The sequence below is a fragment of the Manis pentadactyla genome, chromosome 1 (assembly GCF_030020395.1).
Source record: "Manis pentadactyla isolate mManPen7 chromosome 1, mManPen7.hap1, whole genome shotgun sequence".
NCBI classification, from domain to species: Eukaryota; Metazoa; Chordata; class Mammalia; order Pholidota; family Manidae; genus Manis; species Manis pentadactyla.
The window spans coordinates 188,881,160-188,952,926 of record NC_080019.1 but is presented as its reverse complement, the minus strand read 5'-3'; the positions used below and the strand labels follow the sequence as shown (position 1 = coordinate 188,952,926).

Sequence of the window (71,767 nt, the reverse complement as noted above, 5' to 3'; positions counted from 1 at the left end):
TCCCTTCCTGCCATGCTGCTCCACAGCCTGTCCTACACACCCTGACAGTGGCAAACCTCTGAGGGAGGTTGCTTTCCCTTTCTCTTGCTGGGTTTTATGACTATTCCTTGAACCCCATGACTGTTTGCCCCAACCACTTAAGCTTGGGGAACACCTGGGATTCCAGAAAATGATTTGCCACCAGACTAATGTATCTTTGGTTGATCTATAAGTGTTGGGCTTTTATATATCTCTGCCTAACACACTGTGAAATGTTCAAACTCACAGCCAAGACGAAAGAGTAGCACAATGAGCAACTGGAGATTGTCCTCCAGGTCTAGCAGTTGTTGACATTTTGCCAAGTTTGTTCTCTCATCAAGATATGAACTGTCTACTCCTGAAAATTTTAAGTAGCTTACAATAAAATAGGAAGGCTGTTGAATAAAAGAGAAAATGTTTTTTAACATTTAGGAAGATGGCAGATAGGAAAGAGGGGGCAACAATGCCATAAATGTCTATTACTGCAATTAGCATAAATAAACTTGAGATTTAATTCTGAGTTTTCCAGTTGCCAAAGCAAAAATGAAAAAAATGTTAAAGAATCATCTTCAGGAAATATGAGTTCTATTCACACTAGATTTATAAAAATAATTTGTCCCATGGATCATTAGACAAATGACATCAAACAGAATAAGGAGCAGCTTCTTTAACAGCTTTATCAATGCTTCAGGAACATTCTTCATTGAGCTGCTTCTGTAGTACAGGAAGTCAACCCCAACGACACACCATTAAAATGTATTAAAAAGTAATGCAGTGAAGTCATTTTTTAAACAAGTGCAGTCTAAGTAAGTGGATTTTTGTGTCTAATCTGATACAAGAAGAGAACCTGAGGGTGGGTGGGCTGTCTGGGCTTAACTCTTGTCTCGGTTTCCCACTGTCTCCACTGGCCTCCCCTGGATGGGTCGCCTGGAGAAGGCAAGTTGCAGCTGGACCCTGGGGACAGACCTGGAGCAAGTGAAAGCTGGCCCCAGGGATGAAGCAGAGGGAACCCCGGTTATGGGTGCCCTGAGGCAGACAGTCCCCTGGCCAGTAACCTCTGCAAGGAAGTGGCCTCCTCTGAACTTGTAAGAGGTACCAGGATTTTCTGATACATTTTTTTGTCTGGCTGCTTAAGTGCAGATCCCAGGTCCAGAACCACACTGCTGTCCTTTCCCCACTACCCTGGAGAAGGTTTAGGGAAGGTATAAGTGTGAGGCTAGATTCTGGTTCCCCATGAGGAGGGAGGACCTCAGTCTGGCCCCTGGTGCCCTCCTGCTTCCGCCTCCAGGCAGGCCACCAGGTGGTTAGCTGCAGAGTGCCCCGAGCCACCTGCATGTTTAGTCCATTCTAACTGTGGGTGGAATGTGTCTACCAAAAAACCAAAGTGCCTGTTTTTTCAGAAGATAACTGTCCAATTACATATTATGTACGATATCTTAGAAATTTTTGGCAATAATGAAAAGAATTTCCCATGATCCCACTCCTCCTGAAAATCAACTAAGTCATTTGCTCAGAGAGACTCTTATGAAACCCTGTTCTCTGTCAGCCACCTGTTTATTCCCTTCCACAATAAAACTTGCGATTATACATGTAGTTATATTTAGATGTGTATGTATAAACATGTAGTTCTATTTGTATCCCCTTCCAGTCGTTAAAAGATTTTTCATATTTATAATCATTATTTGCATTCAATTTTGTACCTTTTCTCACTTATTTTTGTATCACATGATTTTTCCATTACCACCTAGTCTTTACAAAGTTATTTTTTTTAATTGATAAGTGATTCTCCACTGAATGAATGTCTACAATTTAACTGCCCTGTTTTTGGACAAAGTGTATCACACCTCCTTGCCGTCTGACATAAATCACACTCCGGTGACTGTAATTATTGTATAATAATTATGATCATGGCTTGCTGCCACCCTTCCTGGCTTGTGGTGGTTCGATTCTGCCACCATCAGGGAAGAAGTGACTACATTTCTTCTTGCTATGGCTGGGAAAGTTTGTGCCAGCTCACTGAATGTTGTGTCCTCTTATTGATGTAATGTAATTGTTAGGAGAGGTCAAGGTCACAGGCCATAGCATGAATGGCATTGTGAAAATGGGACACTGAGGCTGGCGTTAGCAGATACATCGAAGGCTGCTTGCCAATGTGGCCAGGCCCGCACGTGGCTGGAAAGGAGGCTACGTAGTCTTGGTGGGATAGTGCCATAGTAGCTGGGTCAGCCCAGCCTCTAAAGCACATGTGCATTCATACGCAGTAGTGACCTGAGGATCTCTGGGTAACAGCCACACTGGAAGATGTGGTACTGTACGTTGTCCGGAAGCCATATGTTTTTATCATCCAGTACTTGTCAAAGAGCTTTGAAGTTCGTGATCTTGCTCAGCTCCCACAGGGGTTGTCCTGGGCTTCTATCATAATTCTTCAGAGTCAACCTTGGACGCTACCCCCACACCTCACCCAAGACTCCAGGATTCCTAAAAAGCAGGGATTATGTCTTTTACAGGATTAATTTCCATTAGTGCAATTTCCTTTAATATGATATAAAATTTTTCTTTTCCATTAAGAGTGTGGACATTTTTTTTAAAAGGCAGCACTTCATCCCAGCAAACTAAACTATTGCTTATTTTCCTGTGTTTGGCTCTGGCCCTGGCTGCATGTGCATGCCAGGTTTTGCCAGTTTATTACCATAGTATTTTCCCTGCCCTCAGCTCTGTCTGCTCTTTGTCTCTGTCTGAGTCTGACCATCAGTATTTTCCCACATTTGTACAACAGGCCCATAACCATCATGTTTAAAGGCTCTGTGATAGCCCAGAGAGGTGGTCCTCACGTTGCTTAACTCTTCCCTCATCTGAACACGAAGCTGAGCCCACAGTTGTCAGCTGTGAGCATCTCCTACCACAGCTGTGATACCTGGGTTGAGTGTGTTGTGTCCCATCTCAACAATCCAGTACCTAGGAGGGGAACTTCATGGAGCGCCCACCCAAACACACAGCAACAGAACAGACCCCCCTGCCCCTGGCTGGCTGTCCCCATCCCTCTTGTGCAGCTGGACTCTGGCGCCCCCAGTTCCTCCTTCCCACCCTTGTGGCCAGATGTGCTGTTCCATCTGAGCTAAACCCTGCTCGATTACCAACCAGCCCCTCTGAATGTGTTTTCTGTACAGTTGGTTGCTTTGCTCTGGAATTTCAGACCATGCTGAATTTACTTGTTTTATGGGTCGGAATTTCAGGAGCAGCACCACAGATGTTAAATGTGTGAGTCTCTTGGTGCTAGTAAAATAAACCTTAATCAAACAAGGTGTCGTGACTCAAAGAGTTAGATAGCCCTTAATACATTATGTCAGTCACCAATACAGATGTTGCAAATTGAGTCATTTGGTAGCCTAGTAACTTTATATGGTCAGAGAGCCAGCTGTGAATATTTAAGGAGGGAAAAAATCCTTTTTACTTCTGCACATATTTCTAATCATAGCTTAAATATTTTCTTTAGTCAAAATACCAATTTTTCTTTCTCACCATATTCTCTCAAGAAGCCCTTACTCTCCTTTCATTTTTCAATTCCACCAAACTAGCTTTTGAACTAGAATCCTGCAAGACTTAGAGTCTCACTTTTGAAATAAGTTTGAAGCACATGTTTGAAGGCTAACATTTTATACTATTTTTAAGGCTAGCGTTTGGATGGACACACCTCCCTACCCCCTACCCTTTGTTGTGAAGTAATAGTATTTCCTTAGAGCTCTGAAAATCCCCCATGCTAGGCTGGGGACACTGAGGTCAGCTTCTGCCAAGGTCATATGGAAGCTTCTGGGCGGAATGTAACTCCTTTGACTGCCGACCCAATTGCTAGTAGATTATACTCCAGCATTACGAGAATATAGCGGCCCCTTTGTGGAGAAAATGGCTTTTGCGGTTGGGCAAATGAATTTTTTTGAAAAAAGCATCTTAATGTAGTTATCATAGCTGTCTGGAAAACTTAAAGGCGACAATGACTTTTCCATGACTCCTTCCTGTGCCTGTAAGCAGAGAGACCACAAGAAACCCACATTTCCTCACTGGTAAAATAAGAGAATCAGACTCAGTGAACTCTAGGTGTTCCGGATCAGTAATTCCATTTCTCCAGAATCCATTTGACTTGGAAATGCCAAACCTAGACACAGACAGACATAATGTGATACCTGTTAGCACCACGTGTTATAATGAAAAGTAAATAAATTATTGACTACATTTTCCAAATATATTCTAATTACATAGGCAATATAGAATATATTTTCCTTAATTAAATCAAGAAATATTACAGAAAAACACTGAAGTACACCCTGGCCACAACCCCTAATCCTAACACCCTCCTGTCCCCTCCTAGAGACTGTTATTCGTTTGGGGTATCTATATAATAAACACATTTAAAAGATGCATTTACAAGCACGCACATGCATATATATATCCCTAATATATATATAGCACTGTGGTTTTTAAATACAAGTTTCAGAACTTGTTTTTTCTGTCAACAGCCTATCTCGGGGACCTTCCCATGTTCATGTGTATGGATGTAACCCTCACATCTTTATTTGGGCTGCAAGATTTGCTTCTGCTCTTCTGTCTCCCTTCCTCCATACCATCCTCCTTGACCCCACCAGGTGCACCTAACCTCCTCCCACTGTTTGAAATATCACCCCTTTCTACCCGTTCATGTTGCAAAGCCCTGGCGCCGTCATGCGTGCTGGGGGCTCTCTTCCCCTCCTCTGTCAGAATTCGCCACCCACTCCACCATTTCTGTAACCAACACGTGGATCTATTCTTGCTTGGATTTCACTTGTGTTTTTACTCTCACATGGCCTTCCCTTAATTATAAATATAATTACCCTAACTCTAAACTAACAAATTTTTGTTTCTCCAGCTGTCTCTTCTACCAGACTCCCTCTGTGACAATGGGGCCATGGTCAGGGTTAGTGATCTACCCTGTACCCATGCTCAGAGTCTGGCACATAACAGTGCTCAAGCTGGTTGGCCTGGCCTGCTGAGCTGGAGCATGGGAGACTGTCTGAAGAAATTACTGCCTAAAGGTGAGGCATAGAGCCTCAGGCAGAGTTGCTACAGACCAGCCTGTGGCCCGATCTGTGAGCAGGGGGATTGCCCACAGAGCCCCCAACATATTTTTTCATTAGGGAGACTCGTGGCTTCATTTCTGTTTGCCGAGCATAGTCTGTGGCTGGGACAGAATCGGCAAACCAGCTTCCCACAGTGCTTCTGTCCCTGTTAAAAATAAACCTAACTCTATCTAGGAGGGCTTGTTTTTTCAAAATAAAGAAAATACTCCACATCCCTCCCAAACCTGCCTCTGAGCTGAAACCTGATGCAAAGACTTAATCTTTAACGGAAATGCAGGGTGAAGCATAAACTAGTAATGGAAACGCTAACTTTTCTCATTGTCCTGTTAAAAACCACCTCTCTGGGAGTTGCCCACTTGGATATCTACATACTGGATCTCTGGGAGAGGAGCAGAGTTAGCAGGTGTGCCAACTCTAACATTACCATAATGTCAGAACTAGACAGCAGTATTTTGCTCTGCATAAAACATCTTTTGCTACATTTGTTTCATCTGTCAGGAAATGCTAATTGTTTAGACTAACAAATACCAATGAGGGATAAGGGGAAATATTACGGAAAATTTTTCATAGTGGTTCATTCCTCCACACCTCACACGGTTTACCAAGGAAGACTGTGATTAAAAAGGCACATAAATGGGATAGGATTTGACATTTTACCCTGCAGGAGAGGTGGGAATTAGATAAAGAAACAAAGCAAGCTGTGCATTCTCTCTGTGTTAGAAACCACCATTACATACAGTACAGATCAGGGGAAGTTTTTTTAGATTCAAGAAAACCCTTTGTTTGAAAAGATACATCCTTTCAAACATGATTAATATGTCTTGCCTGTAGCTTTCTGCTTAAATTATTTGTAATTCTAGTGAGTAGGAAGCATTTCTTTCTAGCCAAAACAGCCGTCTGAATGAATACAAATGAGTTTATAAAGGGCTTGAGTTACCAACGGGTAAACCTGGGGCAGGTGACCTTCATCGTTTATGTTCTGCTGCCGAGCGCGGTCAGCCACGGCCTGGCTTGCGTTCTGCCTGGGCTCAGTGGATGCAGTGCCATGAAAGGTTGCAGCGCACTCTGCAGCAGACTCCGCCTATGGCAGAGATGAGAGAAAGTAGGAAAGAGGAAGCAGCTTCCAGAAAGTTCTGCTTCCAGAGCCTTCTGCTGCCTCCAACATGCAGATTATTTCACTGAGCAAAATCATCTTGTCAGTAGCCAACCTGGGGCCCACAGCGAGTCACCTGTCTCTAGGACATTGTCAGATGCCCCCTGCATGGTGGGCTGCTGAAGGGGCCCACATTCCTGAGGATTGACTGATGGGAGAAGGACCCCCACCCTGCTGCTTGGCTCTGCCTTCCTGTGAGAAGCAGGCAGGAAGAGAACTGCATCTCAACAAGAAGAGCAAAACTGGGAGGTAACTGAGTTGCCTTCTTTCTGCAAAGGGAAAGGTTGGAATGTTCCAGAAAGGAGAGTTGCCTGGCACTTGACTTCTCCAATACACAGAGGCTGAAAACTTGAAATCAGACTTGTGGGTTTAAATCCTGTTCAGACTGTGGGGCCTCGGCGGGTTGTCTTCCTCTCCAGCCTCATTTGTCCCCACTGGGAAAAGGTGGTGTCAGTGGTACCTGCCCCAAAGGAGACTGAGGACAATTAAATGATTTAGGGGTGAGTACTCTGACCACATGCCTGGCACATGTTAAGGTGGAAGAAACGTTGCATACTTTTATTCAATTTTGCATACTTTATTAATAATGTTATTATTACTATTTGCTCATCGTTAACCGTCATTAAAAGGAGTGGTAGCTTAAAAAATTACCTTGAAGAGTGAGATCAGAGGTGTTGAAAACCAAGGGCAGACTTACAGTATTGGCAGCAGTGTGTTAAACAGTGAAGAGCAATAATTAATATTTTCTAAAGTGAAAATTCTCAAACAATTTGGAACAAGAATTCAGTGCATTTGACTCAGCCCTGATGTTAAAATTAGACCTTTTTTTCCACTCATCTTTGCCACCTCGGCTCTGCATCAGATGAGTGTTTACCGTAGGGCCATTCTGGTGATGTGGCCAAAACCAGCAGGTCTGATGACCCCTTCTAAGGCCTGAGCTTCAGTACCTGAAGCAGCAAAAATAAGGTTTATGCCCACCATGTAACAGAAAAATATGCAATAAGAAAAAAAAAGAAATTAGGAAATTGAATTTAGCTGTCCTGCTGAATGCCTTAACAGTGACAGTTCTCTGCTCCTGCCAAATACGGTGAACCGCTGTTTCTCCTATTTTTTCCCTAGAGAGGTAAGAAATTATTGCATGATAAGTCATTTGTCTTCAGTGCAGGTACAACAAGGATATAACCACATATATTACCCGAAATGGGGAATTCACATCACATTATTTTCCACTGGTGAGTAATAGACGGGAAATGGGAAATGTCACTACAAGGCTGGCTGGCCATCTGGCCAGAGCCACTCTCTGAATACAGCAGCTGATCTGCATGGAAAAATTAAAGCAACAAAGTCCGAACCTGTTTTCCTTCTCCAGGGACCTTCAGTTCATGCATGGAAGGAAGGCAATAAAGTCCAATTATTCTGAACGGGGCTACACAAGGCATATGAAAATTATCTCATGTAGAGTAACTCTAAAGCTAAGTATTTTTTAAAATAGCCATCAGTCACTCTGAGTAACAAAATCAAACAAACGGATCAATCTCTGAGGAACTACCCATTAATCAAAAGATGGTGGTGAGATGTTGGCCATTTTTCATTATTCCACGTGTCATATTTTAAATCTGACGTGCTGACAGGGTGGTCCAAATACTTGAAACTATCACGTCTGAGAGGAAGGCCAGTCAGGCTCCCAAGCGCTGGTCCCTTTGGCCACTGCCCGCTCATCACTGATCCCCATGATTTTCCGCTTACCATGTCTGCTTTCTTCTTATTTGGGATACCTGGTACCTGTGGCTTACTGTGAGAATAATAAGGGGCTCTTACCAGAGAGCATGACTGAGACTTGGGGGAAGCCCAACGCTTCCGGCGTGGTCTCAGAGCCAAGGTCTCACCCATCAAAGCCCCACAGCTCAGCGGGAGGGCGGCATAATGTCTCCACCACACAGCAAAGGAGCCCATCTGTGCTGAGATTCCTCACACCTCACAGAGTGCCCGACTGCAGTGGTGAGATGCATCGTGCTGCTCAGTAGGTGATGCTAAGGCCCAGAGGAAAGATCAGTTATAATGAATAACTAATTGTGAAGTGCCAGTAGTTGCCTGGCAGGATTTGAAGTTTATTTGAATGAACACACTTAATAATAATAAAAATCCTTTGCCTGTTTTCATTTTCTGTACTTCAGTGAAAACACAAACATCCCCACACTTCCTAGTGGACTTCCAGCTCTCTGAGTCTTGGTCGAATCTGTTCATCTCTCTAGAGTTCAGCTGCAACATCTGTAGAATGAGAATGTTGAACCCTAAATCAGAAATGAAAGACTATGACCCATAGGCCAGACTCGGCACACTGCCTGTTTCTATGAATAAAGTTTTATTGGGACACAGCCATGCCATTCGCTTCCATGTTTTCATGGCTGCTTTCACACGACAACTGCAGGACTGAACAGTTGCAACAGAGACCAGCAAATAAATATTTACTGTCTGGCCCGTTACAGTAAAGTTTGCTGACCCCTAGACTGGGTGAGCCCCTTAAGGTTCCCTCCAGTCTGAAATCTCTGATTCTGGGAAGAGGGAAATAATATGAGACCTCTGGTACCTGAGCGGGAGGGACGGCATTGAAGTGGAGAAAAGATCAGAAAGGGGAGGCTGGATGGGTCAAATCAACGTGCCCTTTTCCCTCCTGGTATTGCTTCCCCTGGCGCAGGGGCCATGCTTTGAGGGCCCACAGTGGAAGTGTGGTGGGCCTGGAGAGGGGTCCTGACTCATGTTTTAAAGATGCAATAACCTTTAGCAGCAGACAATTCCCGCTGAGGAAATCAATGACACTAATGGCCCCTGGAGACCATCCTGACAGCCTGCCCTCCCCCGGGCTGGACAGCTGTGTAGCCAGTGGGTCACATCTTGTCAGTGACACTTTACCAGGCACTGCCTGAAACCACCCAGGGGGCCCCTGCTCTGGGCACCCACATGGGCTCCCAGACCCACCCTTTCCCTTCCCAGCCTGTCACTTGCCAGCTCAGGAAGTCACCATTCAAGCCTCTGACAAGTTTCTGAAAGTCCCCTTGGTGTGGCTCCCTGATCCCTCCAGCCTTGTGCTGACCCCTCTGGTGTCCCCTGCGTGCTCTGCCTTGGCCTGGGGATGCCTCACCATCCTCTGACACCCCCCACCCCTCGCTCCCTGACCACTGTGCTGATCCTCCAGCCCTGGAACTTTCTTTTGCCTGCTATTGGCTTCAGCCTCCTCATCCCTCCAGGTTCAGTGAGGTGCTCACCGCCTCCGTGAAGCCCACCAGTCTCTCTTGCCCCGGAGCTTCCCTAGCACATTTCAGCAGACTGACATCTACTCTTCCATGTGTTTCACTTCTGGCTCTATGTGGGTCTCCATCTTATAGTTGGACTAGGGAGTCCACCTGGACTAGGGAGTCAGTGCTTAACTGATTAGTGAGTAAACTACTGCTGTGGAGGGTGTTGATGCTTTTTCTGCATGGGAAATAATTAGCTGGCGAATTTCCCAGGGCACCTGCATGGCAACTGCAGAAAGATCCATGGGTGGCCAAGATGGAGAAGGTCCTCATCCAGCTCCAAGGCTGCGAGTCATGGTGTCCCAGCAGCCAGAGGAGGCGCACCTTGCCTCTGTGTGTGGTGTGGCTGGCATGCGCCTGAGCAAGGATGCACACCTCCGGACCCCCACTCACCTGGGCCCAGTCCCGCCGTGCGTCACAGCCTCGTGCAGAGGACATGGGCAGGACATCTCCACACAGGCCCTGGTTTCCCCTCCTAACAAGTGCCCGTTGGTCCTGCTGGAAAGTGGCCGGTGGCTGTGTCTGAATGTAACCTTGAATACCAGATGGCTGTGGTCACCCTCAGGGGCCCCGGGCCAGCAGGTTTTGGACATATAATCCTGGCTATCACATGGCACCACAATGACCATTCCCCAGGTTTCTGGGCCTCCACCACGGTCATGTGAAGCCTTGCTTACCCAGAAGGGAGCCAAATTTCTTGGTGTAACCGACTCCCCCATTACCCCTGGGCAGGTAAAATTCAAGGCAGATGGACGTTCCCTGCAGCTTGCACTGCTGCAGGGGCTGAATCCACCATGGAGTCCCTGTCCTCAGATGGGACAGACAGGCCCCGGTCCTGAGGGCACTCGTCTCCCTTTCTACCATGCTATTGCCCCACTGTCTGTCAGTTAGGATGGTGCCTAATCCACTTCCCACCAACACTGGAAAACTTCCTAGATTATTTTTAATAATAATTAAAGTTTAAATCCTGAGTGCAATCTCCTGTTTGCACAAATTTGGGTGAACACAGATCATCTAAATAATTTAGCTTACAAATGTTCCTTGTGTCACACACGCAAACACATGCACAGCACTTATCTGTGTCCAGATGAAGTTCCAGGAGGTGGGTCTGTGCTCTCTAAACCCTGAGCCAGCCATGGCAAGCTGTGTAGGAAACCAGCCTATTATTTGAAGCTGTCTGTTTGCTCTGTACGAAGGCAATTCCAAGAAATCCACACAATGCAGGAAGAGACTGCAGCCGTCGTGTCGGTGGGATTCTCAGGGACGTGCAGGCTCATTCCTGACTCCCTGGAGATGGGAGGGTGGAAGCACAGGGTACAGAGTGGATGGATTCGGGACCATGAGTGGCACTGGACAGAACGGGGTGGGGAGGGGACAGCCAGTGCTGAGCGCCCTGCTCCGTCCCAGGTTTTGTCTCCAAAGGGCCGTGGATGTGGCTGTGCATCTGTGTGTACCTTCTGCTCCCAGGGAAGACCATGTGTGAGCGCTAGGGGCCTGTGGCTGGCTGGGGCCAGGGCAGTGGAGTGGGGTGCTATGCTCATGACCTGGTCACCAAGCAGACACAATCGGTGTTCGGGGGGGACCCAGATGATTGGATAGAAGGGAAGAAGTCACTTTGGGGTAAAAGCTACCGTCTCTCAAACTTACCTTGAGCACAAAAGGCCAAAGCTTGGGAAAGAGAAATGTCAACACTTGCCTTCAAATCTGAAAATGTGGTTTGTAATTGATGCGTTGAACTCCGGGGACAGAAGCATCTTCTTGCTCTGCACTCCAGTTACCCTCCCCCGAGCATCTGCATCCTGTCCTCTGGAAGGCACCGTATATCACAGAGTCCTCCAGATGCTGTCACACGCAGTTTGTGAAAACCAGGGCCGCCTACCCAGCAGGACCACATTTCTGTCTCCATGGAGCTGGGGGTAGGGGCAGGGGAGGGGTGATCTGGGCTCCATGCCTCCCCTCTTTATGGGCTTAGGACAGGAATGTCTGTAAACCCCCCACCCATCCTGGGGAGCTTTCAGTGTCTCCCCAAGTTAGCAAGTGAGGCCAAGCAAGGACGTGGGTGCCATGTCAGGGTGCAAGACTGGGGGCTAAGTCACTCACCTGTGGTTCTGATGCGCCTTATTTCAAGACAGGGTCTGAGCCCCCCAAGGGAATTACATGTATACTCACATAAAGTGGGTGTTTGAGTTGGGAAAGAAAGGCCAGACTGGCTGAGGGAGGGTATAGCTGCCTTGATTATATAGATAGGAAAAGATGATAAGTTACGTAAATGTCAGTGCCAGCCAGCCCACTATTATCTCAGCTTGGGAATCGTTTTTATTTATTTATTTATTTTTAATTCTTTTATTAAGGTATTATTGATATACACTCTTATGAAGGTTTCACATGAAAAAACAATGTGGTTACTACATTTACCCATATTATCAAGTTCCCACCCATACCCCAATGCAGTCACTGTACATCCGTGTAGTAAGATGCCACAGATCCATTGTTTGCCTTCTCTGTGCTGCACTGTTTTCCCGTGATCCCCCACAGCATGTGTACTAAACATAATACCCCTCAGTCCCCTTCTCCCACCCTCCCCACCAGCCCTCCCACACCCCTCCCCTTTGGTAACCACTAGTTCATTCTTGGAGTCTGTGAGTTCCTTCAGTTTTGCTTCCTTGTTGTACTCCACAAATGAGGGAAATCATTTGGTACTTGTCTTTCTCCTCCTGGCTTATTTCACTGAACATAATGTCTTCCAGCTCCATCCATGTTGCTGCAAATGGTAGGATTTGTTTCTTTCTTATGGCAGAACAGTATTCCATTGTGTATATGTTCCACACCTTCTTTATCTGTTCATCTACTGATGGACACTTAGGTTGCTTCCATAACTTGGCTATTGTAAACAGTGCTGGGATAAACATAGGGGTGCATATCTCTTTTTGAATCTAAGAAGTTGTATTCTCTGGGTAAATTCCAAGGAGTGGGGTTCCCAGGTCAAATGATATTTCTAGTTTTAGTTTTTTGAGAAACTTCCATATTGCTCTCCACAATGGTTGAACTAGCTTACATTCCCACCAGCAGTGTAGGAGGGTTCCCCTTTCTCCGCATCCTCACCAACATTTGTTGTTCTTAGTCTTTTCCATACTGGCCACCCTAACTGGTGTAAGGTGATATCTCATTGTGGTTTTAATTTGCATTTCCCTGATGATTAGTGATGTGGAGCATCTTTTCATGTGTCTGTTGGCCATCTGAATTTCTTCTTTGGAGAATTGTCTCTTCCTATCTTCCGACCATTTTTTAATCAGATTATTTGCTTTTTGAGAGTTGAGGCATATGAGTTCTTTATATATTTTGGAATGTTAACCCCTTGTCAGATATGTCATTTACAAATATATACTCCCATAATATAGGATGCCTTTTTGTTCTGTTTTGATGGTGTCCTTTGCCATACAGAAGCTTTTTAGTTTGATGTAGTCCCATGTGTTCATTTTTGCTTTTGTTTCCCTTGCTTGAGGAGATGCGTTCAGGAAGAAGTTGCTCATGCTTATATTCAGGAGATTTTTGACTATGTTGTCTTCTAAGAGTTTTATGGTTTCATGACTTACATTCAGGTCTTTGATCCATTTCGAGTTTACTTTTGTGTATGGGGTTAAACAATAATCCAGTTTCATTCTCTTGCATGTAGCTGTCCAGTTTTGCCAACACCAGCTGTTGAAGAGGCTGTCGTTTCCCCATTGTATGTCCATGGCTCCTTTATCATATATTAATTGACTATATATGGTTAGGTTTATTTCAGGGCTCTCTAGTCTGTTCCATTGGTCTATGGGTCTGTTCTTGTGCTGGTACCAAATTATCTTGATTACTGTGGCTTTATAGCAGAGCTTGAAGTTGGGGAACATAATCCCCCCAGCTTTATTCTTCCTTCTCAGGATTGCTTTGGCTATTTGGGGTCTTTAGTGGTTCCATATGAATTTTAGAACTATTTGCTCTAGTTCATTGAAGAATGCTGTTGGTATTTTGATAGGGATTACATTGAATCTGTAGATTGCTTTAGGCAGGATGGCCATTTTGACAATATTAATTCTTCCTATCCATGAGCATGGGATGTGTTTCCATTGGTATGTTTTTTAATTTCTCTCATGAGTGTCTTGCAGTTTTCAGAGTATAGGTCTTTCACTTCCTTGGTTAGGTTTATTCATAGGTATTTTATTCTTTTTGATGCAACTGTGAATGGAATTGTTTTCCTGATTTCTTTTTCTGCTAGTTCATTGTTAGTATATAGGAATGCTACAAATTTCTGTGTATTAATTTTGTATCCTGCAACTTTGCTGAATTCAGATATTGGCTCTAATAGTTTTGGAGTGGATTCTTTAGGGATTTTATGTACAATATCATGTCATCTGCAAATAGTGACAGTTTAACTCCCTCCTTGCCAATCTGGATGCCTTTAATTTCTTTGTATTTGTCTGATTGCTGTGGCTAGGACCTCCAGTACTATGTTGAATAGAAGTGGGGAGAGTGGGCATCCTTGTCTTGTTCCTGATCTTAAAGGAAAAGCTTTCAGCTTCTTGCTGTTAAGTATAATGTTGGCTGTGGATTTGTCATATATGGCCTTTATTATGTTGAGGTACTTGCCCTCTGTACCCATTTTGTTAAGAGTTTTTATCATGAATGGATGTTGAATTTTGTCAAATGCTTTTTCAGCATCTATGGAGATTAGCATGTGGTTTTTGTCCTTCTTTTTGTTGATGTGGTGGATGATGTTGATGGATTTTCAAATGTTGTACCATCCTTGCATTCTTGAAATGAATCCTACTTGATTGTGATGGATAATCTTTTTTGATATATTTTTGAATTTGGTTTGCTAATATTTTATTGAGTACTTTTGCATCTATGTTCATCAGGGATATTGGTCTGTAATTTTCTTTTTGGTGGTGTCTTTGCTTGGTTTTGGTATTAGATTGATGCTGGCCTCATAGAATGAGTTTGGAAGTATTCCTTCTTTTTCTACTTTTGGAAAACTGTAAGGAGGATGGGTATTAGGTCTTCACTAAATGTTTGATAAAATTCAATGGTAACGCCTTCTGGTCCAGGTATTTTGTTCTTAGGTAGGCTTTTGATTACCAGTTCAATTTCATTGCTGGTAATTGGTCTGTTCAGATTTTCTGTTTCTTCCTGGGTCAGCCTTGAAAGGTTGTATTTTTCTAGAAGTTGTCCATTTCTTCTAGGTTTTCCAGCTTGTTAGCATATAGTTTTTCATAGTATTCTCTCATAAGTCTTTGTATTTCTGTGCTTTTGGTAGTGATTTTTCCTTTCTCATTTCTGATTCTGTTTGTGTGTAGACTCTCTTTTTTTCTTGATAAGTCTGGCTAAAGGTTTACCTATTTTGTTTATTTTCCCAGAGAACCAGCTCTTGCTTTCATTGATTCTTTCTATTGTTTTATTCTTCTCAATTTTATTTATTTCTGCTCTAGTCTTTATTATGTCCCTCCTTCTACTGACTTTGGGCCTCATTTGTTCTTCTTTTTCTAGTTTTATTAATTGTGAGTTTAGACTGTTCATATGGGATTTTTCTTCTTTCCTGAGGTAGGCCTGTATTGCAACATACTGTCCTCTTAGCATGGCCTTTGCTGAGTCCCACAGATTTTGTGATGTTGAATTATTGTTGTCATTTTTCTCCATATATTGCTTGATCTCTGCTTTTATTTGGTCATTGATCCATTGGTTATTTAGGAGCATGTTGTGAAGCCTCCATGTATTTGTGGGGTTTTTCATTTTCTTTGCATAATTTGTTTCCAGTTTCATACCTTTTTGGTCTGAGTAACTGGTTGATACAATTTCAATCTTTTTGAATTTACCAAGGCTCTTTTTGTGGCCTAGTATGATCTATTCTTGAAAATGTTCCACGTGCACTTGAGAAGAATGTGTGTTCTGCTGCTTTTGGGTGTAGAGTTCTATAGATGTCTGTTAGGTCCATCTTTTCTAAGACATTGTTCAGTGCCTGTCTCCCTACTTATTTTCTGTCTGGTTGATCTGTCCTTTGGATTGAGTGGAGTGTTGAAGTCTCCTAGAATGAATGCATTGCATTCTATTTCCCCTTTTAATTCTGTTAGAATTTTTTTCACATATGTAGGTGCTCCTGTGTTGGGTGCATAAATATTTATAATGATTATATCTTCTTGTTGGGTTGACCCCTTTATCATTCTGTAATGTCCTTCTTTGTCTCTTGTGCCTTTCTTTGTTTTGAAATCTATTTTGTCTGATACAAGTACTGCAACTCCTGCTTTTTTCTCCCTATTAGTTGCATGAAATATCTTTTTCCATCCCTTCACTTTTAGTCTGTGTATGTCTTTGGGTTTCAAGTGAGTCTCTTGTAGGCAGCATATAGACGGGTCTTGTTTTTTTATCCATTCAGTGAATCTATGTCTTTTGATTGGTGCATTCAGTCCATTTACATTTAGGGTGATTATGGATAGGTATGTACTTATTACCATTGCAGGCTTTAGATTCGTGGTTACCAAAGGTTCAAGGTTAGCTTCCTTACTATCTAAAAGTCTAACTTAACTCACTTAATATGCTATTACAAACACAATCTAAAGGTTCTTTTTTTCTCCTCCTTTTTCTTCCTCCTCCATTCATTGTATATTAGGTATCATATTCTGTACTCTTTGTCTATCCCTTGACTAAGTTTGGGGATAATTGATTTAATTTCGCATTTGCTTAGTAATTAACTGTTCTAGTTTCTTTACTGTGGTTTAATTACCTCTGGTGACAGCTATTCAACCTTAGGAACACTTCCATCTATAGCAGTCCCTCCAAAACACACTGTAGAGACGGCTTGTGGGAAGTAAATTCTCTCAGCTTTTGCTTATCTGGAAATTGTTTAATCCCTCCTTCAAATTTAAATGATAATCTTGCTGGATAAAGGAATCTTGGTTCCAGGCCCTTCTGCTTCATGGCATTTAATACATCATGCCACTCCCTTCTGGCCTGTAAGGTTTCTGCTGAGAAGCCTGATGATAGCCTGATGGGCTTTCATTTGTATGTGATCTTATTTCTCTCTCTGGCTGCTTTTAATAATCTGTCCTTATCCTTGATCTTTGCCATTTTAATTAATATATGTCTTGGTGTTGTCTTCCTTGGGTCCTTTGTGTAGGGGGATCTGTGGATCTCCATGGCCTGAGAAACTATCTTCTTCCTGAGATTGGGGAAGTTTTCAGCAATTACCTCCTCAAAGACACTTTCAATCCCTTTTTCTCTCTCTTCTTCTTCTTCTGGTATCCTTATAATGCAAATATTGTTCCTCTTGGATTGGTCACACAGTTCTCTCAATATTCTTTCATTTTTGGAGATCCTTTTTTCTCTCTGTGCATCAGCTTCTTTGTATTCCTCTTCTCTAATTTCTGTTTCATTTATCGTCTCCTCCACTGTATCTAATCTGCTTTTAAAACCTTCCATTATATGTTTCATTTATGATACTGTGTTCCATAATGATTGGATCTCTGACTGGAATTCATTCCTGAGTTCTTGAATATTTTTCTGTACCTCCATGAGCATGTTAATGATTTTTATTTTGAAATCCCTTTCAGGAAGATTCATGAGGTTGATTTCATTTGAGTCTTCCTCAGGTGTTGTATTCATAATTTTACTTTGAACCAGGTTCCTTTGGCATTTCATATTTGTATATGGCAGCCTCTAGTGCCCAGAAGCTCTACTCTCTGGAGCTGCTCAGCCCCTGAAGCAATGTTGGAGGTTGCAGGGGAGTGGTATTGGTGCCTGGGGGGAGGAAAGAGCTGTTTGCTGCTTCCCAGCTGCTATCTCTACTGCCAGAATCAGTGGGCCAAGCACACAGGTATAAGCCTCTATGCTTTGCATTTGTAGTTGCTGTAGATGGGGCTCCCCTCTGGCTGGCCTAATGCCAGGGTAGGGTTTACCAGTTTGCGAGCCAGGTGGAATTGGCTGGGAGAAAGGTGCAGTAGGCTGCGTATCACCGAGGGGGTCCTTGGGGCTGTGTCCCATCCCCAACCTGCTGAGCAGAGTGCACCTGGACAGTTTTGTCTACCTGTCCTTTCTCTTGAGCAGTAAGCTCTGTGCAATCCTTGCCCCTTTAGCAGCCCTCTTGCCTTTAGGAAGTCTCTCATTCTGCCCACCTTCTTTTGTCCCAGAGCAGCCAGATATGGATCCCTGCTTTCCACAGTGGCTAGAATCTCAGTCTCTCCAGGTATTCTGCCTGTCTTAGCTTTCCAACCCCCTAATCCCAAGAGTACCATGAAAGCACCATGAAATGTAGGTTTGTGCTCCCAGAGAAGATCTCCAGAGTTAGATATTCAGCAGTCCCAGGCCTCCGCTCCCTCCCTGCTCAGTTTCTCTTCCTCCTGCCAGTGAGCTGGGGTGGGGGAAGGGCTTGTGTCCCACCAGGCCACAGCTTTGGTATGTTAACCTGTTCCATGAGGATTATTCTTTTCTCCAGGTGTACGCAGTTTCTCACAATCCTCTTTTCTGTTGCTCTTTCAGGATTAGTTGTATTAATTATATTTTCATATTACATGCAGTTTTAGGAGGAAGCCTCTGTCTCACCTCTCACACCGCCATCTTTAATCCTCTCCTCTGGGAATCATTTTAATCTACAAAGAGGAAAGCAAAGATTTTGCTTGGAGGTACAGACCTTATTTTAAACTTAAGATACGAAAAAACTTCCTACAATAATTTGATAGGGATTTTTTAGCTGACATTTGACCCATGACAGAATATTCTAAAACCTAATGGCATGACATCAGCCTCTGATATTTGCATATAAAACACTGAATATTCCCCAATGTGATTTTTAGTTGGGGTTTCACGGTTATGCTGACATTTCCCTTGAGAAGTAAGGGGTGGGGAACTGGGTGCTAAATGCATTCCTGAATCTTTCCTGGCTGCTCCCCATGACCAGCCTGGGGACCTCCCAGTCCAGCACCATGTCTGGATCAGGGACCGTTGCCCTTTCCAGGCTATATCACAGCCCCCAGCCCAGCCTTGGCTGCCAGCTTTGGGCCTCACTGCACTGCTTGCAACGCGTCTGCCCACACAGAGGCACCTCTGATGCATGGGATAGTACTTCCTTGGCCAAAAAATTCTAAGCCATCTACAGGACTCCGTTGCAGAGTTTTCTTGGAATGTTGTGAAAATCTGCATCTCTGCCATGGGAACATTCAGAAGTAGAGGTTTTGGTGGCTGTAGTTACAAGATGGTATGTCTGAAGCTCTATATCCATACTAAATAGAAACTCAGCAGGCTGCTTCGTGCTTCTCGCCTGGGTACCGGTGAGATGGAAACCACCACTAGAAAATGTTCCCACCCACCTCTGCCTTTATTCTCTTTCACCCTCTCCATTCTTCTCCAAGTGGATCCGATAGGCGCCGTGTGATACCCTGTGCCTCTTGAGGAGCAGTCCCCTGGCCATTTGCACATGCAAACTCAGACACCAGGAGCCTATTGGGTGACCTACTGGTTTAAGAAGAAGCTGGTCTTTACAAAAAAGCCTCCACTTCAGACATTTTATGGTCATTGCCAAGTTTTTAAATCCTTGATATTCAGTGCCTATTTTTTTTAAATGGATTTTTTTCTTTCTTTTCTGAAATGACAGCTTTTCGAGAAAGCCTGGCCTTCCCCCAAGCCACTGCCATCTTGGGCCAACTGCTCTGCGCAGCTCACAAATTGAAATGAGCAGCTGCTCAGGCCACAGCCCCCGACCTTCTACTGTGTGGAGCAGAGCAGGGAGCAGGCTCCATGGAGAGCTGAGCAGAGGGCAGGGTTTTAAGAGACGTACTGGCTCACTCCTGCCAAACATCTAATAAAGAGGGGTGATGTGTTTTCCATTCTCTGCCCAGGACTCTGTGATGGCACCGTGGGCACACAAGTGCATGGATGATGGGGCTGGACAGGCCTTGGAAAGAGGTGTTTTTCATGGGGTCATTGTGTTGTCTGCTGGATTGTTTACAAGCATGGAGTCTACATCTTTTGTGGGCAGAATTGTGTCCCCCCAAAAAGAGATGTTCATGTCCGAATCCTGATCCCTGTGAATGTGGCCTTATTTGGAAATAGGATCTTTGCAGATATAATAAAGATGAGGTCAGAATGGAGTAGCGTGGCCCTAATCCACTGACTGGCATCCTTATAAGAAGAGGGAAATTTGGACAGACACACAGACACACAGAGGGAAGACAGCCACATGAATATGGAGACAGAGATTGGACTGGTGTGCATACAAGCCAAGGGACCCCCAGGCTTATGAATAACCACCAGAAGCTGGAAGGGACAAGGCAGAATCCTCCCCTAGAGCTTTAACTGAGGGCACGGCCCTACCGACACCCTGATCCCAGACTTCCAGCCTCCAGAACTTCACAGCAAATGAACATCTGCTGTTTTAAGCAGCCCAGTTTGTGGTAATTTGTCACATCAGTGCCAGGACACTAAATGCCCTCTCCCGTGCCTGTGGCTCTTGCACTTGAACCACATGCCCTACCATAACTGTGCTGGTGAATCCTCATATAAGCACCAAACTGAGTGACTGCAAGTGAGGGAGAAGCAGCCGACGGCAACCACCTGAGCAGGCTTCCTGCCCCGGTGGCAGGACTTGCCCAGACAAAGGGTTTTGTTGCAGTGAAGAATGAGATGAGGAAACAAGGATGGATGTAACAAATTTCCACATTTCACACATGCTACTGTATGGCTGACATCTGTACAATGAGAAGGTAATAATGTAGCTGCCTTGTGTGAGTAAAAGGTAATACAAGAAAGTTTTCAAGAGAAAAATTTAGCTACCTGCAGGTAGAAATGGGGCATGCAACCAATGTAGATAATATCTTTCTTGTCAGCAGCTGAATCGGGTGAGTTGCTCATGGAGTAGAGGTGGTGGAGCAGAGGGCCCAGGACTTTCCTTACTGGACTCGGGTGGGAAATCAGAGAAGCTTACAGAGTCTACTGTTACTGATCTGGAGGGAAGCAGCCCAAAAGGAAAAGAAAAATAAAAACAGTCTTTGCTAAAATCAAAAATGAACAAATGAGACTACATCAAACTGAAAAGCTTCTGCACAGCAAAGGACACCATCGGCAGAACAAAAAGGCATCCTACAGTATGGGAGAATATATTCATAAATGACTTATCTCATAAGAAGTTAACATCCAAAATATATAAAGAACTCACATGTAGAAATTCAGATGGCCAACAGGCACATGAAAAGATGCTCCACATCGCTAATTATCAGGGAAATGCAACATCAAAAGACTAGGAACAACAAACGCTGGTGAGGATGCAGAGAAAGGGGAACTCCCCCTACACTGCTGGTGGGAATGTAAGCTAGTTCAACCATTGTGGAAAGCAGTATGGAGGTTCCTCAAAAAGCTCAAAATAGAAATACTATTTGACCCATGAATTCCACTCATAGGAATTTACCCTAAAAATGCAGGATCCCAGTTTCAAAAAGACATATGCACCCCTGTGTTTATTGCAGCCCTATTTACAATAGCCAAGATATGGAAGCAACCTAAGTGTCCATCAGTAGATGAATGGATAAAGAAGATGTGGTACATATACACAATGGAATATTATTCAGCCATAAGAAGAAAACAGATCCTACCATTTGCAACAACATGGATAGAACTAGAGGGTATTATGCTCAGTGAAATAAGCCAGGTGGAGAAAGACAAATACCAAGTGACTTCACTCATTTGTGGAGTATAACAACAAAACAAAACAGAAGAAACAAAACAGCAGCAGAATCACAGAACCCAGGAATGGACTAACAGTTATCAAAGGGAAAGGGATTGGGGAGGATGGGTGGGAAGGAAGGGAGGGATAAGGGCAGGGAAAAAAAAAGGGGCCATTACAATTAGTATGTATAAAGTCGGGGGGGTACGGGGTGGGCTGTACAACACAGAGAAGACAGGTAGTGATTTTACAGCATCTTACTGCACTGATGGACAGTGACTGTGAAGGGGTATGTGGGGGGGACTTGATGAAGGGGGGAGCCTTGTAAACATAATGTTCTCCATGTAATTGTAGATTAATGATACCAAAATTTTAAAAAAAGGGAAAAAAAATAGCAGCAGACTCCCAGACTCCCAGAAGGGACTAGTGTGATTACTAAAGGGAAGGGGTTGGGAAGGGTAGGTGGGGAGGGAGGGAAATGGGGATTACAGGGCATTATGATTCTCAATCACAATGTAGGTGGGTCACGGGGAAGGCAGTACAGCACAGAGAAGACAACTAATGACTTTATAGCATCTTACTACGCTGATGGACAGTACCTGTAATGGGGGGTGAGGACTTGATAATATGGGCAGATGTTGAAACCACAATGTTGTTTGTGTGAAACCTTCATAAGAGTTATGTCAATGATACTTCAATAAATAACAGGCTTTGCTAGTCCCTAAGCTGTGTGGTGGGAGTTACGATTCCTTCCTATGAAAAACATACCCTCAGGTCCTGATTTGACTCTGTACTGAGGCTTCTGAGTGCTGTCCTGGTGTTCACGTTAACTGTGAACATGTCCATTGCCTTCCTTAAATTTTGGGTAGGTTGGGACAGAGACTATATCTCTGCATTTCTCCCTAATCGTAGCTACCAAATGTGTCACTGGTGTTCAATTCAACTCTACATTGTTAAATTAAAGTCCTAGGTTTCAGGAGAGGGAAAGATTTTTTAAAAATCAGTTGATAAGGTGAAATTTGCAATTTCATCTCATTTTCTGAATTTCTGAAATTTTGAAATTTGAAAAAGAGGTGAAATTTGCAAAGCATGGGACTAGGTAGACTGAAAACCACTTTCAGACCAGAAACTGAGAACTTTGGGCCAGACAGTAAATATTCCAGGCTTTGCGACCTCATGGTCTCTGTCAGAACTACTTACCTCTGCAGTGGGAGGACAAAGCCAGTCATGGACAAAAACAAAAATGGACGTGGCTGTGTTCCAATAAAACTTTGTTTATGGGACCTTAAAATCTGAATTCTATATAAGTTTCCATGTGTCATGAAATATGATTCTTCTGACCTTTTTTTCCAGCCATTTAAAATACAAAAACCATTCTTAGCTTTCAGGCAATCTGAATTTAACTCTTTCTACTTTTCATCCCCTGGGAACTCACTGTGCGCTCAGCTAATAATTGAACAAAGGCTTCAGTAAGTGTTCATTGAATTGAACCAAGTAGGATTTGAACAAATATAGTGCTTTCCAAACTTTGTTTAAATCAGCAGAAACTTCTTGGAATTTGAATCTTACAGAAACCCCAGTGTTTGAAACAAAGTGTTTTATTAGTAAAATCGTATTTTATGCATTGAAATGAATAACATTTGTGTATTTTGATGAATTCAAAAATCAAGGGGAAATTCCAGATGGCTGTGTCAAGATGCTCTTTGATTAAACTGTCCAGATGCTTGAAAGAGGCGGACAGTTTCTGTTCTGCAGCGGAGTGATTGACAATATCTAATGGTGGCTTATATTCTTATTCATAAATATGGAAGTCAGACAAGAGGATCAAAACTTAAATAAATGACAAATACAATATCATGATTGGGCACATCACAGCTGGCTCTGGCGACTGTGACAAGAGCAGGTTATAGTTATGTTCCTGCAACTGTAACTGAGTAAAAGCAAGCCTGATTTTAAAAGACCAGTGCAGGAGAGACATACTTCCTAACCACTGGCATATTTGTAAGAAATGCAGACACCCTCAGAGAAAAGCTGGAAGAAGCTTGACTCCCAGGTGGGCACAAAGGGGAAGCAGGGAGGAAGCCCGGTTTAACACACAGGGGGTTTCTGCTGTATGAACAGTTAGTGTGTGTTTTTGAACCTGAATGTTCATGATGTTTTTTATTGTCATTTTCTAATCATTAGAATTTTTACATTTTTTCATTATCCCAACCAGAAACTCTGTGCCCATTAAACACTAACTCCCCATTTGCCCTTCTCCAAGCTCCTGGCCAGGCTACCACCATTCTACTTTCAGTCTCTATGAATTTGATCGTTCAGTTACTTCACGTCCATGGAATCATACAATATTTGTCCTTTCGTGTCTGGCTTATTTCACTTAGCATAATGTTTTCAGAGTTCATCCATGCCGTACCCCATGTCAGAACTTCATTCCTTCTTAAGACTGAATAATATTCTATTGTAGGGATGCCCACATTTTGCTTATCCATTCATCTGTTGATGGACCTCTGAGTTGTTCTCACTTCTTGGCTACTGTGAATACTGCTGCTGTGAACACCTGTGTACCACTATCTCAGGACCTGCTTTCAATTCTTGGGGCTACAGATCTAGGAGTGGAAGTGCTACATCACATGGTAGTTGTATGTTTGATTGATTGAGGGTCTCCACGCTGTTTTCCAGAGAGGCTGCACCATTTTACATTCTCACCAGCAGTGCCCAAGGGCTCCGATTTCCCTAACTCCGCACTTGCTGTTTTCTGTTTTGTTTTTGGTTGGTTGGCTGGTTAGGTATATGCAGGTGTATATGAATGAAAGAGCCATCCCCTGACGTGTGAAGTGGGAACACTTTATAATGATATTTGGGTTGAGCCCTGGTGGCCCCCCAGGCACCTTCAGTCCCTTTGGAGTTCCACAGGTAAGTTCGTCAGCCAGGGCTGGGTTCTTATCCCTCTCAGAGTTTGTGATTTAAGAGTAAGCCTTCCTTGAGTCCTCCCCAAGAAGTGAGCAGAGTGACTGATTTCAAGCTGGAGATGAGACCAGGAAAGGAAACCTATCTCCCTGCAAGGGCCAGTGCTCAGAGCCCGCGTAGAAGCTAGCCCCGCCCCCCACACCCCCCAACAGACCCAGGTTAAATGAGAAATCCTCTCTCTCTCTCTCTCTCTCTCTCACTGTCAAGCACAATAATTAAGATTTCCTTTCCCTACCCTCCCTTCAGGGGCTCCGCTCCAACACACTGCAAAAGCCCATCCCAGGTCACGTTTCACCTCGGCAGCAGGGTTGGGGTCACTGCAGACGCCTCTGCAGACATTCTGCTGGACTCTCCTACACACCAGTCAAAGCCACCATCGTTTCTGGGGAAGCTCCTGGTGGACGTGGGAGCATGTGCAGTGGGCCATCTCCAGCCCCTCTCACCTCTTCCCCACTGCACAGGCTTTGAGTCACCTCCAAACTGCTGTGGCCCCACTGCTGCCTGTGGGGGGCCCTCTGGGGCAGAACCTGCAGCCCACCCACCACTCCACAAGCCCGGTGGCTCAGCGCTGCCACTGGCCCCCACCCCACACTCAGCCAAGCTCTAAGGAAGCTGCTGGCGATCTCTCTCTCATCGCCCAGTGCCTCAGGGGCCAGCTGAGGGCCTCTTGTCTGATGCCCCCTACCTCACACTGACATGCCAGGGAACAGGTGCCCTATGTCAGGATGAGTTTCCTGCCTCCCAAAGGTTCCTGTCTCCTCCCAGCCACAAAAGGTTCATGACCTTTTCTCCATTCTAGAGAATGTTCTAGTGCCATGGGGTATGGTCCTGAGGACTGAAAAGGTCCCCTCAGTTGTGCCCAAGGGGCTTGTGGCCTCAGACAGGGCTCCTGCTGACTGTATGTCCATAAGGATGCACTGGGCTGCAAGTAACAGATAATCTCACCTCAACAAAAAGAAAAATGTATCCTCTCGCTGGCGCAGAAGTCCTGAGCCAGGCAGCCCCAGCATAGGTTGATTCAGTGGCTCAGTGTCTCCAAGGACTCAGGCTTCTCCATCTTTCTACCAGCATCCTCGGCATTTGGCTTGGTCCTCAGGGTAGCCCCCTAAGGCCCAGGATGGCTGCCACACTGCCGTCATTCACATCCAGCACCGCTACATCCTGCTGGGGAAGAAGAGGTGCTCCATCTTCTTTGTTCCTCTCTTTAAGAGCAAAGAAGCTTGCCCAGCTGCCCCCTAGACCTCTCCTTAAGTCTAACTGTATCACATGATCAAGCTCAACGAATCACTGCAGAGAAATGGGACCACCATGACTCTCTGTTTTTCAGGCATCTCCTGAGAAACATGCTCCCATTCCGGAGCAAAATAGGGCTGTGAGGGCAAGGAGAAAAGGAATGGTGTGTTGTAGAGCTTGTGAGGTCACCACAGTCATCTCTGGGGTCACCCCTTGGTGTCTATCATGTACTTGCCTTGTTGTTAGATTTTTCACTCTTTTCCATTTTTACATAAGAAATATATAAATATTTTCATGTTCTAAATAACGTATTCAATACAGAAGTATGTGGAGTAAAAGGTGTCCTTCATCACTCTCCACAATCTCACATCCCTGGGCAGAAGGCACCTCTGTCTCTATTCTGGTGTGTGCTCCTCCGGTCCCCTCTATGCATTTGCATATATGCATATTCATACACACATAGGTGCTTTGCTTTTATTTTACATACGTGGTATCTTGTTGGGCCTTCTCCCACTTTGTTCTCAGTAGTTCTTGATCCATTTCACTCACTTTAATGGCTATTATCCCATGGGGTGGACATTCCATTGCCTTGCGTGTTTAGTAGCTTCTCAATCTTGTGTCTTATCCCCCTAGCTGGATTATAAACATCCTGAGGGCCTATTTTTCTTTCTATCGCCAAGCACTTAATATTTTCCTACAAAGCAAAAGTCAGTGAATAGTTACTGCTGGAAGGTGAGAATCTTTCCCGCACGTAAGAATTGCCTTGGTGTTTATGACTGCCTGACACGAGCCCTTCTCTGTGCAGGGAGTGGAGCACAGCAGCACAGCCTCTCAGTTTGTCTATCACAGCGCATCACAGTCTATTGAGGGAGTGACAAGTCAATCTAACAGCAAAGGAGAGTTGGTAATTTTCCACTGTTTCTTTGGCACTGTTTTCTGGGTTCAGGCTGGCACACCATCCTGGTTTCCCTGGGCAGGCTGTCAATTCAAAGCACTTGGGCTATTTGCAAAGTTTTATATTATCTCATTGTTCGGCTTACATAGGAGCATCGGGGTGGTTATTAACAGCCCACACTTGCTGGAGAACCATTTCAAGAGCTCCTAATTATGTTCACAGACTGATGGGCCGGAACAGTTAGCCACCTGCCTGGACACACACTCCTAATAGCCCTTTCCAGGTTTCTTGAGGCAGTCACAACTACATCAAATAGATTACAACTGAACCCGTTCTAGACCCCTTAGTGAGGATAAATTACTGCAATATGAGGCTATCACCTCAAAACAGACCAACCAAATGCAGGGCTGGGATGAGCCTCGTGGGTAGTCACCCTGGGAGCAGATGTGGCATTCAGACCTGCTGGTAGCATCAGTGGACAAGCCTCGGTGGGGCTCCTGGTACGTTAGAATCTGCCAAGCTTCCTGTAGTAGCCGAGAAATTACCATTGTGGAGGAGCAAAGAAATGAAACACGTGTCTTCCAGATGTGCTCTTCGCACTAGGGAGGACTCTCAGCATTTGGGCCTTCGCAGGGAACCAAACGATGAAAGGAAATCCAGCAATGGGAATGAGACTGAAATTAGCTTACATCCCCCAGCTGATCACACACAAGGGGAAACTTTTTGATCAACTATTTTAATTAATAACACTGATTATGAAAACTCTGGTCCCTATTCCTAAGAAGTCTACAATTGAATAGGGAAAATAGGGCACCCACATATGAAAAAATGACCGTACAAGGCAACGTGGGACCAAGATTAAGTAAACGCCTATGATGGGCTCAGAGGGAGAGTCTACGGAGGTGGCAACACTGTGCTTCAGACAGGGCTGGTGATCTGCCTGTTACGCTCTGAGAGGACCATGCTTGACCACGCCTGCTTGCACACAGAAAACCAGGGATTCTCTCCAGGAACCGAGCCTGTGTTCTTTGCTGCCTCGCATCCCTCTGTGTGTGTCTTCCTCTGTCGACGGGGGAGGATTCCCCACCTGCCTCCCTCTATGTTTCTACGACCTCCCTTACCCTGAAATAGCCACGACCGGACGCTGAAGACCTCGAGGACCCTTCTCCCCTCCCCCGTGCCCACACCTCACCCTAATTTGCCAAGAAGCACATTGCTGGCAGGCAGAGAAGGCAGGATCAGGAGAAAACCTCAATACTACTTGTTAAAAAGGGTGAAGAGGTTTTACAATAATCAGGTCAGAGCCCAGCTTGAGGGGTTTGGCAGGGGTTACATACAGGCTCCAGCTCCAGGCCCTGGCGCTAGGGTCCCCACACCCCGTGTGGGTGTCTCTGAGGACGGATGTTTTCTCAGCCCAGCACTGGATTGTGTGCTGCCCACCTTGGAATGCAAAAGGGAAAGATGGGGCCATCCTGGCAACTTGAGCTTTCCTCTCCACGGGGGTTTTCCTGTGGAGCGTTCTGTTTTAACTGGCAATTATAGATAGGCAAAACCCTCCTGAAGAAATGGGGTTTTCTTCTCTCCAAGCAAAATAGGCACAGGTAAGGCCATAGGCCCCGCCCTGCTAACTAGAGCCAGCCGCTCCCAACAGTTCATGGCCCAGGCTGCCTCACTTCCTCACGTGTCACCTTTCTAGGGGCTGCGAGGCCAGCGATTTGGACACAGGCCAAGAAGCCAAGACCTGTTGACGTCGAGGTCTCCACTCTCCTATGGACCCCGGCGACCACCAGCCCAGCCAAACCATCGGGCCTCGTGTTTCCCTGATGTATGAGGTGGGTAGAATGCTTTCCCCCAAAAGAGGACTCCAAGGGATTGATTAGGTAAAATCTGTGACCATGTATCATTATAATTATTATTCCAGTTTGTTGTTAAACTGAACTGGTCAAAAGGAAAGACAGTACCAGCACTGGCTGTGAGGTGGCTCCCTCTGCTTTCCCGGCATTGCCAGCCTGGCTGCGGGGAGAATGTCCTGGAAGCCCAGTGCTTGGGGGGACCTGGCCCGGGAGCTGTGCTCACCGCGTCAGGATGAGGAGGCCAAGCATCCAGCTGGGCCCTGGACATAACTGGCCATCTCCCGCGAGCCCCCAGGGGTGCAGCCTGTCTACAGGAGGGCCCTGAACCTTTCCCCTGAACAGGCTGTGTAGGTGCTTGGTAAGCAGACCTGCTTTCTGAAGTGCCGCTCTAAAACCAAAACCTCTGAGGGAGACTTCTGGACTTCTGAGTTTGTCAGAGAAACTGGATGGCAGGGGAAGTCCTCCCTCTCAGCAGGGACTCTGCCCGCCACCATACTTACTGCCCTCACTGGAGACCCTCAACACATTCCTCTGTCCGCTCATCACGACGACCCTTCTCTGGGTCTGACAAATCCCATCGCATCCTGACTCCAACTCCCATGTGGACCGTACCACCCCCAAACATCCACTCTTCTCTTCATAAGGCCAAAGACAGACCTGGGGCCCCTCTCCCAGCAGGTGTCAGGTCTGAGAGGCGGCCTTTTCCCAAGATGGCCAACAGGGGGCGCGCCCACCCCCGCAGTGGCTGTCAGCACCCTCAGCTGGGGCCTCCTCCTGTGCGGCCAAGAAAGCCAGGATGTAACACAGTAAGCTCCACAGCCGTGCCCTGGGCCAGGTGGAGACAAGTGATCATTTGACACTGTTTAAACGGTGGTTTTAAAACATTTGTTCAATATTTACTTAGAGGAAAGACTGAGTGCTCTAAATAAATAAAGGAGGGCCCAGCAGGAGGAAAGGACCCTGAGGGGCAGCTTCAGTCTCTCCCCACCTCCAGAGAAGTCCTTTATGGCCCCAAATTTGCAGACCCCTCCCAGCAAAGCGAAACTCCGGAAATTAAGGGACCCACCTGTCTCAGGACGCAGTCCTGGTGCACGCCTCTCGGAACACGCCTCCAGGCCATGTTCAAGGACTCCTCCATATCCCAGCAGTTTCCCCTGAGGGCAGCTCTGGCCAAGACTTGTCTCCACATCTTGCTGCTGTTTTCAGTGGTACTGCAGCCATTTAGCCGACCCGCCCTCCCCGGGTGAAAGGAAATGTGGTTTCCTCGTAAGTGTTCTGGGAGGCCTGACCACTCTGGTGTTGCTGTAGGGGGAGGCTCTGTGCCTGCATGCCCCTGGCCCACCACTCGTGGCCCCCTCGACCCCCAGCTTATCTGTCAGATAGGCAGTGCCATGGAAGGTGAGCAGAAGTTGGGAAGGTTTTTATAAGCTTAAGTTGCTTGTCCGGTTTTTATAAGTTTAACTGTGCCTTCTACCTGACACTCCCTTCACAGGCCCTTGGTCACCTCTCCCAGGTTGTCAGTGAGCTCATGGTGCTCATTACAATTGCAAAGGACTTCCACTATCCCCTGGGGCTCACCGAACTTCACCCTCTGCTTCCTCTACCATTTCCAGGAAAGCAACTTTTGCTGCCTGGGAACTGCCTTTTGGCAACCTGCAGAATATTCTTCCTTTGTCTCTGAGACAAGCCCAGAGTGACCACCCAAACATATTGTACCTGCAACTATAAGTCAAAATTGTTCCCCAGAACATTCTAATAAGTAGCAGAAAGAAAGTCCACCGCAGAGTAAGGGGCGTGTTTTTCAGAACACACTCAACTTCACATAGCACTGAAAACACTCGGTAGCAGAGAGCGTTTGTAGAGCAGGGTGCTGTGCTGAAGGCCCCAAGTGGACAGGAGCCTCGCTCCCCGGCTATCATCGGCTGAAGATACACAGTGTGATTTGTGTGTGTGTGTATGCGTGTGTGTATATTAAATATACATATGATAATTATATACAACTTGTAAGAAAGTTGTATATAGGTATGCATGTATGTATTTTGTACATACAGTATTTATATTTATGGTAATTATATACAAGTTTTAAGAAAAGTATTTCCAAGGCCAATGGTCTCATAATGAATCTGCACTATGCAGGGCAGAATTAAACAGGAAATGTGTGTGTCCTGTTTGTAAATGTTAGCACTGCTGGTAGTCAAAACACTCCCTCTATTTATGAAGCAAAGCCAGGCGACCCTCTTTTATTTAGGTAACCAACCCCAATCTCCTTTCCGCCCATTCATTTCCTCATAGTAATTAAATGCCAGGGCAGTTGTTTCTGGACTTCTTCACCTGGTGATGGCCAGGATCGGTCCCCTGTCACACGTTCCATTGGGCTTTATGGGGTCCCCAGAGGTTGGTATTCCTTGTTACTAAAACTATTCACCATCCGTGGATGAAAGCAATCTAGGACTTGTGTTTTTTATGTTGATGTCCCTTGACCCTTAGGGTAAGATGTTTTTATGCAACCCCTGTTTCAGGTTATATCATTGGCTGACTGATAGTTGCTATCATTTCTTGAAGCTCAGCTCTTGATACTCTGCAATAGGCACTTTGGTCTACATCAAATTAATACATATTTTTACTTAAAAAAATATAGTTAAGGGTGTGATGTCACTTAGCTTCAAATGCCAGAAGTAACCACTGTGACAGATTTTTATATAGCTTTTGGAAGTGTTCTCTGCATGATCAAAATGCATTTGCTTCTCTTTTATGCAAACAGGATCATATGTTACCCATTGCACTTCAACTTGCTGCCTTTACCCAAAATCGTGTCTTGGGGCTCTTCCCACTTTAGCATGTGGAGAAGCACCAAATCCTTTACTGGTGGGTCCTACTCCCCTGAGCCGGGGCGGGGGGTTCACTAGCCTCTTTTTGAAAGACACTAAGTTTTATCGTTTTTTTTCTCCCACAAAGAGTCAATGAGTATTGAATTTTGTATTACGTGTGTCTTTGCTTACTTCAAAAGGATAGCTGTAGGATGAATTTCTAGCAGAGAAACTGCTGAGTTAAAGAGTATTCACAATTTACATTTGATAATTATTACCCATTTGCTTTCCAAAAAAGATAACAACAATATAATAGCCCAACAGGGCAGTTTTTTAGAGAAGCAAGAGAGCCAGTGCAGCCATCCATGAATGGAAAAGCCACGGTGCTTTCAGCCTCCCTTCCTTCAGCACCAACTGATCTGGCTGGATCAAGCCAGGAAGGAGTCTAAGGAAGGACCTCCCTCTGCATTTCTCTTCTGAAGCTAAATAGATAAGATTTGAGCAATTCTGAGTGGTTTTATATTTTCTTTTCACTGCGGCAATCTGAGCTCCTTCTGTCCCAAGGTCAATTCAATTGAGTGTGTGCACTGATGGTGCTGGGTCTCTGAGCCTTACACACGGGGGGGTGGGGGGTGGGGGGGCCTGGGGTGAGCTGCTGCCTGTGGGCTCAGAGGCTGGGGATCCCTGAGGTGTGCTGTTCTTAGGATTTAACTTCTTCACAAGGAAAGCACCCCCGTTCATCATAAAGTGTCCCTGTTCCTCAGCTCTTCGTTAAGGGAATTGATAGGATGATGGTTCTGAGTTCCCTCTTCTGCATCTCAGGGTAGCGTGGTTTCTACAGTGCTTCCCAAGCTGTCTGGAGTAAAATAGTACTTTTTTAAGGCTTCCAATCTATTATGGACCAATACTTTTGTAAAATCCAGAAATACTGAATTACTAGAAAAATGGAATGAAAAACAAACATACACAAGTCCAATTTCTTTCAATTACACTCAACAGATATGAAATTACTTTGTTATTTTGTTATGAAGGTGTTCTGAAATGCTTAGACTCAGTTTCTGTTGTCATCTCATTGGAGATCTTAGACAGTTGGAGGAGCACTGTTCTATGTACGTTTCTGGAAGCTTCTGCAGGCTTGCTTTGGGCCCTGAAGATTCTACCATTTTGCATTTCCCATCCAACAGGGGAAGTCTTCCAGATTTATGGGGCCCAGTCCCGTTGACCTCCCCCACCTGGCTCCCTTTTCCACCAGCTTTTCCGGTCATGTGCACCAGTAACTCATGGGTTTAGATTGCCATGATATGCTGTCATCAAATTGGAAGACACCACAGTCTTCCCTTCAGGTTTTACATTTGATTCAAGTCAAGCACCAACCCTCCTATTACTGTCTCTTCTTTATAACCAACTGCAGACAAGTGGAATGTGAAATGTGCAGATGTGGATAAAGGGGAGCATAGCGCTTCTATCAAGCCATTACAACTAATTGATTCATTTTCTGAATAAGTTTACACTTTGTGATATATTGTGGATAGGACTTAATACAAAGGAAATAACAAGCAACAACTCCTCAAAATATTTTTAATGTTTTTTAAGTCTTTTGTCTTTAAAAAGGGAGGACTCCAATTTTAAATGCTTTGAGCAAATGATTGCCCTTTGGAACCTGAAGTAGCAGATCATAGCGGCATCTAGTGGAAATTAGTGATATAACAGTTGGAACACTAGGCAGAAAAATAAAAATAAAGTAATTTTAAGGTACGGTGCATCATCAAATTAAGACTCAGACTTTTTCCCATTTTGAACATTTTTAAAATTAGGGTGTGGCTTGTGATATATGGCACTTCATAGTCTAATCGAATTTTTTTTCTTTCTTGGCAATACTTACAATTGATAACTTCTTAGTTTTGTCAAAGTATTTCTCATATGAAATTTTTAGGATGTGCATTTAGTCATTCTTTCAGTAATATTTATTGAGCATCTACTTTGTATCTGTAACTTATTGATTTATTGCCTGTATTGAATCCACTGCATATATTTTAATTGCATTATATTCAGAACTCTTCATTGCAGCATGATTAGATCTTTTCCCTTTATGATACACTAATGCATTAATATTAATAAAACCCAACTCCATGAGTTTAAAATCCATTATTGACTATACCCAGTAGTTCTCAACGCTGGCTGCATGTTAGAATCACCTGTGGAATTTTCTAAACTGTACTGGCCAGAGCATTCTCCTCAGAGATTATATCTAATTGGTCTAAGCATGGGGCCCACACAGTAGGAAGTTTTAGAAGCTGCCCAAATGTTTAATTCTAATTTTCAGCTTGAGCTGAGTGAGAACTTCATCTTTCATTCAAATCCAATGCTTTCAAGATTCAAGATTCTATAGATTTTTTAATAGTTGAGAAATACTCAGTATTTTGTTTTATAGTAAACAACTCTTGCTTCTTATAACTACCATAACTATGCATGTAAAGTAACCCTACTTATTAAAGCAATAATGGGTAACACTAAAACCATGATATTCAAGAAAAAATTCATTCCTAAAGACATCATCAGTTAATATGTCATCAAATAATATACAACTTGCATTTAATTCTTACATACTCATTGACACAGTAGATGCCACAATGAGGTCAGGAATGCTGATGAATGTAAAATAGTTGCTATAAAGTTTACAAGATGTCACAGTAATATCTCTTTAACATACCATAACCCTCTCGAGTAATGCCTATCCACCAAGGAAAAAAAATATCTAAGATATTTTCCTGCAATACTCTTTTCTTGGCTAAGGGTGAACGCTGCTAATTTCAGGACTGGCCCTTAAGCATACAACAGGCGTGCCATGATTGCTGTTGACCTGGCTGGCGAGTAGGAGAATGCGGTGCCACATCAGGCCACAGCAGTGGCAAACAGTATTTCAGGGAAGACAGCTTGGAGAAGAAAGGACCCCGTGACACTTGCTACCTTTACAGCCTCATACAGGTTACCGAACTTGTCAAATCTCTTGTTCCCATATGCAATTTTGAGATGACAACACCCACTTCAGCTATTGTGGATTATTTGAGCTAACGTGCAAACATGGAACATGGAATGGGCAGTCGATACAATAGTGATTATTATTACTCATCGTGGTTTCTTTGCACTGATTTTAGCTCATTGCAGAAAGTCAGAAAATGGTGTTTTCCAGCATATTCAAAGCAGAGCGGCAACATTAATCCCTTCCAGCCTTTACAAACGGGTGTGTAAGATGCAGATTCAGGCATGGGAGTCATGTTTAAACAATAGCTTAGCTCCTTTGGGATTCCTTGGATTTAATCAACAACTGGGCTTTTAAAATTCCTAGGACTCTTTTCTATACAGTGTTCTCTCATGGCTGAGTAACAAAGTCCTAAAATATTCTTACTTCCATCTTTCTCCTTCCACCATAAACAGCCCCTGCGCAGGGCCAGAGGCTGGCTGGGAGCCTGCAGTGTGTCCCTTCAGACAGAGATACATCGATCTTTTAACCAAGGTCCAGACTACTATTAAGAGAGATCAGTAAAGCCTGCAATCGCCCTGGACCACAATGGTGACCCTGTGGGTGTGGGGCTAAAAAATGGAATTTATCTCCTTCTTGGGAAATCATCCTCACACCCTGTTGTAGGCCAGGCAGTAATGCATGCGCCACAGCTAACGCATCCTCGGGCTGCAGTACAAGGTTGGCGGCTGCCTGATGCCCAGCCTGACCTCAGGTTAGCTCCAGGCCAAGAAGGCGGGTCTAGGGAAGTATGATTCAGTCCTCCAACATTTCATTTCACTTGCCTGTGTCCTGAATTCTGTTAGACTTGGTGTTGGGCTCCTGGATATGGGGCTGTGTGCTAACTTGCAATAAATAGACTCAAAAGGGAGAATTTAGCAGTTAAGCCAAGTCAAACATCGCTGTGCAAACCTATCCTGAGTTGCCCTGAGGTGTTTCCAAAAGGAAAGCAAACATAAATGTACAGCATGCTCTGATTCTCCGCCTCAGGGGAAACCAGCATGGGAAGACAGGTAGGCTCTGTTTGGTGCTGGGGCAGGCTTCTGGGCTCAGCACTGCCTGTGGGGTCACTCTGGAGACCCCCAGATTCTTCCCCACTGAACCCTTGATTCTGTGAGAATGTCACTCTGCATCTGGAGACCACGGCAGCCCTTGAAGTGATGGATCGCCTAGGAAGCAATAAATCATTTTTGGCTTTGCCCCAGCTGGCTCTACGAGCTATAATAAGTCACTAGTTTGTCTTCGGCTCTGCTAGCGCATCTACAATCAATATTTATTGTCTACGTGTCTAGATCCCCGAGACTCAACTTTACCATGTGTGAGTATTGCCTGCACTGGGGCTGGGGCAGACATGAAAACACAAATTCCTGTACTTCCCTCATGAAATCCCGATTCAGTAGGTCTGGGTCAGGGCCCTGAAGCCTACCTTTTAACAAGCAGCCTTGCGGATGCTAAACAGGTCCACCTCTCAAAACTCTAAACACACATAAAATAACTCGGTTCTACCCCTAATCATGTTGTACTAACATCCTAAACTGACTCAATCCCTGACAAGCAGTTCTCTGGAGGAACCCAGATCCATAAAGCAAAATGGCTGCATCGGTGCGCAATTGAAGTGGAAACTCACTGAGGGCTGTCAGTTCCCGGACTGTCGCTGGGGGCAGAAGCACAGGTCTGTGGTGGTCTTGGCCTTCAGAAAACCTAAAATCTAGCTGCGAAAATATCTTGTTAGTGAAATGCCAGTGAACCAGAGAGGCAGCGAGTAGTTCAGGGAGCAGGGGACACCTGCCACAATTATCACTCTCAGATGCTGGAGACAAAGGGCCTTAGTGCAGGTGTGCATGCTCAGGAAGGCGTCAGGGAATCCCATTCTGTGGAGCAAGCAGGAACTGAGGCCTCCTGTGTGCTGGCTCAGCCAGCCAGTGGGCAGAAGCTGCACGTGAAGAGTGGACGGGCCCGGCTGGAAGGGCGGAGGAGGCAAGCCGTCCAACCAGGCATGTGGGCCCCCAGCAGAGCAGGCAGCTGGGAGATGCAGTAGGAGGGTGCCACCTCCACAAGAGGAGGATGCATGTATGGGGTGGCAGAGGCCTGGAAATTCAGGTGGAGGGGTGTAGGCATGTAATATTCAGAGAAAGGCTTCTTGCTGGGACAGTCACAGTCAGAGATGAGCGGAGCTGCAAGCTGGGAGTGTCCCTGAATGAAGCCCATGCGATTCTATAGGTTGAATTCTGTGGATTTCAATGTCAGTGCAGAATGGGGTGTGCTGAGTTGAATAGTGTCCCCCACCAATTCATGTTGTTCCTAGAGCCTCAGAACATGACCTTATTTGGAAACAGGTCCATTGCAGATGTACTTGGTAGAGTTAAGATGAGGTCACACTGAAGTAAGGTGGACTCGTGATCCGACATGACTCGAGGGAGGAGAGACTCGGACACAGAGGGGATGACGGAAGCAGACATGGGGGTGCATGGCCACCCCAGGAATGCCAGGGATTGCAGGCAGCCATCAAAGCTGAGAGGGAGGCCAGGACAGATCCTCCCCAAGCCCTAAGAAGGCATCAACCTGGCTGGCACCTTGATTTTGGACTTTTAGTCTCCTGAACTTCAAGAGATGCACTTCTCTTGTTTTAAGCCCTCCCGTCCCGCCCCAGTTTGTGGTTATTGGTCACGGCAGCATGGCAGTGCCAGGACCACACAGGGGGCTTGAGGAAGAAAAGGAGGTGAGGGCGGGTCTCTGGGGAGTGAAGGACGGCCAAGCAATGGCAGAGCCCACTGAGCAGGGCTGGAGCCCCAGGGAGCCCTGCTGGCCTCTGTGCCCCCCCAGCAGTGTCCACAGAAGATGGGGCCGAGGTCCTGGGAGGACGCAGCCGTAGGCAGCAGCTGCCCCCCTGCCCCCCTGCCCATCTTAGCACCTCTGGCCCGTAGTTCCAAAACAGCTATCACAGTAGCCACATGCTTTGTAAAGGTTTCTGAGCCCCCTCCGGAAATTAAAGGATTTTTCAGGTTATTAAATGTGTACCAAATGATTGTTAAGAGCAGGCCTTGTTTTTCCACTTAGGTATTGGGTCGTTTCAAAGAGAAAACACAATGCCCCCATTTTCCTCACTGAATTATAGCCCGGGACTTCCCCTATAAATTCAAAATTGGAGAAGGCTGAAGGCAGAATAGCCCCATTCACACAAAAACTCTAAAGGCTAGTTTCCCATGAGCTGCGGGGTTCATTCATCGATCCCCCCAAACTGGTGAGTGTTGTCCCGCTTACTTCGCCATGACATGATACCATGTCTCTGTCCCCGTCCCAACATGGAATTTCCTAAAAGCCACCACACAGAGGTTGCTCTTCTGTCATATCAGGGCACCTTATTTTCCCAAATTGCGAAAAAGGCTGCTTCACCGAGGGGGATGGATTGCACAAAGACGCCCGTCGGTTGAAATACAGAAAGCAGCCATGCCGAGTGAGCGGCTTAGAAGGAGAGGCCGTGACCCCTCCGCAGGGAAGAGCCCTGGTCGCGCTGCAGCACCCCCGAGGCGCACATCTGCACAGGCTGGGCAGACAGGCAGACACGGCAAGCCTGGGCCCCATTCCAGAGCCGGGTGCGTTTGATCCGCAAATTTTGGTGCCGAGGGTCCCAGCAAAGGAGGCTCCCACCTGTCTGTAGGCTGCCTCTTGTGCCCAGTCTTCCCCTGGCTGGAGGGAAGAAAGCTTTGCTGTCGGCCTTACCCACCCATTTTCAAGTTCCCGGCTACAAAGATTCTGCCTCGTCACAGCACATACTCACAACATGTTTGCTGAACTTAAATGCATGCAACCAGTTTGAGGCTGGAAATCTTACTTTACTCAACCAACCTGTCACCATACAAGTAATTTTCCCTCTGGTTGTTTAACTGGTCTTCCATAGCTAAACCCAGATAGGAGACATAACATAAAATTCTGTATAGATGGAAAGGACAACTTTTAATCCCCAAGACCAAGATAAAGCATTATTATTATTATTATTATTATTGCTATTATTGTACCTTTTATGTTCTCTCCACTCACACTTACCTGGCTCACAATAGCAACCCCTCTCTGCCAACAGTGACCCTCTGCTGTCACACCCGGTGGGTGAGAGTGAAAACTGACCCCCATGGAAACCACCCTTTCCATAGATTTCCTCTAGTACCACCCCCAAAGCAACAGAGGAAATCAAACCCCAGCCCCCACGAGGCCTCCCCAGCAATCACTCCCCCAGAATGGCAAGCAGGTGGCTGGCAGCAGGCCCTGCAGGGCGGATAATGCAGGCGGGACCCTGGTGGGGGCAGTTAAGGTGATGAATCTCACCTCAGCAGAGCAACAGTGTCTCAGTTACCTGGTGGTGAAACAGGAGTGATTTCTCGGCCCCACGCCGGCTTTCCTGGACTTAGCTCAGGCCTTTAAGATGATTTGTGCAAAACCTCTGAAGTTCAGTATTTTCACAGCTCAGCTGGGCCTGCTAGAGTTTGCTGAAAGATAAGAGTTATTGGAGATACGGAAGATCAATTTGAAGGGAAGAGAAAAGAAAACAGATGCAGAGCCACTTCCTTTTGCAAAGCAAAGCAAACCCACGTCCTCTGCCGTCCCTTTTCCTTGCTTCCCCGGCTTGCTTCTCCGTCAGGCAGGAGGGAGTCCCGCATGGACTGGGACCATGTGCTCTTAGGACTCCATGTTGGGTAACTTAAACTAGGAAGGGGAGCAAGGGACACCCCATAGAGAGGCCCTGGGACCTCCTCTGCCCTAAAGTCCCTGCCTGGTTCCAAATAGGGAGGAGTCTGTCCTTAGGAGGAAGGCTTTTATGTCCACTTGGGTGGGGCACAGTCCTCCGGAAACTGGCTTTTCTAACGCGGCATATTAGCTTCCTAAGACTGTCTTAATAATGAACCACAAATTGGGTGATTTAGAACAACTGAATCTATTCTCTCATGGTTCTGGAGGCTGGAAGTCCAAAATCACGCTGTGTGCAGGGCCATGCTCTCCCAGAAGGCCCTGGGGAAGATTCCTGGCTTCTGCCAGCTTGGCCTTGGTGTCCCGTGGCTTGAGGCAGCCTGGCTCCAGTGGCTGCCTCTGCCATGGCACGGCCGTCCCTCTGTGTGTGTGTGTGTCCTAACCTCCTCTTCTTATTAGGACACCGGGTCGATTGGATCAGGGCCCTCCCATGTGATCTCATTTCACCTTAGTTACCTCTTTAAAGGCCCTCTCTCCAAATACAGTCACATCCTGGGGTCCTGGGTGTTAGGACTACACCGTAGGAATTTGGGGGTGTCAGGGCTTAGCCCATAGCAGCCATCCTTCCACACCAAGGTGGGGAGGGCTCAGCCTCCACCATCGGTGTGCGGGGCCATGAAGCTTCCTCAGCTGTCTTCCTCATGAGCTCCTCTCCCCTCTGCAGAGCAGACTTCAATTTGTCACTGATATTATTTCTGCCCTCTCTGGTTAAAGAGTCGCCTTTGATGGAAACAGGCTCCCCCAGGGACATATCTGTTGGTAGAGTCCTGCTCTCACCAGAGCTGCTTCTCCTCCCCATCCTCACACCCGGCTGGCAGGTGAACAGGGAAGCTTGTGGCCCCCATGAGAAGGGGACAGATTTCCTGGTCCTGTCCAGTCCCTGCACTGGCCTCTTCTGCCAGGAAGCTGCGCTGGTCCTGGTGGGTGTGCAGACAGGTTCCCACTCAGGGACGTGTGGGCTGGGTCTGCCCCTGGGCATCCAGCTGATGTCCCTGCTAACGTCAAGGGACTAAGAGAGTAGGCTTGGTGGCCCTCACGAGCAGCCAAGCTGCCTGGGAGCCTCCAGGTCTGGTGGGATGCCCACCCCATCCCTGGCCAGGGTGGGCTCCTTGCAGCAAGGCTTGCCACTACCTGCTGTCCCTGTGTCAGGAACACGCATGGATCCCTGGTCCCCTGCGCACCGCAGAGGAGAGGAAGGCAGTAAGGGTACAGACTCGAGCTCACCCACCCCACCCCACTGTCCCGCAGCCACAGTGTGCCCCCCAACACCCACACACCCCCTTGTCAGAAGGGGGTTGTCTCCTCCACAGAATCCAAACGGGGCAGAAGAAAAGCCCGTTTTCCTTGGGCTCCCTCCGCCAGGACATTCGATCTGGGGGAGATTGGGACAAGCACATGCAACCACGGGCTGCTTCTCCCTTGGCTCCCCTTCCCACTCCACCCATCAGGGCTAGAAAGACTGGGCTTCCCTTTCTTTCAGCATCCTGATTTCTCTAAATTAGGCGAATTTCAGAGCTCAAATCTCCAGGCCTGGATCTTTATATGGTAATGGGAGCTAAGGAATTCTAAAAATCATTTCTTGCCCATGTCCGACTGCTAAGAACGCTGTGTTGCTGAGGAAATCAAAACCTGTGTCGGCTCTCAGAAGCCACAAACCTAGCCTGTCTTGCTAGCTCTCCTCCATGCCCTGCCTCCCAGGGCAGCCCGAAGAGCAGCCCTCTCTGCTCGCAGAGCACTGACTGAGCCAGGACTAGAAGGGTGACCCGGCTGTGGCCCTGACCCTGAGGCATGGTCCCCTTCTCAGGCTCCCCCAAGCCCCTCACTCCAAGGCTGCTCTTTTACCTCCCCTAGCACAGGAGGGGCCAGTGCAGCCCAGGTGCCCCCTCTCGACTGTCAGGAAGACAAACCAGCCAACGAAGAAACTGGCTCAAGCAGCACCCTTTCGAGATCAGTCTGCCTGCTCCTGGACCTCAGCTCCTACCTTGGGGCCCAGAGTGTGACCAGATGCTCCTTGGTTCTAATATGCGCATCTCTCCCAGCCTAAACAGCTCCCAGCCAGAAAGGGGCGGTATGGGTTTCCTGTGGCTGCCGCAGTAAATCACCATGAACAGGGAGGCCTGAAACACAGTCCTGAAGGCCTGAAGTCCAAATCAAGGTGCCATCAGAGCCCTGCTCCCTGAAGGCGCTCCAGGCTGCGGGGTGGGGCGGGGGGCCCATCCTTGCCTCCTGCACCTCTCTCTGCTCCAGTGCTCATCACGTCCTCTGGCTTGCAGCCACCTCCCTGTCCCCCGCCTCGTCCTCACTGGCTCCTTCACTCCTGTGTCTGTCTTCTTGTCTTCTTAGAAGGACGCCAGCCATTAGATTTAGGGCCCATCTTAATCTAGTCTGACCTCATGGTAATTACACCTACAAGACCCTGTTTCCAAATAAGCTCACATTCTGAGGTTCCAGGCAGGAGTTTTGGAGGAACACTATTCACCCCTCTTCGGGGCCTATGGTTCCTACCCCACAGTGAAACCCCAAGTTCAGAGTGGGTGCTCAAGAAGAGAATGGTGCCTGTTCATGCCCACCCATCTTCCCACAATGCGCCATATTTATTTGAAGGCTGTGTGTTTTCACAGTAGCCTCGCACATGCCTCCAGAGTCAGCAGCTCCTGCACATGTGGGCCTACAGCATCTGCTTCAGGCTTGCCCACACACCCACTTCTGAAACAGCCCTCTGCCTTCCCTGGTCGTTTATGACCATTTGCTTATTTGTTGATAACTCTGCTCAGTCCAAAAAGAATTTCAGGCAGATGGTTTTTATTACTGGGCTAAATGAACACAGCAAGATCCTGTAGCAAACACAGTCTTCTCCACAAACATAAATTTCCATGAAACCAACATGAAAAAGCCCCACAGCACTTGGAAATGAGCACGACAACATCAGCTTTGACATTGGGCTCCTTTCTTATTTTCGTTGACTGGCTGAGGCACTTTACACTCCACGCTGCTCTGCGTTCACAAGCCTGTGTGTTCTTTCCTGCTTTCTGGTTGACCCCTTCCTGGGAGAGGCCTGTAGCTAAGAAGGGGGATTCCAGATTACCAAGAGCTGAAGACAGTGGTCACAACGCCTTGTTTCAGGGCACGTGCCTTAGAAAGCAGGTTGTGAGGGAAGTTCTCGGAGTACCTGAGACCCTAGTTCATGGACTGGAAATGTCCCCTGCTGTCACATGTGGCCCTAATTAGTTTCCTGTGGTGAGGGCTCAGGGAAGCCATTGGCCTGTGTTTTGTCCTGAAAATGGTGAAGGGCAGGCAGCCTCCTAATTCAACCTGGTGAGAAGAAGGTCTTTCTCTGGCACAGAGTTATCTCCTTTTTACCTTATTTACAGAGAATTAGAAAGATTTGGCTTTGCTTCTGCCAAAGTCATTTCAAGAAAGAATGTGTGTGTGTGTGTGTGTGTGTGTCCTCTGCATGTCCATGGGTGTGTGTGCACACAGGTGTGTGGAGAGGAAAGGAGCAGAAAGCGGGGTGGGGGGGCACAAACAAACATCACTCCATCTCATCAAATGCACTAACCTGAGTGCCCCTGTCCCCTTGGGAAAGAGCCTGGTGGGGTCTCGCATGTCCTGAGAGCCTCTGACTCTCTCATCTATATGACTGAGATAGTTGCAGGAGTTCCAGGCCAAGACCCAGGAAAGCAACCCAGGTCCCTCAGCTGCAATGGACACAAGTTAGACTTGGTAATGGAGAGTGAGACCTTTCAAAACTGTGCTTGGGACCCACACTTGTTCATTCAGGAACCCTGGACCACCTGCTCATTGCCTGCCTGCAGATCTCCAGCCCGAACCCACTTGTTCCTAACAATTGCCTTTCCGGAGAGAAACCTGCTTGAGGGAGGGCTGGCAACTCAGCTGGAGCCTGGGGAAGAAGAAGCTTGCTTGGATTCAGGCCCAGATCTTTCTATGACCAGTTCTGAGGCCTGGAAAGATGCCTGGAGATGATAACAGACACCTCACAGAACTGTCTGTGTAAAACACTTAGAAGTTACACAGCACAAGGCATCCCAGACGGGTGATGTTTCGTTGTCAGTAGGCTTCCAGCATATTCAAGGGGGTAGCAATTAGGAGACCAGGATGGGCTGGGCCTTTGTCCAGAATGGCAGTGGTTGGCCCGGCAGCCGTCTGCAGCCCCACCTGACACCACGCTGCCCACCGGGTCCTGCAATGCTGCCTCTCCTGTGGCGGTCAGAACCACCAGCATGAGGCTGAGCAGGGCCTTTGCACAGAGCGTCCCTGAGGAAAGAAGGACTCAATGCAGGAAGGCCACTGGGTTATGGCCTTAAATCTGCAGATAGCTGTTCATTTCCCAGATGGGCCAGAATCTGGATTTGACAGGTGGCTCTCAGAATTAACTACAACAGAGAGGAGGAAGGTGTTGCTTTGATTAATATCTGAGAACAGGTACTCCTATAAGACCCTTCCTATGTAAACAAAGGGACTGCTACACCAGACCAGATGGGGCTATCCAACTCAGAATGACTCATCTAAGACACATCTGTGTGTGTGTGTGTGTGTGTGTGTGTGTGTGTGTGTGTGTGTTGTAGTAGAGTACACATAACGTGAAACTTACCATTTAATTGTTTTTAAGCGTACACTTCAGTGGTATGAAAGACCTTCACATGGTTGTGCAGCCATCATATCGTCCATCTCCAGAACTTTTGCATCATCCCAAACCGAAACTGTGCCCCCATCGAACACTGACTCTCTCTCCCTCTTCCTTCAGCCCTTGGCACCCACCACTCTACTTTCTGTCCACTGAGTCTGACCACTCTAGGCACCTTATATGAATAGAATCATACAACAGTTGACTTTTGTTATAGCTTATTTCATTCAGTGTAAGTCTTCAAGCTTCATCCAAGTTGTAGCAGGTGTCAGAATGTTCTCCTTTAAGGTTTAGTGTTCCATTGTGTGGATAGGCCACATTTGTTTATCCATTCATATCTGTTGATGGACATCTGGGTTGTTTCCACCTTTTGGCTGTTGTGAATAATGCACAGTGAAATGGTGTGCAAATATCTGTTTGAGTCCCCACTTACAGTTCTTTCGATGTCTTCATATTTTAAGACATAGTAAGTGATGGTCGTCACGTACCACATGATCCCTGGGCACTTTGGCTGGGAAGTTCCTGCTGTCTGTGTCCTCCAGGTTAGATCTTCCTGCGTCCAGAGTACAAAAGAGCAATTAGCAAATACAGGATCATGTCGAAATGTCTGTTGCTGAGATCAGCTAAATTATAGGCACCTGGTAAAAAAAAACTGAGGTCATATTTCACAAATGTGTTGTTTAAATTTCAGAGACTTCCTATTTCCTACCAGCTGACCAGCATTAGCCAATATATTTATGCTCAGACAGTGCCAAGGAATCCCAGCCTGAACTAAGATCTGACCTAGCCTTTGAGAGTAAAAGCATAAACAGGAGCTATTTAATTCAGTTCCCCACTGAGCTTCCTTGTTAAATACATTCGCCATCAACTGAGTTCTCTATTCTCTACTTGGAAATGTCCAAATAAAGCAAAATTCTATCTGATTCTCTAGGTAGACCATGAAATGCTATTAACCCTAGCTATTTGTGGAGGGTCATTTCAAGAAACAGGCAAATATTAAAATTCATGGTTGATGGATGGGAAATGAGGGCTCTCCCACAGTAAGCTGTGTGGCTTCCAGACAGGTACTTGGTTGGCCTATATTATCACTTTGTCGCTTATCTCAGGATAAGAGGGTGTCCCGAGGCAGCCAGAGTGTCAGCTTCAGGAAACCAAACAAAGCATAAGATGAGGCAGGCACTTGTTTTGTTTTGTATTTTGGAAGTACGTGTATTGACTGCTGTAATTACTGACATGGCATGTTTTGCTCTATTGATTTAACATGTGTTCAAGTATCACTGTTGACATATGAGATTTTCCTGGTCCTAATGAAGATCACAGTCTTATTCCACATAACAGAAATAGTATTAAGTAACTAAGGAGCCACAGATATCAATAGCCGTTACGGGGTGAATTCTGTCCCCCTAGCCCCTGTTGCCTTGAATGCAACTTTACTTGGATACAAGGCCTTGGCAGATGTGATTGAGTTAGGGTGAGGTCATTATGGTGGCCCCCACCCAATATGACTGGTGTCTTCATAAGAGGAAAATGCTGTGCGCAGAGAGACACACACAGGGAGAAGCCATGCGAAGACAGGGGCAGAGACTGAAGCGATGTAACTAGAAGCCAAGGAGTGCCCAGTACTGACAGCCGCCAGAGCTGGGAGAGGCAAGGACGGAGTCTACCCAGAATCTCAGAGGAAGCCCAGCCCTGCTGACACCTGGATTTTGGACTTCTGGCCTCCAAGACTGTGAGACAATAAAGTTCTGTTGTCTTAAGCCATCAGCTGGTAGTACATTGTTACAACAGCCTTAGGAACCCATACACTGGCCAAGTTTTAAGGCTACTTACCTGATGAAAAAGTGACAGTCCTCTAAATCTGACTTTGCAATTCATTCTTCAAGTCAGAAAATATGACCTTAAACCCAAAGATACGGCATTTTCCAGTCTAGAACCTGATGGACATTCACACATACATGATCAGACTCTCACCCTCTTCTTTCCTCACTTGTCTCTGTGGCAGGTCCAGGATATTTCCTAGAGAAAGTATCTTATTTTCCAAACAGGCCCAAGGCACTCAACTCTAAATCCAGACTGTGTCTGAGCGTGGATGGTCTGGCCCGCTCCCAGCTGCCTGCACCCCGGCGGGTCAGCAAGCCCTCAGTCCCCTCAGTAATGACCCGAGACCGCCCAGCCCCGCCACGGACGTGCACCTGGTCCAGCCCCACCCCCACTGTGGGCCAGGGACGGCTCTGCGGTTGGCTGTTTCCTCATCTGTTGCACTTGGGCTGGTCCCGGCTTCTCGCCCACCTAAGTCAACAGCAGGGAAGGAGGAGGCTCTTCCACCAAGACAGTCCCCCCTCAGACACCTTCATCCATACCAGGAACCCAAAAGGTTCCAGGGCCCCAAACCAGCCCCTTAGCAACCTGGTGCCCACCTCAGCCCTCTCCATGAAGGGGCGAGGAAAACTCCATCAGTGGCAGGCACCATCCATCAACTCATTCAGCAACCTCCCTTCCAGACCCTGAGCTGCTGTTCTTTTAACCCAAATGGGGACTCACTTCCCAAGGCTGACCTGTGCTCCCCAGTTGCCATAAGCAGAGAAGAATTCCCATGGCCTCACCACGTGGCTCCAAAGAGGCCTCAGAAGCAGAAGCAGCAGCTGCCTCAAACTTTGCTCTTTGGACCTCACACAACCTCTGGACCTCACTGGACACAGACCCTGCCACCCACACAAGGGTCGGGAACATTTGGAGGCCCAGCTCGTGGTTCCTGAAGACACATGCATGGCTTGAGAGTGAATGTCGAGTCTATGTCCAAGGGGCAGCCTCAGGGCCATGAGGCACAAAGGTGGCACAGGACCCGGCTCCCTCCACAGGGCCCCTGCACCCAGGTGAGACGGAGGCCTACGGGGGGTCAGGAAGAATCCCGCCTGTCCGCGTGGATGTGGCAGGCGGCTGTGGCTGAGCTGTGAGGGCTGCAGGGAGCACTCAGCGAGCTTGTAACCGCCAGCTCATCTCGGAGATGTGATGTACATTATAGGATATGCCCAGACACTGAGGCCCATCTGCCTGGGTTCAAATTCGGCCTCCACCACTTAGAGCTGATGACCTTGGGCAGGGTATTTAAGGTCTCAGAGCCTCCATTTCCCCATCTATAAAATGGGGTCAATAGTAGTGCCTAAAGCAAAGGGTTGTTGTTAGGATTAAATTAGTAAACATGGTGTAATGTGCCTAAAAAAATGATCTGCACACAGTGAGTGCCCTGTGAGTGCTCAGTACCATGTTATTGTTGTTATTAATACAAGGAAGCCACACAAGACAAACCTCTGCAAAGCTAACAGGAAACTTTGAACAAAGGCTTCCATGGAAGTCTAGTGGCTTTGACACAATGTGCTGTCAATAAAATTGAGCAAGGTCACATTTTACAATAGCCTTCACCCCAGCAAGACAGCCAAGCATCCACTAACTACAAACTCTAGTTGTCTGCTTATGTGTTGCTCTCGGCCAAAAGGACCCAAAACAGTAACCTGAAACCATAGGCCCACTGCATACATAACCTCCCTCTCATTAATTTGTTCATTCATTGAACTTCTACCAACTTCCTTATGTATCAGACCCTAGCCTGGCTCTATGAGGAATCAAAAAATGAATCAAACTTCAAAGACCAGTTGAGATCAAAATAAAGGTAATCTGTTCATCTATCATCCATCCACCATCCATCCATCCATTCATCCATCCATCCATTATCCATCTATCTATCCATCCTTCCATACATACATTCATCATCCATCTACCCATTCATCTCCTCTGAAATATCTGCTAGCTTCTACCATACCCATAAGGACACAGGCTACCCTAATGCACTGGTATGATTTTAGGGGTGCTTAGGAAAATGCTCAAGACCCTCTTCCTTACCCCTTAGACTTAAAAATACCTCCTGGGAGGGGTAAAATGTTAAGCCATTATGAGTCATTTACACCTGAGAGTTTAAATAAGCTCCAAGGACCAATTTTGATGGCAGGTAGAGGGAAGATGATGGTCCTGTGCGTAGACAAGGGCTGGAGCCCCAAGCCTGACCTCTCTACCTGCTAGTTGTCCCAGGGGAGGCTGGCTCTGTGGGCCTTGTGACCCCTCACCCCCACATACACTGAGAGAGCAGGAGCAGAGCCCCACTGTGCATACAACCACAATATGGAGTTCAGTAAATATCTGATGAATGGAAAATGAATGGATACCTTTATACTTAGCCTGACTCACATAGTGTCAGTGTGACTTTGCCCTCTGGCCCAGGAAAGGTTCTTCTGTCCATCAGGTGCCAAGGGCCTGGGAGCTTCTCACACCAGCCCAGAACGGAACAAACTGTTTCAGAGAAAATCAAGATGAATAAAGGATTTAAGAAAAGTCTAAAATAACATAACATTATGTCCACTATATTCATTGGTAAATGTGGTATTCCTAAAAATACCATATTTTAAAACAATTTGGGGTTTGCATTTTCTCTCTTGGCAGGATTTCCTGAAAATACACCATCAGTGCCCAGAAATGAAAGGCAGTTGTGAATCAAATGTATTACTTGTAGCCAAATCACCCCAAAGGTAAAAGTGTAAAAATAACTACAAAATATTCCCAACATAAAATTACAGTGTGGGTGCATTTTACTCTATATGATATTTTCTAAACAGAAGAGGCTGAACTAAAGGTGATTTCATTAGTGATGGTTATTCAAGAAAAGAGGCAAAAAAGTGACACAGATTTGGGTCGTGGATCAATCCTCAATCAGTAATATATCACAGACCCTTCTGAGCCCCTGGTCCATGCTTGGGGCCGTTCACCCAGAGCTGAGTTCCTTCGCCGTGTCTTTTTAAAGCACCAGCCAAAGCCAGGTAGACTGATGAGTGCTGGGGAAGGAGCTCAGGAGCCCAAGTCCTGTCCTGGGAGCATCAGCTAGGGGATCAGTGACAGAGGGACAGGCGTGTGCCAAGTGCATCATGGTTCTCGGCAATTCCAAATCCCAGAGTGGCCAAGGCAAGCCTGGAGGGGCTGGTGGCATCCCCCGCAGGGGCCAGCTTCCTCAGCCACTGCAGGTGCTGTCCTAACTCTCGGAGCTATCCCCACCTCTCAAGGCCCACTTCTCATAAGTCTGTCCCCAGAGAGCCATTTTCTTTCTTCGGAACTGGCTTCACATTTCACCATGTCTCTTATCTCCAACTGGTAGCAAATTGTCCGTCCTTCTACACAGTGCCCCATGAGCCACCCAGCCCCATGCTCTTCTGACAGACATCACCGAACCACCCAGCTCCACAATGGCAGCCAAGAAAACAGAAACAGTTACAAAATTCAAGGGCATTTGTTCAGGGCCCTTGCAGCCTGCAGGCTGAGACACTCTCTGAGTTGCTCAATATGACCAAAGTCCCAAGTAGTGTGGAAACCACTGCCAGGTGACTGGCTCAAAGGAGGACAGGGGGTCAGGGCAGCAGGAGGGATTCCCCCGTGAGTCACTGGTCATTGGCGGGAACTGTTGTTCTTTCGGGGGCGGTGAATGAGGATGCAGGGAGCAAGCGCTCACACAGCCAGTAGAACGGGCGCAGGGCGTGTGCACAGCAGGGAAAGGCTGGGCTGTGGCCGGCCTTCAGCAGCTGGCAGAGCTTTACCCTGCCAGCCCTGAAGGGTCACAGCAGGGTGTTTTAGGCAGATGACCATGCTCAGAGCACAGGAATGACATTACTGGTTGGTCCTGTCTGCCTGCCTTAGCCCAGCTGTCTCAGAGCATGCACCAGGCAAGCTAACTATCCAACTGAACGAGGCGTGGGCCCACGCAGGCCCTTCTCAAGGAGCAGAGGAATTGTCTAGACACTTTGCTCTCAAATGCCCAGGCCTCAAAGCTTCCAGTTGGTGGAAGAGCAAAGACAGGAGGGCCTCAGTGACCCTGTGGAGCCCTTGCTTCATCCAAGTCAGTGCCCAGCCAGAGCACGGAGGAGCCCACCTGGGAGGGAGCCGAGGCATATGGACTCGAGGGCCTCTGCATGTGAGTTTGGGGTGAGACCAGGAGTTGGGAGGGTCTGGGGTTGGCAGTCATTTGTCGTGGGGCTGTGAGGCCCCTGCTGGTCAGGTCCGGGGTGGAGAGCATTCTCCAGGTGAGGTGGCCTAGGAAAGCAGCTGCAGCTGGGCCCGGGGGCCCTTGAGGGCCCGAGCAGCTGCGTGTACGGGTAGTTGGGCCCCTCGTAGCCAGGAGGACGAGAATCTGGTTCCTGAGTGTCTGGGTGCAGCTCTTCCGTGGCTGGCCAGCCTCGGTCTGGGAGCAACGACTGAGTGTGTTGAGTGTTGCAGGCAGCGGGGACCTGGGGTGTTTGTCACCACTGTCCCTTCTTGGTGCTGTAACTGCCAAGTCTCTCCTGCAAAGAGGAGCAGGCTTTTCTGCTGACAGCAGGGGTCCATTGGCATTTTGTTCAGTTTCCAGACTTGGGAGCCTTATCCTCCCCCCAGCCCTAGCCACCCCCCAATGTACCCCCATATTGGCTTGGGAGAGGTGGTGGGAAAGTATAGATCTCTCTTAATAAAAGTAAAAAATGGTTCTGAAGAGAGGAGATTCCATGCAACCTGGTACATGAGTTACTCCCTTGACTGCTTTGAACCCCATATCCCCACAGTGGCCATGGTGTTGTTCCCAGGTGGGTGGGAGGGCCACAGGCACCGTAGAGAGGGAGCAGGGTAGTGCCCTTCGAGGGCCCCCAAGCCCGGAGCCACAGGGCACTCATTTTGGGCTGCACATTCCCCCCAAGGGCTTTAAATCCTGCCGTTTTCAAGGCCAAAGATCTCTTGACCACTCCGTTTCATTTGGACATCTTGGGAAACCGGGGCAGAGCCTCATTACTGCTTTCCTGCAACTCAGCCTGGCGTCGGGCTGAGCCCAGGTGCCTCGTGGGCTTCCGTGGAGTTGGGAGCAGATTTTTTTGTAACAGTGATAAAACTTCAACAGCACACACCTTGCATTTGTGGGGTGTCCTTCCATACATGGTTTGCAGGTTTTTATATATATTATCTTAGCATCTCTTAGATGGTTCTAGGAAGCAGCTGTTATGAGGTAGATAGGCCAGTGAGTCAGGGAAGGCTGAGCTGTTTGCTCAAAATTAGTCAGTTTGAAGCCAGCCTCCAATCTTATCTGGCTCCATCTGCTTTGCAAAAACCTCTTAAGCTTACGTGGTACTTACCTGTCTGTGCAATGGGAGCAATTCATTTTAAACATCTATAGAGAAATCTGTAAAAAAGGAAGAAACACAGATTATTCCTTCAGTGCCATGAAAATGTTACCATAAATATTTCCTGTTTCCCTATTAGTTTTCTTATTGGATAAAGATAAATAAAATTGAATGCTATTTCTTGTTTTTAAAAAATCATTTTCTCCTTTATATCAGAGAGTAGCTGCCATAACACAGAACAAGAAGTCTGAAAGTCTGTTTTCCAGGCTTCTACTGATGTCTTTTTTAAAATGCAGACAGGCAACCTTGCCAGTTTAGGAATGGGTCTTGGCACTTTTAAACTCAAACATTTCTGCCTCCAGCGGATCTTCGTAGCCCTCGCTCAGGCGGCAGGTCCTCACACTGTCCACAGGGCGAGTGGCTGGCAGGTCCACAGGCTTTTTGCCACATGGCCAACAGCTACAAGGCACAGGGAATTTTCCACTGGGGCCATGTGTTAAGAGGGCACCCAGGGCTCATGCTGAGACAGCCTCGTGTGTGCGGTGAGTCACACAGGAAAGGAGGGAGCTGGGTCCCCGGCCGCTTCCCTCCCTAGGAACCGGGGGTCCTGCCAAAGAGAGCGGAGGCTCGAGCAGAGTCTCCTGGGAGAAGAAGCAAGCCTAGCAGAGGCAGCTGTTCACTCCCAGGCTCGGATGTGCGCACCTGCAGCTTCCCTGGACCAAGAGAGGAATGACAACTGAGATTTAGAACATCAGGTCTGTTTCCACTGGCGGCCACCCTTGGGCACAGGAGATCAGCAATAGCTTTGTTTTCGAAAGGCTTCTCCTTGGCAGATATTTACAGAGGCATCTGAGCTATACTTGAATGAAAAAATAAACATGGGAAACCATATTTTTTATTCTGCAGAACACTGCAAATGTGTTTTCTGCTCTTCCAACATCTAAACTAGATGTCCTCGCGGGTTTAAGGAAGGGAAGATCCCAATGCCCAGTTCTTGGATGTGTCCAAAACAGGCAGGGCCAGCTTGAAACTCTTAGAAATTTTTTAACAGCGGGCCCACTTTTCATTTTGCACTGGGTTCTGCAAGTTACACAGCCAGTCCTCAGAACAGGCAAAGGAAACCTGTGGTGCCCCCTTACTCTTCAGGGAAAGGGCACTCCCTGTGTGACGTCTGAGGACTGAGCTAGAAACGCCCAACACTATTTCATCTGCAAGGTTTTGCTTTTACGAGGGCTTCTGCGGTCTGAAATCTCATACCTGACCCAATTAATTCTAAATTTCTTAAACGTTTAAAAACACATACCTCCAAGTATCGCTGGGCTCCCCCAAGCCCCGCCCTCCCTAGGATGGGCCTGGCCATAGTCTTCCCACTGCTGGTGTCATTCTCTGGGGCCAGAGACAAGCAGAGCTCTGTTTTCACGTGCCACCCAAGGAAATAGAAATGCCCTGTGGGGTGACTTCTTGGCCAAGAGTGATGCATGAGTGGGCCCAGAAAAGGACCCCCAGGGTGGTAAGAGTGGGCTTCTGTGGGGTGCTGGGAGGGTGGGAGCCAGAGAGCAGAGGGTGAATGGGGAAACCACGTCTTTCCAGATGCTTCACTGTCAAAGAATGTGGTAGATGGGGTCAGGGTCAAGGATGGACACGGAGGGCATGGCACTGCGACATAGGTAGGATGTGGATGGAGAAGAGGGTCTGGGGCACAGGGAGTATGGCTTCCGGGCAGAGCAGACACCACTCAGGAACAGTGAGAAGGCTGGGCTGGGCACAACTCTCTTTACCCTGGGGAGCCCCAAGAGGGGCCAGAGTCGCAGGCAGAGCCATCGAGCGGAACAGACATTCGTACTGTGACTCTGATGAACAGTTTCAACCTCTCTTAAAGCTCCTGGTAGCACACCAGTCAAGACAGCGGTCCTCAAACCTGGCTGCACATGCAAATCACTGGGGTCAGGGCTCAAACGTCCTGTGCATGGTTCCTCCACATCGGGGGAACCTGCCTTCTGGGTGGCCGGGGCAGCAGGGTCCTTCTCAGCTCTCCAGGGGACGTGACACAGCTGCGGGGGGAGAACCACTGAATTCTGGCTACGGGGTCAGAACACGCAGCGCTGAGGGGCAGGAGGGCGAAAACAAAGCGGAGCAGCCTGCAGCCTGGAGAGGGCCAGCCGCCTCTCCCCTCCCACACTCGGGGAAGCTCCCCTCCGCAAGAGGAAGTTGCCGTGCATCCCGTCTGGTCTGTCCAACTAGCTGGGGTCCCGCCGCAAGCTGGCGAGGTGCACATTCCCCCGCTCAGCTCAGACCTAAACGTCCGGGGCCTTCGCCCCCGCCCGCCCAAGCACCACACCGCAGTCCTTCACTACCCACCTCCTGCTCCACAGAGCAGAGCAGGGTGTCAGGGGACAAGGAAAGATGGGCGGCTGATGAAAAAGAAGTTGAAGACGAGCTCTAAGCGTATGCTTATCACATGGCCGTCCTGTGAGTAAAAGACACGCAGAGCAGACAGGGACCGAGACCAAGGTCGGCTTGACCGTGAGCAGCAGAGCGCTCAGCAGACACACACGCGTCTGCGCCAGTCCCTTCTCTGGCCCTATTTCTCTTTCTCCTCTTTCTTCCACCTTCATAGGCAGAAAATAAGCCAGTAACTAGGGAAACGTAACCTCGCAAATAAAGGTGGAACAACCAGATGACAAACGGTTCCTGACCGTCCGTGGTGGCCCCCTGTCCGCGGTGGGTGGTCCCTCCGCGCACCCCCCTCAGCCTTTGCGTCTCCCCTCTGGGTGCCCCCACCCTTTCCCACAGGCTAACTCTGCCGCTTGCCGTCACTCACCCTGATCACAGTGACACTGCCCAGCCCCCGCCTCCTGTGCGGCCCGCGGCACCCTTCCCGTCCCCACTTCCTCCTTCCAGCGTCATCCCCCTGCCCGCCGTGCACACACCTATCTCCTGCCGTCATTTTCCCCTAGAAAAATCCCCACTGCGTTCAGGCCAGCCCTTTGCCCCCGGGCTGCCCAGGGCCGCTGGCCTCACGCGGCGCCTGCTGCTCCCCTCGTCTTGGTCCAGTCCTGCTGCCGCTCGCCCAGGTGACCATGGCGCCCCCTCTCTTTCCACTCAAGCCTTCAACACCCCTTTACTATCATCTCCCTTCCCAACCCATCACCGTGCTCCCTGCCTCCCTGAGGAGCAACCCGAGAGCAAAGCCCACTACCACAGCTGCCGGGCTTCCTGCACGGCCTCCCTCATCTGCGCTTGCTCTGAGCGGGCCTCCCCAGGCACCCACCGCGGTCCCTGCTGTCCTGTACTGAGGAATGACACCAGCGCTTCCCTCCTTCCTGCATCAGCTCCAAAGACATACAAACTTGCTTCAGCTTCGCTCATCTTCAAAACAACAACAAAGCAAAACAAAAATCCTCTCCTGACCACACATCCCCCTGGCAGAGGTTCTTAACTATTGTTTTTGTTTTACGTTGTTTAATGGGACTGGTTATTTATTTTGCCTTGGACCCTTTGACAATCCAGTGAAGCCTATGTGTTTCTTCTCTGGACTTTAAATGTGTAAAATAATATACAGGCTTATAAAGGAAGGTAATTGTATTGAAATACTGTTAAAATCCTTTAAAACCATTTTGACAGTCTGTGGTGGCCCCCTGTCCACAGTGGGTGGTCCCACCACCCTGCTCCCCCAGCCTTTGCGTCATCTCGCTTCCCAACTTCAAGCTTTACTACAAAGCCACAGTAATCAAGACAATTTGGTACTGGCACAAGAACAGAGCCACAGACCAGTGGAACAGAGTAGAGAGTCCAGACATTAACCCAAACATATATGGTTAATTAATATATGATAAAGAGCCATGGACATACAATGGGGAAATGACAGTCTCTTCAACAGATGGTGCTGGCAGAACTGGATAACTACATGTAAGGGAATGAAACTGGATCACTGTCTAACCCCACACACAAAAGTAAATTCGAAATGAATCAAAGACCTGAATGTAAGTCATGAAACCATCAAACTCTTGGAGGAAAACATAGGCAAAAATGTCTTTGACATAAACATGAGTGACTTCTTCATGGACATATCTCCCCAGGCAAGGGAAACAAAAGCAAAAATGAACAAGTGGGACTATATCAAGCTGAAAAGCTTATGTACAGCAAAGGTCACCACCAAGAGAACAAAATGGCATCCTACAGTATGGGAGAATATATTAATAAATGACAGATCTGATAAAGGGTTGACATCCAAAATATACAAAGAGCTCACACACTTCAACAAACAAAAAGCAAATAATCCAATTAAGAAATGGGCAGAGGAGCTGAACAGACAGTTCTCCAAAGAAGAAATTCAGATGGCCAACAGACACACGAAAAGATGCTCCCCATTGCTAGTCATCAGACAAATGCAAATTAAAACCACAAAGAGATATCACCTCACACCAGTAAGGGTCGCTACCATCCAGAAGACAAACAACAACAAATGTTGGCGAGGTTGTGGAGAAAGGGGAACCCTCCTACACTGCTGGTGGGAATGTAAACTAGTTCAACCATTGTGGAAAGCAGTATGGAGGTTCTTCAAAAAGCTCAAAATAGAAATACCATTTGATCCAGGAATTCCATTTTTAGGAATTTACCCTAAGAATCCAGCAGCCCAGTTTGAAAAAGACAGATGCACCCCTATGTTTATGGCAGCACTATTTACAATAGCCAAGACATGGAAGCAACCTAAGTGTCCATCAGTAGATGAATGGATAAAGATGATGTGTTACATATACACAATGGAATATTATTCAGCCATAAGAAGAAAACAAATCCTACCATTTGTAACAACATGGGTGGAGCTAGAGGGTATTATGCTCAGTGAAATAAGCCACATGAAGAAAGACAAGTACCAAATGATTTCACTCATCTGGGAGTATAAGAACAAAGAAAAAACTGAGGGAACAAAACAACAGCAGAATCACAGAACCCAAGAATGGACTAATAGTTACCAAAGGGAAAGGTGGGAAGGGAGAGATAGGGGTGGGGGAATAAAGGGGGCATTACAATTAGCATGTGTAATGTGGCAGGGGTTCACGGGGAGGGCTGTGCAACACAGAGAAGACAGGTAGTGATTCTACAGCATCTTACTACGCTGATGGACAGTGACTGTAATGGGGTGTGCATGGGGGACTTGGTGAGGGGGGAGTCTAGTAAACTTAATTTTCCTCATGTACCTGTAGATTAATGATACCAAAATTTAAAAAAAACATTTTGTGCATGGTAATTTATGTGCCTTTCTGGTAATGCATTACATTACCATGCAAGATAAGCGGGGGTCTTATTAACTACCATAATTTGAAATAGCAGCAAAGGTAAACGATCTTTCCAGGTACCCACATCTGAAATGCAATGCACGCTGTCAGTGATTTCACTGTTGGTGGCTGCCTCTGGTCATAACACAAGGAAATGCTAATTCTCAATGAGAGGTTGATGACATAAAACATGCAACCATTTTTTTCCCACCCAAGCTGACAGGTGCCCTGAGTCCTATAGGCCCTGGTCCCCAGATTAAGAATCCCCATCTTACAACGGTTGCCTCATTTCCTGGTTCCCCTTGGTGGCCCTTGAAAGAATTCTCTGGGCTCATGTACTGCTGTCCCGCTTCTCTTGTGAACCCGTGACAATCACTCCCCCAAAACTGCACTTACCAAGGTCCCCAGTTTCCTCCATGTGGCTGAATCCAGCCATCATTTCTCAGGGCTCGCATTACTTGATTCATCTGATGACTTGGTGCATTGGCTCGCTCTCTCCGACCTGCCCTCGCTCACCACTCTCCCTCCCAGCCACTCCACACACCCCATGCGGGCGCCTCCTCCTCACCCCAGTCTCTGATGCTGGAGGCTCCTGCTGTCCCCTTTCCAGGCTCACTCCTGGGGGCTCGCATCCAGTTTCATGACTTTCAGTCCCATCTGTGTGCTGCTGAGTCCCAAACAGGCTTCTCCAGTTCAGTCCCCTCCCTGAATGCTGCACTTCACAGCCAGCCACTGTCATGCCCACCTGGCCGGTGACGGCCATCTCAAACTCAGCACGCCCAAAGCCAGACTCCTCTTCCCCAGCCTTCACCCTCCGAGCCCAGATCCCCGCACCTCCCGCTGTCTTCCCCTTCTCTGAAATGGAACTCCATTCTTCCAGTTGCCCAACAGCCATTTACCCATCTCTACAAGTAAACCATTAGCAAATTTTGCCAGCCTCACCTTCAAATCCTGCCAGCCTCACCACTCTCTTCTCAGCACCCACCTCTGTCGCCGCTGACATGTCTTACCTGGTTGACCACAGGGGTCCCTATCTGGTTGCCCTGAGTCAGCCCAGGGGTGACTTTGGACAAATAACCTCTCTAAACCTCAGTTGCCCCATCTATAAATGAGGACAATGACATATACATCACAGATTTGTTGAAGAATTAAATAAGTTAATGCTAACTTAACACTTAGCACATGTTTGGCATATTGTAAATTCTCAGTGATGGTTTTTATTGTTTTTTTGTTTTTACTCTTATCATTAATAACTAACAGCTTCTGTGCACCTGGGCTTCAAAGGCTAAATGTACAAAGGAAGAGCATTAAAGCATCATTTTTAACTGCATTTTGTGTAGCATTTAGTAAATGTCGGTCTTATGCTTCCACCTGACACCACATTTTTTTTCCCTAGTTCAGAAAGCAGTGGCACATTTTATTAAATGGAGACCTTTGTGATTATTATATATTTTTCCAAACACTTTTTTGCTGACACCACATTTTTAATCACTGCCAAATAGTCCTTGTACAGCACTCAAATAAATAACTCTCACAGGCTTACAAAATTCATAGAAGAGTTATCTTATTCATGGAGGTTTCCAGACCATCTGAGACAGTGTCCATGTTGCTTGTTTTCATTTCTATTTTGATGTAAATCCCAAAGGGAGGCCCACTGAGTTCTACTAGATATCCAAGGGAGAGCCCAGGCAGTCATCCGAGTCACCTTATCCAAACTTGGCCTGTACCCCAACTTTGGATTTTTATGGTTTATAAAACAAAGACATGCTGATTTAAGAAGTCAGACATGCAGGCTGAAGAGGTTGGCACAATAAATTAGACCCAGACTGAAGAACTGAGCCCCCAAACTCTTTCAGGGGTCAGTGGGTTCATGCACCTTTCCAGTGTGGCGAGGCAGGTCATTTGACTGCCGTATGGGTTACTCGCTGTAGCTGGCTAATGCTCTCAGGTTTCTGCACCTACAGAGGGCCTTCCTAGTTCTTCCTTCTCCACGTCCCCTAACCTCTCCCTGGATTCTGCACCCCACGCTTTGGGACATGAAGCTAACCACTGCCTTGTTATTGTCCGTGACAGCAGTGGAGCCACCAGGCCGTGCTGGTGACTGTTCTGGAAGGACCCACTTGTCCTAGTCAGATGCGAGTGTTTTTTTCCTGTAACTCCCATGCTGCCCGTCAGCTAGTCCCCTGTATTGGCTTCCCGGGACCGGTGCAACAAAATACCGTAAGTGGGGTGGCTTAAAACAACAGAAATGTATTCTTTCACAGTTCTGGGGGCCGGAAGTCCATAATCAAGGTGCCAGTTGGGCCGGTTCCTTCTGAGGGCTGTGAAGGAGACTCCGCTCCAGGCCCCGCTCCTGGCGTCTGGGGGCTGCCGGCCATCCTCGGCACTCCTTGGCCTGTGGATGAGTCTCTCCTCTCTGCATCCATCTTACACACATTCTCCCATTTCTCTGTCTTCAAGTGGCTGTCTTCTTATAAGAACATCAGTCTTCTTGGTTTGGGGGCCTACCCCACGCCGATATGACCCCATGTTCACTAATTTCATCCACAATGACCCTATTTCCAAATAAGATCACATTTGAGGTATAAAGGTTAGAACTTCAACATATCTTTTTTTGGGAGGGAAACAATTCAACCCGTAGCATCCCTTATATAAAGCTTTCCCATAGAACACTTTAACTATTAGTCTTTCAATCATCATTGAACACTTTAGGAAATATCCTTATGACCTGTGTTTTTTTTACTTTTCTAACATTTTCCTTGTAGAGCAGGTGTTGAGTCACCTGTACCAGGCAAAATGAACAGCAACACAGCAAATCTACACAACTACCATGTCCAGAAAAACAGCTATGCAAAAGCACCAACATATTTTTATTAAATGAAATTCAATAATATCGTTTTAAAATGTTGATCTGTGGCATTTTTTATGGATTCTAATGAAATCTGGTGAGTTGAAATTAGAGAGATAATGCCTTCTGGGTAAAGGTTTAGAATGTTTATGATCGTGGTAACTTAAGCTTGTAGTTTCACTAAATCAGTGGATCGCTGGGTCTTGCTGAGTTGGAAACGGCTCTCAAGCCTGTAACATGCCATGATTTTCATCTGTAGTAACACAGTCTTTTCCTAAAATCAGCTTTATTTATGAAAAATACATATTTTTTCTTAACTCAGCCAAAAGAGAGGAGGGGAATTTAATCTTTAAATTATCATTTCCATGTGATTTGGGTAAGATATCTCACATTGGTTCTGCTGAGTAACATCAGCAAGCCCTAGCCGCCCTGGTAGTAATAAGTCAGTCCCATAATTATTCTGTCTCTGCCTCTCACAGAAAGACTGCAGTTCTTCCAAACTGTGTGTAGATGGCATAGAAGCCCTCATAAATTTAACATACAGATGCCTGCCAGTCTGAAAAATAATACAAGGAAAGTTCCAGAAAGTTTGGAATGGTGATGAAGGAAACTTAATTTTTAGAGCCAAAAAGCCCACAGTATGGCCCATCCTAAATGAATATACAAATGGCTTTTCCAAGGTATTACTTGATTACTTTCTCATAAGTCTTACCCCGTGTGTAAGGTGTACTAAAATAACACCTCTGGAGCACACCTAAGCTTCCAGGAAACATATCCATTTGCTTTGTACATCATTAAGAAACACAGTATCCAACATGCATTTAGGAAGTAGTAGTTGGTGTTATCTCGTTCCTATATAGCATAAAAGTGCTTTTCTTCTCTCCTGTTAGAGGGTTTTGCTAATTTATCTCATTTAGATGAATCCAAGTCTCCCTTGAGTTTATTCTTAGTTTGCCAAGTTCTCACATTTATAAAATACCTAAACAGTAATGGAGAGGCGGTCTAGGTGGGGCGACAGGAAGGACAGTCATTTAAACCAGATGTTTTCTTAAATTGCTGAACATCAAAGGCTGACAACTCTGTGCTCTTTTGGGCCCACCGACTGTGTTCCTTTCAAGGCAGCGCCTCCTTTCTAGGAAACAAGGTTTTACGCAAACTGTACAAGGGATCTGACACCATGTCAGGAGGCCTTGGTGCCATCTGAGGGATGGCAGCAGCCCTGCGGTTTGGCACATTCCTTGTAGCCTGGGGTTTCTCTGCTGCGAACAAATCAAAGGTCCTGTTGGCCCTCCTAGTTGTGCTTATTCACCCTCCCAAAATCCAATCGTGTGTGTGTGTGTGTGTGTGTGTGTGTGTGTGTGTGTATGTGTGTGTTTTAGCAACTATCCCATCATTGCTCCATTAAACTTTCAAGGGATTTACACCTTCTAAGCCCACTTGCCAAAGTAATCTGACTGCACGTGGTTCCTTGGCCATGTAGGGGCAGGATGTCTCTGGTCAAATCAGTTCAGGAACCCGGCACAGAGACTTTTCCGGGAGAGTCACACTGCACATTTGCACACTGCCGGTGAGAGAAGTCCTGCAGCTACCGGCTTTTCTTAAACCACTTATGTCCTCCACACAGACATCCTTCAAATGCAGTGTTACATGAAACATTCACTGAGAAACACCGTCCTAAATCCTGCTCGCCGCATATGGCCCACCCAGGAGTGGGCTTTGTGAACCCAAATGCAACACCCCTCATTTATTCCTGGAATGCATTTTCTTGTTCTATCCAGCCTCATCCACCCAGCCTGTCAAGGTCTTTTTGGAACTTGATTCTTAGAACCATATTTTTCTGGGACTCACATCTCTCTTGCAAAGATTCCCACAAGCACACACACATCTGCAGGAAAAGGGCAGCCCACAGGTGAAGCCAGTAGCAGGCCTTCAACCCGGTCAGTTGAGCCCTACATGCTGCTCCTGGGAGGCCAAGCGTGGGCAAGCTCCTTCCAGAGCATCGGATGAGCGTTGTGTGGTTTCCAAGGAGATGCATTCATTTGAAGTTGTTTTTCCTCGAATGGCCCCAAAGTGAAAAGTGGTTGCTGGGAAGTTGAATTATGACCTAGTGCCAGTAGCAGCTGCTGGTAACTAGGGGAAGGGCTGGGGGCTGGGGGCTCATTAACACTCACTTCTTAAATTAGCAAATCCTTCTAGTACAAGTTTAAAAATAGCAACCTAATGGTTTCTAAAATTAGCAGTCATTGCTCTCCATAAACATTTAGACCTCCAATAAACTTCTGGTCCACTTCCCCAGACTAATGGGGTCAAACAGGCTTAGCTTTTATGCCACATTCTTGAGGATCAGTATAGTTAATGACTGACCTTGATAAGTAAGAGCTATGAGAAGCCTCAGAATGCCCTGGACCAGGGACAGCCTGTGCGGCCATCAGCCTGGGGCCACCTCCAGGCAGGACTGGAAGGATCTCAGAGGCCATCTGGAGAAGTCCAGCCGCGGGCTACCTGGGGGAACCGACTGTCCTGGTTTGCCTGCCGCTTCCTGGTTTCAGCACCAGAAGGCCTCTGTCCTAGGCAACCTCTCCGTGCCCAAAAAACCAGCACAGTTGGTCACCCTGGCCAACAAAACCACTGCAAAAGGATGGAGGCCAGTGTTCTGGGATGTCTTTGGAGAGATCAACTCTCCAGAATATGCTGCTGATAACACCCGCAGTCCTGAAGTCCACTTCAGTCCTATTTACCTGAGGCAGGTAGTGTTAAAGGAGGATGGAGAAAGCACCCTAGCCAGGCCAGGCAGAGCCCTGTCCCCTGGGGTAGGAGAGGGCTGGCAGCAGCTGCCGCATCTCTGGGCCAGTGTGGGAGGCAGCCAGCAGCCTGACCAGTGCTCGCCAGCATTGCTCAGCCCGGCAAACTGGTGCTTTGGGGGCCAGCCCTGCTCAGGCACCCAGACACCGGGCAGGCCCCCAGCAGCAGCGCTGACCCCACACCCCAAGGCGGCCGCTCTGAGGGCCCCTTCGCTCAGGCACTGACACAGGACATTGGCCCTGCCTGCTCGGGGCAGAGGAGGTCTTGCTGAGTGGAGGGAAGGTGGCTTCGTGCAGAGCCCGAAGAGAGCCAGCCCTGTGACAAGATGCAGGTGGCCCATCAGCACCAAGTGTGTGTGAGGAGGACTGAGCCCTGAACAATAACTATTACAAATGTCAGAGAAAGAGCCGCAGCCCCACCACCACCAATGTGACCCGGCCGACTCCATGTCGCCTTGCTGTCACCCAGCTTTGTGTGTTAACCAGGGCAGAACTAGGGATTATCTGCTACACTGCTTTGACATTTAAGTCCAGTATATACTTTTAAATCCAGCTATAGGATTGTTCTGGCCCCAGGTGGAAGCACAGCCTGCTTGCTACTGACCGAATCCTTTGTCACAATTTGGTGGGGGATGTCTTCACAAGGAACCCAGGATCAGAGGCCTGTGGGGGCCCCAAAGGCAGTGCTGAGGGAGCATCTGCGTTGCCTGGGGGACGTTCTGTTCCCGGCCTTCCTTCACTTAATTGACAAGATGGAAGAAGTGGGTTTGCCGACCGGACTCTGCGGGTTTGCGATGCTGAAGTGACTTGTCATCGGCAGAGAGTCTCTTGTCTCCCTTTAACACAGAAGATGCTGCGAGGCCATGAAGTCAAGTCCAGCTCCCTCATGTTAGAGAGAAGGAAGCTGAGCCCCGAGGGGGCCCAAGTCACCCAGCGGGTGGGGCCCAGGCAGGCGGGGGGAGCCTGTGGGGTTGCCTCGGGTGTTCCTCTCGCCTTCCCTCCTCTCTCCCTGCTTCCCCCTTTCCTGCCTTCCTTTCTCCCTCCCGTCCAGTTCCCCGCCTCCCTGCTTCTCTCTCCTCCCCCCCAATATTTCCTGAGTTTCCCCTGTATGACTGGCACCACACAGGTGCTGGGTCCTTGCTCCCAGTAATCGTTCTGGATTTTTCCACGGGTAGAATTTTTTTTTAAATGTCTGAAATGGCTCGGCACCCCTGTATCTCCGAAAGCCAGGTAACAGCACTGGCTTGGCAACAAGCCCACCCCTCTGCCGAGCAGTGTGAGGGTAAGGTCAATGGTCTGGGTCCTGGTAGCAACACCTAAGGAGCTGGTGACCTTGATCATCCCTGTCCCCTGATATCAGTGGGCAACCTCAAGGTCACATCCAGCTCCAGGATTCTGGAAGGAAGCATCTGACCTGCCTGTTGGGGCCTCCCTCTCCCTGCTGAGAGCACAGGGAAGCTGCAGGCTTCCAGAAAATACTGTGCCCTGACAGACAGTTTGAGGCTCTTTTCTCAGACATAAGCAGCACACACCTTAACACTTGTCAGTCCACGTGCTGATTTAACAACCAAAGTGATGACTGACTGGACAGAACAAAATGAGCTTCAAGTGCAGCAGGAGCGCTTAAAGGTAGACATAAGGTAGGACTTCCCACATGTGGTTGGTAAGTTGTGATAGGTCAGGAACCGGAGCTCTGGAGGGCCCTTCCCTGGGGTCCTTGAGAAGCACAGTCCATCCAGATTACCGGCATGCCTTCTAGCTCTGGCCTTCCAGGAAAGTGTCTTAGACAGGCCTCTGATTCTTTCACCCAATGCAGTCTTGGAAACTATTTTTTTAAACATGTTAATTGTCTTACCAACTGCCTATGGAAAACTCAGTTTCAGTGGCAGAAATAAATGCATCAAGATAATATTTAACCCATTTCCTTTCTCTCCTGCCTGGCCTCCCCGCCTCATTAGGACTCCTGCGGGCGCCTGAGCGAGCACAGCCGCCGGCCGCCGGGGCCATGGCCAGCACGGCTGTGCAGCTGCTGGGGTTCCTGCTCAGCTTCCTGGGCCTGGTGGGCACGCTGGTCACCACCATCCTGCCGCACTGGCGCAGGACGGCGCACGTGGGCACCAACATCCTGACAGCCGTGTCCTACCTGAAGGGGCTGTGGATGGAGTGCGTGTGGCACAGCACGGGCATCTACCAGTGCCAGATCTACCGCTCGCTGCTGGCGCTGCCCCGTGACCTGCAGGCTGCCCGAGCACTCATGGTAATCTCCTGCCTGCTGTCGGGCGTGGCCTGCGCCTGCGCTGTGGTGGGCATGAAGTGCACGCGCTGCGCCAAGGACACCCCCGCCAAGACCACCTTCGCCATGCTGGGCGGCGCGCTCTTCATCCTGGCTGGCCTCCTCTGCATGGTGGCCGTCTCCTGGACCACCAACGACGTGGTGCAGAACTTCTATAACCCGCTGCTGCCCAGCAGCATAAAGTTCGAGATCGGGCAGGCCCTGTACCTCGGCTTCATCTCTTCGTCCCTGTCGCTCATTGGTGGCACGTTGCTCTGCCTGTCCTGCCAGGACGAGGTGCCCTCCAGGCCCTACCAGGACCAACCCAGGGCTGCCACCACGGCCACTGCACCTGCCTACCAGCCCCCCGCCGCCTACAAGGACAACCATGCCCTGTCTGCCACCTCAGCTTCATACAGCGGGTACAGGCTGAACGACTATGTGTGAGTCCCCAGGACCTGCCCCTTCCTCAAGTCCCCAAGATGTGCCAGGACCCGGGCTGCTGACTGACGCAGAGTCCTGGCACAAATACTTCTGGGTTGCTTTTGTCTCCAAAGGAATAATATGAACACGAGGTAATGGGCTTAAAACGCAGGGAAGGAGGGAAATGTAAGAAGGGGAGAAAAGCTCTATATATCAAAGACTGAAAAAAGAAACCCTTTCTGTTTTTGTATTTATTATATGTATTTATGTGGATGATTTAATATCAGATGAATAAAAAGCAACTTAGGAGTTCGGCCAGTGGGGGTTGTGTGCAACACAGGAATAAATCTTTTGGATGTGGTTGTTTATGAAATGGATACCCAGGGAGCGGCCTCAACCCAGGACAATGAGGAAACCAGAGGAGGCTGGGCTGCTTGTCATCCAAAAGATGCTTGAGCAGCACCCAGCTAAAATGGTTACTGTATCCTGGCTTAAACCCAGAGGCAGGACAGAAGTACAGGACTTCTCAGGAGAAAGATAAATTGCCATAATTCACTAAGTAAAGACAGTGTTATTCTCTGCCTGTAAGCAGTAGGCCCCACTAGTAAGGAAGCGAAAGTCAGAAGAAAAAAAAAACAAAGCAAAGTGCGCCCAGTGTCTTGGCTCTCCGGGCACTGGCAAGAAGCCCAGTTAGCAGCGCTGGTCACTTTTGAGGGCCCCAGCAGGGCGTCACAGGCTGCTTTTCTGGGGACAGAAGCATGATGACAGCAGCCATCAGAGCAAGAACAAGAGGCTGCTGACTGCTCCTTTAGCTGGAAAGCATTGCTCGGGGGCTGGGTGAGCCCTGAGTGCCTTAAGAACGCTGATGCTGCTTTCTGGCTGTGACCTAAAATCACATGTCAGGAGAGCTGTAAATGGGCACACACACACTCTGCTCCCCCACAGCCCAGGGAGCTTGGTCCTGCTCTGTGTCCACCTGTTCCACAGCCTCACCCATGATGTGCCCTGATGGCATCCTGCTCATGCTTCTGTCCCAAACCTCAAGCTCTGAACATGGAAGGAAGTAGCCTGCTCTGGGGAAGGCTGAGCCTGGGACCTATGCACAGAATAACAGAATGTTACCTAAAATCCCTCCATTCTCAAGGGGTCTTGGAGTAGGGCCACCAGGGCTCCACCTTCACTGTCTGCAGGGAAAAGAGCCACAGCAGGTCAGTGGCAGACGTGGAGCCAGCACCAAGCTTGCTAGCATGGCCTGGTGAGACCCTGGCCCCAGGACCAAGGAGGTGGGAGGGGAGGCTCCCACACAAGGGTCAAGAGGCCAGGGAGGCTGCAGCCCAGCAGCCCTGGATCCAGCAAGACCGGAAGCCCGTTTATGCTCCCCTGACTTCATGCTGCCTCCTGACAGGGTCCTCCAGGCCCTCACACCATGCCAGCGAGATGGTGACAAGAAACCCAGCCACCATATGCTTCTCCTGCAGGCAGAGCTCTCACCAGTAAAGTGTGTACACTGGGCAATGCTCTTCTAATTCCTTTCGGCCTCCCAGTTACACCTCTTAAACTACACTGTTGATGAAATCAAGCCACATGAAAACCTTCTTACAACATTAGAAAGTGGGGCCTAAGGGACAGTCCTGCACATACATATTTCTTTTCTATTTTTTGCTGACCTCGAGATCCTAGGCAACAGGTGCCCCCTCTGTTGGGAAGGAGGTGGGCCGCACATTTTTGCATTTATCTGACCATGAAGAAGATAAGAGGGCTGGGATCTGCCATCCCATGTAGGCTAGAGATTTACATCAGAAAGGTCATCATTTATTTAGGCTGAAACAAGTAATTTTAACCTGCTCTTTACACAAATAAATATATCTGAATCAATAAGGAAAAGAAATAAAATCTAAAAGTAAGATGATATTTGTCAGTCCTACTTTGGTGGTCACAAGCTCGAATGTATTTAGTGAAGTTATTCTAGTTAATAAACCTATTACAAATTAAAGAAAAAATAAAACAGTATTTTTAAAATTCTTTCTCTGAATTCTGTCCTTACTAAAATAAAATACGTCCTTCTCTGGAAGACTAATAATAATAGTGATTACAATTTATTGAGCACTTACTATGTGCCAGTCAGCCTTCTCATTTACTAATTTGGTTCAGTGAGGTATATGAGAACCCACTGAGAAATTCTATTCCTAACCCCATGTAACAAAGGAGGACATTAAAGCACAGAGAGATTAAGTTACTTGCTCAGGATCACAGCTAGTGAGTAAACAACCCAGACAGGTAAGCAGGGAGCAGACTTGTTAACCAAAACAGAGGCATGGCCCATCATCTCATTACTTTTATGTCCAGGCTATTTCCAAATAATTAAGCAAATTGTTTCATGACTATATTTGATTCTTTGCAGAACCATCACTCCAAAGAGCTTCTGTTAGCTGGTTTCTGGCTGGAAATGTGATGGTAGGCCCAGGGCTCCAAGTTTGAAACCCCATTAGAAAGCAGGAAATGATGCAAAGGAAATGGCACACAGGAAGTGACACATGGATGGCCAGCCAAAACAGGAAGTGGATCCCAGTAAGACCTTGATTCCCTCCCTCAAGTAACCAGGTTTAAGAACATGGTTCCCAGGTTCCTCGTTCATGCCCAAGGTCCTTCGAGTCTCTCTTTGCCACATTACCACCCAGCATCAGGTAGATTACTGGTTTTGCCCATATCTTCAGGACTAGGTGGTCTTAATTAAGGTTGTTTTGGCCAAAGTGTGGTCTCCTTTTGGGGGACAACATGCAACCCCAAATTTTGGAATAAAAACAAAACTTGAGTCAGATTGTGATGTTTTCCAGGAAACCATTGTTATAGACATAAATTATAACATGATTCTCATGGGCTAAGAAATGCTACTTTTATTTTTCCCTAAATTAGTAAAATTTGGCTCTCCTCCAGAGAGGCTGAAGCCTACAACCATGTTTTCTGGTTCTCTCCCCTGCATGTGGGAGGCCTCAGGGCCCCAGCACTAATGGAGGACCTGGCCTGGAGGAAGGGGTGGAAGCTGGGCTTTCGTTCTTGGGGACACCCTGGTTACCCGCTTCCAGCCAAGCACCGATACCCTCCCAAGGCTCCTCTGAGGTCACAGCCTATCCATCCCCACAGTCACCTATGTCATGTTCCAGCCCCTCCCTGGCCCTGTGTGTGAGTAGGCACTGCAATATTCCACTCTGTGGAGCTCTGGAGAATCCCCTTTGTTGCAGGCCAGTCTCTGGGAAGCCACTTCCTGAGGTGGAGCCACTCCCCTCCTATACTCAAAGCACCTGGATGTCCCCTCTTGGATGACACACCCTAATTGCTTTCCTGGGTTTAGCCTTTTGAAACCAAAGGCCTCTGAAATCCCCTAGAGAATCCTGCATTCATGTCAGCCACTGTTGCCCTAAAAGGAAATTATTTAAAAACTACAGCACATTCACAATTTGTATAGTAACATCCATTAAATTAATAGTATAAACCCAGAGGGAGCCAGGATTTGCACCCTTAATGCTTGGCCCTAAACTCCCATGATTCGCCACAGTGCCATCCTGCTCCTCCCTGCCTTGATCCCTCTTTGGCTTCTCACTGCCGTGTGGAGGGAACATCAAAAATGGTGACCATTTGTACGAGAGCACTGGGTCTGGCCAGGGGGCAGCAATGGATGGGAGAGGAGAGAGCGGCAGGTGCCTGAAGGCAGGGCCGGTAGGACATCCGGACTGCTGGGTTGTGACAGGGTGTGAAAAAAGAGGCTTAAAGGATGATGTCAACATTTAGTGCTGCATCAACTGGAAGAATGGGGTTACTGCTTTCTGAAATGGAGAAGATTCTGGAAAGAAAAAGTCTCTGGTCTGGTCTAGATTCAGTTCGTTTTACCTGTTTGAGCTGCCAAGTGGGGATGTCAAATGGGCCTTAGATGGATAAAGCTGGAGTTCAGGGAGAGACTGCTTTGGGGGCCATCAGCCCAGGAATGTTATTTAAGCCATGCAGCTGGGGAGGATCACGTTGGAAGTGAACACAGATGGGCAACCAAAGAGGCTAAGGACTGAGCTGTGGAGCAGCTCACATTTAGAGGCTGGGAGCCCGAGGTGGATTCATTGCAACAGGCAGACGAGGAAGGCCCAAGGGGCGAGGAGGACCACAAAGAGGGATGTTCTGGAGAAGAAAAGGCAGCGTGAAATTACGCCCTTCAGTCTTCACAGTCATGCAGGACGTGGGCATGATCGCCTTCATTTCACAGATGCAGAAACTAGGCTTAGAAGAGTAAAGGGACATGTTGAGGACTGCCAGGTGGAAGGAGTAAGCTGCCTGGTTTGAATATACACATCGCCATCAAAAAGTTCTTGTTTCCAGTGATGAGGTTGCGATAGCCCTTAAGAAAAAATACATGTTCCTGCTCTTTCTGCAGCCACATTAGGGCAGACCTAGCTATGGATTCCTCTCCAGAGAACAGAACAGGGGTCTTTTCACCAAGCTCTGTACTGTGCACCCCTGTGCAGTTTGGTGATTATGGACTCCACCTCAAATCAGTACTTTTAAATACAAAGAAAGTTAAATATGTAAGATTTCAAAAAGAAATGAATTAAATCGAAATATGCCATCAAAATATTTTAAAAGTATGACGTGATAGTACCTGTGCTCCTTTACAAATACACTAAATGACGATACCCAGCAGGGTGGTCTCAGAAATACTGCAATTTCAAAGCAGTAATGAGCATACATGATATTTTAAGAAATTTGCAACAACTGTAATTTGATGTGAAAATTTCTGTGATTTCCAGTAGTGATCATGTCATAAGGGCTAAAATACCCAGGAAAAAAAAAAAAAAGGAAAAGAAACCAATTTGCTCAGGTGACCTGAAGGCACATTAGAGCTCTTTCACATGAAAGATGCTCATGCAATTGGAAATACACATTTCCTTCTGCACAGAAGTGCTAGTTCTTTCAAATAAACCGGAAGAGCTACCTGGGGACCCCTGAGGGTCTGGTATGTGTGTGTGTCTGGGAGAGGGGCTAGAGGATACCAGAAAAGGAGCAGGGGATTGCTGAACACCATTCCAGAAGACAGCAGAAGCCTGGGTCCATCTCTATGCTCAGTGTCCTTTCCCCTGTTTGTCCAACGATACAGCAGTAAAGCTAGGATGTGTGTCGTCTGTGCAGCAGGAGCCATCCCAATGCCCTGAGAGGCATGAATTGAGAAGCCTCAGAGACAATCTTCCCATCTGTTATACACAGAACAGGGAGCTCCTTACAGTGGCTGGAGGAGTACCTGGCATCAGACATCCCAGTCAGGGGTTTCAGGCCAGGCCCGCCTGGCTGTCACCTGCACGCAGGAGGGAGGGAGAAAGGCCCACATCACAGAGTGGCCTTGCCAGACCAAGGTAGGCCAAAAGCAATGGCAAATGCACTGCACATTTCTTCTGCAGGAAATGTCCACTTTAGACAAATGAAATTAGAATTAGCAGCACTCGGTAGTGTTACAGTTGCTGTGGGCAGAGGGAGGAGCAAGTGGAGGAAGCCCAGGGGGATGACAGGTGAGTAGAACAGGCTTGGAGGGTTAACAAAAGCCACCCCATATCTCCTAAAGCATCCTCACCCCTTTCTCACCTAAGAAGAGACATGTGTGTGCATGTGTGTGTGTGTGTGAGAGAGAGAGAGAGAGAGAGAGAGATAGGCCGAAATCCGAAGTCCTGTATTTTTTAAGCCATTTCTTGAATCAAATAGCACAAAGCCAATTTACTGGGCAATTATCCAAAGGAAAACAGAAATTTCATTCCATTGAATTATTTTTAAATACTACCAACTGGCCTTTGCAGGTGTGTGTGGCAGGGGAAGGGCCCTAGCAAACAGCCCCATTTCCTGCCTGGGAAGGCCCAGTGGAGGTGGCTGCAGAACCGGGAGGGCCCAACCCCCAGGGGTGAATCCTGGCATCCTCCTCCCACCTTCAGCTCTGGTGCCAGCTTCGCCCCAGGGAGGCCCAGCTCGAGGCACACTTCAATTCCTTTCCCCTAAGGAGCTTTCTATGTAAAAGCTCAGCACCCTGCCGGCCCCGCTGGGTAAATGATTGACTAGCTCTGGAGATTTCCATCCCAGTAGGTCAGCTTACCAGCTTCTGCCGGGAGCATCAGCTGCCTCCAGTTTTGGGGAGGTCTGGGGTTTATTTCAGTCATCCAGGCATTTTTCCAAAATAAAGCATTTGCATAGGTTTTCCATCCAGCATGATAAATAACAAGGAGGCAGGACTTAACAGCCAAGAAAACAGGGCAGTTTTGGACTAGCAGTTTCAACAGGTGTCTGGGAAGCTGGTGCCTGCCTTGGGTAGGGGCTTGCCATGACCTTGCTGAACATGGGCTAGAGACAGGGGGTCTCAGGACAGTGAGGAGGCCGTGGGAGTGGGCAGACCCAGTGCCAACCAGAACCTGATTTCCAGTCCTCTCCCCAGACAACCCTCTTGGCTGGAGAAGCCTCTTTTTGCATCCATAGCTCCATAGATAATTCTGTTATCCAATTCATCATTCATCTTTGTAATTATGAATTGTCCATAATGCCCAAGCATAAGAATATCATATGCCCTTGTTTTTCAAATATGGTTCTGATTAAAACCACAATGAGATACCACCACATGCTTACCAGAATGGCTAAAATACAAAAGAGTGACAATATCAAGCGTTGACAAGGGAGTAAAGGAATTGCAACGATATTTCCAGGAAGGAGAGTGTAAATTGGTCCATTATTTTGGTAACTGGGAGAGGAAACTTGGGAGGCTTCTTGGGGCTGGTAATGTTCCCTCCATCTGGGCAGTGGTTGTACAACTGTGTTCTTTCTATGATCATTTATCCAGCTGGACAACCTATAATTGGTATATTTTGGTTTGGTTTGGTTTTCTTTACAACTCACTCTGCGCTCATCTCTCCCCACTGGATTGTGAACCTTCCTGTTCTTATCACTTTTTTGTTCCCATGGCCTCACATGTAATAGTTTAAGTGACCTGTGATTGAATGCATGGCTTTGTGCTTTACAAAAAGCCTGCCACCAGTGAATCCCTTTAGATACATAATTCCTCATTTACATTTAACATATGACTTCATTCATTTTAAAATCTACTTGCACAGAACTTCCCAGGACCACAGTGTGTGGGAAACAAGGCCTCCCGGCATCATGGGCCACTCCATTATTGGAAACTCTACTATGGAGCAAGGGACTTGACTAAAGCTGAAAGGGAGGAGGAAATGCAGGGTGATGCATTTTATATGGTGCCCAATAGCAGGGCGCCCTTTCCCGAGTGGAGGCTGAACTGTGCTTCAACAGGAGAGTCAATAACAGAGAGACATTAACCTACCAGACCCAAATATGGTCAGGATTATGGTTAAATAAATGAGAGTCTTTGGGGAGAACTCTGGTGTATGATTCGGGTGCTCTAAACATCTGCACATCTGGTCTTTCATGCAGAAAATTCTTTTAATGAAAGCAAAGTCTTTTCATTCATACTTAAGCAAATACTTTAAGCTTCCCCCATCATATCATCTCCAAATCCTCAGACTTTCTGCTG

General features: G+C 47.3%; 1 protein-coding gene and 1 long non-coding RNA gene across 2 annotated transcripts; one reads left to right on the top strand and one right to left on the bottom strand.

Annotated features, from left to right (window-relative positions):
* Positions 1–41,556: 41,556 nt before the first annotated feature.
* Positions 41,557–45,789, bottom strand: LOC130684267 (uncharacterized). The gene is made up of 3 exons (XR_008998464.1): positions 45,239–45,789; positions 43,376–43,961; positions 41,557–41,824 (listed from the first exon to the last, which is right to left on the bottom strand). It is a non-coding gene; the product is annotated as an uncharacterized LOC130684267 (long non-coding RNA).
* A 3,112-nt stretch (positions 45,790–48,901) lies between these two features.
* CLDN14 (claudin 14) lies at positions 48,902–64,573 on the top strand. Its single transcript, XM_036899329.2, has 2 exons — positions 48,902–49,426; positions 63,473–64,573. The coding sequence occupies exon 2, from the start codon at positions 63,520–63,522 to the stop codon at positions 64,231–64,233; it is 714 nt and encodes a 237-aa protein (XP_036755224.2). The 5' UTR covers positions 48,902–49,426; positions 63,473–63,519; the 3' UTR covers positions 64,234–64,573.
* The last annotated feature ends 7,194 nt before the right edge of the window (positions 64,574–71,767 follow it).

Bases quoted from the DNA above. Each gene is read 5' to 3' on its own strand.
- CLDN14 (XM_036899329.2), top strand. From the start codon at position 63,520: ATGGCCAGCACGGCTGTGCAGCTGCTGGGGTTCCTGCTCAGCTTCCTG.